The sequence below is a fragment of the Alosa pseudoharengus genome, unplaced genomic scaffold (genome assembly GCF_046254945.1).
Source record: "Alosa pseudoharengus isolate Yale_2024_CS ecotype anadromous, Long Island Sound unplaced genomic scaffold, YU_APseudo_1.1 YU_APseudo_1.1_scf_1, whole genome shotgun sequence".
NCBI classification, from domain to species: Eukaryota; Metazoa; Chordata; class Actinopteri; order Clupeiformes; family Clupeidae; genus Alosa; species Alosa pseudoharengus.
Window position 1 is genome coordinate 23,543,582 of NW_027468564.1, and position 72,089 is coordinate 23,615,670.

The window sequence follows — 72,089 nt, forward strand, 5'->3', positions numbered from 1 at the left end:
GGTTTGAGGTGTATTGGATTTATATATATTTTAATAATTTATTTCTCACCAATTAATAGCCTAAGATGTGGCGCAACAGGTTGATGCGTTGGCTCTTTTTAGTCTAGCCTACGGGTTCAATCCTCGCCATTCACAGTTTTTTAAAAATGTATACATTTTTAGACAAGCAATGCTTCCTCAATTTAGGCTGAAGATAGACTAGGTGGCCGCGGGCAGCCTGACCAGCAGTCAGTGAAACGTAAAAACCATTAAGCCTAGGCTATAGGCTACTTTGAAGGTCTAAATGGCTTGGGCAGCGAGATAACACAGTAGCCAGTTACCATGATTCACTGTGTTAACCTGCTACAAACACAATAACATAGCCTACTAGGTTTTACTTGTAGGCCTAGTAAATAAGTATGGCTAATTTCTCCACGTTGTGTCAGCTTGGTTAGTGGCGCAAGCAGGTAAATGCCAGGTTATCATGCAAGCAGTTTAATTTAGTAGTGGTTCGAGACCCACTTTGAGTTTATTTAGTTTTATTTATTTGGTGGCATATTCATGGTCCAGCGCATGTAGCCTAGCCTACTACAGACAACCTGACACTTCCAACGCCGACACATCGTGTTGTAAAGCTTTATTAAACAACAAAGTGGAGCATCACAAACATGTCTATTTAAACTTCAGTTAAACAGACGAATCTGCTGCCAGGTATCGGAGGCTAAATCATCAGCTGAACACACCTGCAAGAGAAGGGGGCGGTTACGTTAACTCCAGAGGCAAAGTAAACAGTCCAGCCAGTTAACATGAAAGCCAGTTACCGTATAACACCGGATAGCATGACGGCGGTGACGTTACATCTAGTTATTAATTTACAGGCCATTCAATAATTTTACTAACACGGCGGTTATAAAGAATTATGTGTATGTTACTTAGGCTACTCATGTCGAAACAATGTAGGCTACATTACTACCCATTAGTTGATGTTATGACATGTAAAGTTAAGCTTGCCGAACTTAGTTATAGTCAGCCACGGGCAGTTTGACTGTGCCTACATTCGTGACACTCCTGTTAGTAGGCTAAACTGGAAAGAGCAAAAAATAGGAACATAATGGTCACATTAATCCCATAAACACACAGATAACTCTTACACCAACCTTATTTTGTGCCTTTTATCCACAGATTTAGTAAGTATAACCCCTTTTCGCTCCCCACTTCTATGCAGCATAGGTTTCCATTATCCAAACAGCTCCCTTTCCCCTAAAAGGGGGCGTGTACATGCAGCACGGTCTAGCTAGATCCAGTGTGGTGTTGTAGTTGTTCTAATGTTACTAGTTGTTGCAACAGCTTGTGAAAAAACTACAAAGTTTGTTACACCAAAAATAACGTTAATCTCGCGATAAAAAAATTGACGCCGTTAAAATAGGTTTACGTTAACGCCGTTAATAACACGTTTAACTGACAGCACTATAAAAAATACAAAAAGCGTATTATAAAAAGTCTTATATTTTGACATGTATCTCACCATGGCAAGCTGGCAGCTCAACTTGCCTTACATGTGTGTGTAGAGCAGACTGTCCTGAATCTGGCAATATCATTGCCATGGTGGAGGGATTCTCTGGGGCTGAGCAATTTACAGACATATGTGGTGTGCACCTTACAGAATTAAATGGCATTTTTTTTAGTGATGAAAAAATGACCTTTCTGCTCTCCATATCAGTGACACAAACTGATCTGACCTGACTTGACCCAAGCCTGTGTGGGCCTATGGTGTATGCACTCATAATGATTCTCTACAACAACTTTTTACTGCATTGCCATGAACAAAGTAAAGGCAAAAAAAGGTGTTTCTTTGTTGAACAAACTGGGATGCAATGTGAGCCTTGAATTGGATGCCATGCAGGAATTTGCTAGGATCTCAAAACCGGATTATGAACATGCTTTGCCATAGAGAAACAGATAGCGTTGAATTATAAACATGCTTTGCCACAAAAACAAGACAAAAAAACGTGGGGTAAGTCCAGCTATATGAAGTTATTATTTTGCTGACACTTTGTCTGTTTTATAACCCAGAAAGATCAGTGTTTCCCATACATTGACTAATCTGTGGCGGGGCGCCATGAAATCAAAATCGGCCGCCACACTAGTGTTGTCACGATACCAAAACTATGACTTCGATACGATACCTGCCATAAATATCACGATGCTCGATACTAAAACGATACTACGGCGAAATCCTAAGATATCTGGAGAAGAAAGGACTCATACCTCCTCCAAGTGTATTGAGTCATTTGTGTTGAATTTGGTGCACTTTTGTGTGTAGGTCAATTCTGGGTTCTAAACTTCCTACATAATTATTATTTTTTTATAGTCAGTAAAATAGTAGGCCTACTTTCTGTGATTAAGTCCTTTATTGTTTGTTATAGTTAATTTACATTGTGTTGTGTTTTGGCAATAAAGTAGCTTTAAATAGCCAAACTAGGCTAGATCAAGGTCAGTGTTAAAATTACTGCATGCAAATCACTGAATGCTATGCAGAGGGGCCTAATCTTTAGGCCATCTGATGTACAGTATAGGCTACCCTAGGCCTTCCCGTGTTCATGGGATTTCTTTGACAGTTGCAAAGGGGAAAATGTGAGGATAGTCTTCTTTGCGCCCATTGTACAAGTACGACGTTCCAACCACTCAGGTCTTCGTCAGATAGGCCTACACCATTACCTGTTGCAAATAAAGCGAACCTTTTGTTTTATCCACAAGGCCTAGAACTGTCGGCAAAGAACTATGTTGACGTTGGCTGCGCACTCACTCACTCAGAGCTGCCTGCTTGACACGCCCACTTGCCTAGATGCGTGCAAGGAGCAGTGAGAGCAGCAGTTCACACTGACACAGAATGTTATTATTTTAATAAAGTATCGATTCTAAAAACGTCTGAAATCGTATCGTTTTTTGCGTGAAGGCATCGCGATACCTTTTTAGTATCGATACACTGTGCAACACTACGCCACACATTAATATTCTTTGTTTAATTTAATTTAATTTAATTAAAATTAAATACAAGATCAAATCCTTGCATTGAGCTGCGCTTTTTACGCACGCAGCCTTTCATTGCCCCGCCCCGCTCTCTCTCGTAGCCCGCTGCCCCTCCTCTGCATGTGCATTTAACAAAATATTCACGATTGTTGAAGGATTGTTGTTGCCACATGGAAGCATTGCATAGAAGACGTCTGGCTAAATTGCTATTAACGCTTCGCTTAGCATTGTGACCATGCTGCGCAAATTTGTTCAAAACTGCTGCATTGAAGTTAACTCTGCTAAGGTCTTATCACAACATAGTAGGCTACATTGAGGAGCCTAAACTATTATTAAACTAAACTATTAACTTAACTTTATAAAGTTAAGTTATGCAATCAAGCAGTATCTCAAAGCTAACATTAGAATACTGTTTGGATGTCGAATTTAGCATGCTTAACCTACTTACAGCTGCTTGTCAATTTCGTTGAAAGGCTCATTTTATTGACTCGGACACTGAATGTTATCCCGATGTAAATGGAAAAGTGTTTTCCAAAATTCATAAGTGCTTGTCCCAAGGAGAAGTACGAACCTTTATTTTAACTATGTAGAAAACTTTATGAATTGCATCCACACATCAGCAGCCTTTTAACTGTGTTACAATTGCAAGGGTTCCCTCACGAACATCTTAAAGTGACAGGCACTCAATTAGACCTATACACTATACACCCCCCCCCCGTTGTCCAGAGAAGAAAGGGTGTGTTTTTTGACGCACTTTGCGTCAATCGGTTTCTAAGGGTTAATGATGCCGTTCACTACTAAGCTTAGGTTAACATAGAAATGTTAATGTTAGAAAAGTAAATAAACTAGAAAAGCAATTCCAAGGAATTACACGAGAGGATGCAATTTGCTGGCTAGGGTGCTGGTGGGGCTATTGAGCTTGCCGCTAGCTGATTGGTAGGGTAATTGTGATACCTGCAACGGTGCTTTTGGAGTAGTCAAATTTGAATCTTGTGTGACAAGATGTTCTTGAGATAACACACCTTCAACCTCCGACATCAACTCACTTCATCTTTGAGTCCATATAAACACTCGTACCAAATTTGAAGCATGTACGTCAAGCCGTTCTGGAGATATAATGCTGAATGCATGAGATATGGCTGGGACTTTTATTTTGACACACAGGAAACACTTTAACAGGATGTGTAGTTCAGGTAGAGCTTAGAAGCTGAGACAGTTGGATTCCTCACAGGTGACACCTGTGTCAGTGTTCTGATTAGCCTGGGAACTGCTCTGAGAACTACTTAACGAGCACAGCTGGCTCTATTATGACATAACAGCCCCCATTCAAGTCTATAGGGGAAAAATACACTTTTAATTACAAATATCTCAAAAAGTCTACAAACGTCTAAATCTACAAACTTCTCAAAAATGAAAAACGGATAGGACGGTAAAGCCTTGGAAGATCTACAGAACGGTGTTTCAACCAAATTTGCACATTGAGCAGTTTGGGCTGAATAGCGCACACAAAAAGGTAAAAAGAATAATAATAACTAGAAAACGCAATTCCAGGGAATTACTAGTGCATGATTAAGCAATATAGCACGAGTGAGAGTGGGGTTGGTCATGGATATTCCCACGGGTGTTGTTCGGCCGTAGCCACGAGGCCGGAGGCCGAGTGGCGCAGGCAACAACAGCCGTGGGAATATCCATGACCAATCCCACGATCACGAGTGCTATATTGCTTTTATACAACAATTCTACCACAAACTAAATAATCTGAAAACACCCCAATATTGTTTAAAAATTTTAATTTCGACATTGTTCTTACGCATCAAAAAATAGTTCCATTTTCAATAGACAGCGTCTTGGTTGCTAGGTAATCAACATTCCAGATCCCTCTTTACCGTTACGGGTCTTTGTAGTTTAAGTGTCTTCTTGAAAGAAATGTTGAAAGTCGGGCTGAAATCACATTCATATCTAGGTTTGCTGCATGCATGTAACAAGGACACTGGGCCATGTCATGTAAGGGACATGGTACTGCAAAAAAACGGAAACATAGCCTACATTGCAGAACCACTCAACTTTATTAATTTATGGTGAATAAATGTTACACTACTGTGCACAGCCTGACGTGACGATGCTAGCACGTTAGCAGCGGTTAGCTAACTATGCTAACGTTAGTTATCTACAAATCTCCTCCAAGTGACAATCATATTATACACAATGCTGGCAATGCTGAGAACAATTAGCATCCTCGTTTATCTTACTTACATTAAGTTGACTGTGTGGCTTAATCCACAGATGTGGTGAAGCACTGTTTTGTTATGGCTTGCTAAGGAGTAACCCATTGCTTAAAATAGTGGAGAGCTGGGATGAGAACATTGTTTCAAATCTTCGCATTGTATGATCGCGGAGTGATTTATTATTAGCTGTGCAAAGTCTGAGTTGAAATGTCCAGGGATATTCCAACTCATGGAACGTCTCTCGGCCAATCAGAAACAAATAAATAGTTCCATGGAACCCAATTGTTGTATAAAAATGCAAAACATATGGTGTGAAATATATTGTTAAAACAGATGATGCGCTAATTGGCAACCAACATGATGAGGTTTAATATAGTTGGAATGACTGAACTAAGTAGATGAGGTTTAATATAGTTGGACTGACTGAACAGTTAAATAGGTGGATAGTTTAAAAGATTGAATTATTTGCTAGGTAGATGAGGTTTAATATAGTTGGAATGACTGAACAGTTAAATAGGTGGATAGTTTAAAAGGTTAAATTATTTGCTAGGTAGATGATGTTTAATATAGTTGTAATGACTGAACTAGGTAGATGAGGTTTAATATAGTTGGAATGACTGAACAGTTAAATAGGTGGATGGTTTAAAAGGTTAAATTATTTGCTAGGTAGATGAGGTTTAATATAGTTGGAATGACTGAACTAGGTAGATGAGGTTTAATATAGTTGGAATGACTGAACAGTTAAATAGATGGATGGTTTAAAAGGTTAAATTATTTGCTAGGTAGATGAGGTTTAATATAGTTGGAATGACTGAACAGTTAAATAGGTGGATGGTTTAAATCAAGGATGTCAAAAATGGCCCGCGGGCTGCTTATTTGTGGCCTGCGAGGTCATTATTCAATCTGTATTAGAAGTGGCCCGCCGCGTAGTTTATACAGCGCATCCATATCTGAACTGGCCCGACAGTATTCTCTTCAGCGCATCCGCGTTAGAGCTGGTCCAGCACGCTATTCTATTCAGCGCATGAGCGCAGCCAAGGGCAACGCAGCCCATCAAGTTGCTACATAGGCTACTGTACATATAGTGTATCATACACCGATAACACTTCAAATCCCAAAATGCGTTGCATCGTTAATGCCGCCTTTTCTGTTCATAAACAAAGCACGTATCCATGCAACCAGACAAACTATCAACGAAAATGGCGAAGCGAAATATTGATAATCGGAGCTTTCAAGATAGGTGGGAAAACGATTATTTCAAATCTTCGCATTGTATGATCGCGGAGTGATTTATTATTAGTAGGGATGCACGATATATCGGCGGCCGATATATTATTGGCCGATAAGTGAAAAAAGGAAAATATTATTATCAGTCCGATAACAGAATTCTGGCCGATAATTTGCGCCGATATTTTTTAAAGTCCTAATTTAGGCCTACGTAAGGTCCGTCTGGCTACTGAGCTACTTGAGCTTGGTTGGCTATACTTTTTCATCAATATAATGTCAGCCGTGTGAATGTATTTTACCACTCTAAAAAAATCTGTGGATATGCGTTCATTTGGGAATCTGTGCATCTCAAAATCGTCTCGTGAATGATCCGCCATTTAACCTTACCAAAGCGGAGCTCAGCCCTATCTAGAGCCGTCTTGTGCTGGTGTGTTTGCACTTTACCGCGCTGATCGGGGAAACAAATAAGCAAACTCGTTAGTGGGACGAGTACATAAGTAGGCCTAGTTCTAAGTTGTGTTTTAGTATTATATTTGCATTATGTTAGCTTGGGTTTTGTATTACTAACTAGAAATATGCTAACCATTCCTGCTTCAGTTCCAGACAGGTCATCATAATAAGTTATTAAAACCTTCGGGGCTAACCTCTTTCATTTCTGCTGCAGCAGATTGTGCGCAACAGAGTAGACGGACATAAGATAGTCTGAGGAGTTGCAGCTTTATTCAATTGAAACTAAACATAAGTTTCCCTCACAAACTCTGATTTGGTCACTATACTGTAGCTTATTCCCAGCTGAGCCGTTTATGAGCGTTTAGTCCTAAATTAAAACGATTCATACTCTCTAGCCCAGGGGTGGGCAAACTGCGGCCCGCGGGCCGGATCCGGCCCGTCAAGCACTTTCATCCGGCCCGCTGAGCATTTCATTTGGTTATCAGGCTGCTCGCTATTTTTTTCCTGCGATAGAGACGACGTTGGTTAGCTTTACTGCAAACTGCTTTTCACTCTCCTTAGAGAACGTTTACAATGTCAATGTCAAAACATCATGTTTAATATAGATAACATCATGTTAAACTAAGTTAACTCTTAGTTATCTCCTTTGCAGCAGATCTAACGTGAACCTGCAATCCATTTAATTGGGAACGCGTCTGCACTCACGAGAGGGAGAGAGAGCCGCAGGTTCCAGCTGGCTTGTCATTGTTGATAATTGATATCTCCTTATTATAAGAAACTTTTAAAAGGAAATCATGAAGGCAGCAGTAGTTCCCACTACTGACCATTTAAAAAGTGTGAGAGGGCCATACCGTAGCAGGCAGAAGATCATTGAGAAATAAACGTGAATTAAAGCGACTGTCTTAAAGCGACAGTGCACAATTTATACATTTGTTAAACAGCATAAAATGAGCAGTATTTTTAAGCAATTAATATTTTAAACGAAATATTTTGTCATACTAAATTATACGCTATAAATAAACGCTATTATGAGTTTTGTCCATCATTTGGTGGTAGGTAAAATTACTGCAATAAAATTATTCTTATTAAATGATTTCCCCAAATCACTTTTCACAATTTTTTTTCAAGAGTAATATTATCGGTTATCGTATCGGTATCGGCCACAACAAACCAATAAATATCGGATATCGTTATCGGCCCTAAAATTCCATATCGGTGCATCTCTAATTATTAGCTGTGCAAAGTCTGAGTTGAAATGTCCAGGGATATTCATATTATTCAAGGACAACCCCTGTCACTAAAGAGTACAACATAAAACGGCACTACGAAACTAAACATGAAGACAAATACAAATATCTGGATGCGAAGCTTAAGCTACAGAAGGTGGGAGAATTGAAAGCAAGTCTGCTTTCAAGGCAGACTATGTATTGTTTACCCAAGCCAAGTCACAAAGTGATGCTGCTGTAAAAGCGAGTTTTACTGTTGCACAGGATATCGCGCAAACAGCATGGCCATTCTCAGAGGGAGAGTTTGTTAACTGTTAATAGTTACAATTACAATTTTGATAATTGTTCAATATTATTTACAATTTTTATAGTTCACCTGCAGAAAATAGGCCAATATATTTTTTCTATTCAGATAGCCTATTCAATATATTTTTTATTAGGCTATATTCAGAAATGCCTGCATTCTATTTTTTCTTGTGTGTATACAGTTTTAATTAAATAAAAACATTGGTTATTCAATAAATGTTGAGCTTGGCCCGCGACATACTCCCAGTTCTTAATTTTGGCCCCCTGTGAATTTGAGTTTGACACCCCTGGTTTAAATGGTTAAATTATTTGCTAGGTAGATGAGGTTTAATATAGTTGGTATTAGAGCCCTGCACTCCCGCGGGAGTCCCGCGGGACTCGCGGGACCCAACGCAAAGCAGTGCGACGCGGGACAAATATTGAAAGCTCCTTGCGGGAGGGAGAGCGCACAGCGCGGGTGCGGGCGGGAGCAGTGATAAGCGGCAGTCCCGCGAATTAAAAAAGTGTTTTAAAATGTAAAATAAAATCATAAATTACCTATTGGTCAATGTATATCATATATATAACACAATGTGCTGGATATTATATTTGGTAGCCTATCTATTAATAAACATTTTTGAATGTAGATTTGCAGATGTGTAATCTCGCACACATTTCCGATTCCGTTCTGCTCTTCCGTATTCTGGCTCTTCCGTTCTGCTCTCCGATCATGGCAGAAGAGCAGAGCTCCTCTAGCGAAACAACACACAATGCTTCAGAAATAAGTGCTGGTCTAAAGAGAGGTACATTCACCGTGAAAAAATCGAAAGTTTTGAAATCAGATATTTGGAAGTCATTCTCACTCGTGTATGACGCAGAAGGAAATCAGTGTTTAATTCCTCAAACCAATGTCAATAACTGTCTTGAGCAGTAGGTGAACGTCGGAATCATGCGGGAATTGCGGGCGGGAGCGGGACAATGTATTACAGTTGCGGGCGGGAGCGGGACTGAAAATCATAATTCTTTGCGGGAGCGGGCGGGAGCGGGACTGAACACTGCGGGAGCGGGCGGGCGCGGGACTGGAAAATCTGTCCCGCGCAGGCCTCTAGTTGGTATGACTGAACTAGGTAGATGAGGTTTAATATAGTTGGAATGACTGAACAGTTAAATAGGTGGATGGTTTAAAAGGTTAAATTATTTGCTAGGTAGATGATGTTTAATATAGTTGGAATGACTGAACTAGGTAGATGAGGTTCAATATAGTTGGAATGACTGAACAGTTAAATAGGTGGATGGTTTAAAAGGTTAAATTATTTGCTAGGTAGATGATGTTTAATATAGTTGGAATGACTGAACTAGGTAGATGAGGTTTAATATAGTTGGAATGACTGAACAGTTAAATAGGTGGATGGTTTAAAAGGTTAAATTATTTAGTGCTGCTGCGATTAGTCGACTTAGTCGACCTAATCGACCATGAAAATTAGTCGACGGCAATTTTTTTAGTCGGAGAGTCGTTTTACTATTGACCGCCTATTTATTTTTGGTCTCACACGGCTGTAATGTTATATTAACTCTATGTTATTAACTCTTGAAAAGTACAATGACTGTCTTTGGATGTTAAACAGGCTACTAAGACTTTGGCATGTTTTAAACCCCACTATGCACGCAAGTGTTAACGCCAGCAGCAAAGCTGCGTGCCTGCCTGCTTTCAGCGCAATTAATTATTAGGCAGAGCTAAGTGGGGGGAGCTAAGCTAGTAGGTTACACTAGTCCAGACTCTGACTAATATAGTAGCCTATTGTGAAAATTGAAATAAATGAAGTGAAGTGTCTCACGTTGACAACGCAACGGCGTGTCATTACTGTAATTCATTCATACAAAAAAACGTTAAACCGAACATGCCGCCGCCCGTGATATCAAAAATCAAGGTGCGCGTCATTTCCCATGATCAATAAGTCACGACGCATATTTTTTTAGCGTTCAAGCCAACTGATAAAGTGAAGTAACCTATGTGGTAAGACGCGCAAAGTGCCTGTAGCCTACTTGTTTTGAACATGCTGATGTTAGGCTCATTTGCAAAGTCCTCAACTCCTGTCGCCTTTCAAAGTCCAGCGTTTCTCAAACTATGGGCCGCGCGGACCAGCACCGGCCGTAACGTGGACATTGCTGGTCCGGAGCCGCGGAGTGAAATTATTCCCGGGGCTTCGTCTGATAATTTGCTGCGCAATTGATCAAGGAACCGCGGACCGACAGAAAAAGAAAACAAACTTTTCTGCAATCAGTATGAATTACTTGCTAATTTGGTGTCATCAAACATAGAGGCATACAATTAAATGGTGGTATGAGCGTTCATTCAATGCGTGAGAGAAACTGAAACCACTTGATAACGTTGGTAGCAAATCTCCAATTCAACCTATTGGAAAGCTATTTAATTATGAAACTACATTTAATAGAACAATGTGGATTTATGCAACTTCCATAAAAACAGAGCACAGACTATAATACACTATCTAGAGTATTGTATAGTCAAATTTGAATAACGTGGCCAAAAGCTTGTGGCATAATTAAATATGTAAATATTCTTTCCATTTGCCTACCAGTATATGATGCTTGCATGAGGGAAACATCCCAAAACGATGACACCCATATAATTGCTGTTGTTTTGAGAAGTATTTATCATGCAACCATGCAAAAGCAATGGAACTATTCTAATTATATTTTACATTAGTAAAGCAGTCCTCTGATGTGCATGTTTTCAAACTTTTTGTGAACAATGTTAGCACTTTAAACACTGGCTGCTTTGAAGTGCATGTATAACAATATAGCATAACAATAATAATTGTGATGTGATATAATGATAATTTGATGGGGGGTGGGTTCATGTAGGTGGGCCCTATGACCCCAAAGTATGCCATGACCGGGCCTCAGGTCAAAGAAGTTGTCTATGTCGATGGCAACACTGGCATACAAATAAATAGGGATCGACCGATATATCGGCCGGCCGATATATCGGGCCGATATTTACGTTTTTTACGTGTATCGGCATTGGCCGATAAGCGGCTGCGTTCGCCGATAGTTTTTTTCCCCGCATTATTTACATACAGGCGTCCACAGGCAGCTCTGTGTTGCTGGAGACACTGCAATTTACGTGCAGACTGCCCCTCCCCCACAAGCAGAGTGCTGAAAGCCTGCTCTTCAAGACAACAGTAAACTTTAAACTTTCAAAGCATCTTTTAACTGTTTGACTTAGCTGAAATATTGCCATACACTTTGAAGGTGGAAGCAAGTTTGTGGGTCCAAATGGAAAACGAGAATAATAGATAGATAGGTACTTTATTTAATGCTTAATGCCTCGTTCATAGAACTGCTTGCCATTGTATTTAGGGAGCTGCAAATAGCTAAGTTGTAGGCTAGGCTATCCATATGCATGCGGTAGCGGTAGCTGTTACAAACACTGGTCATATGTTTAAGTAATGCCAACGTTGTTCCGTGGTATTCGTGGGAGTTTTATTCAGCGACCACCTGGCTGAGTGTTGGACGCGTGTGGTGTGTTTGTGTGTGTGTGTGTGTGTGTGTGTCTCCCTCCCTGAATGCCTCTTCTATAAAACTGCTTGCCATTGTATTTAGGGAGCTGCAAATAGCTAAGTTGTAGGCTATCCATATGCATGCAGTAGCAGTAGTTGTTACGAACACTGGTCAATCATATGATTAAGTAATGCCGACGTTGTTCCGTGATATTTGTGGAAGTTTTATTCAGCGACCACCTGGCTGAGTTTTGGACGCGTGTGGTGTGTGCGTCTCCCTCCCCCTCTCCCTTTGAGCTGGGCGGAGTTGCCATTGCAGTGATATCAGAGCTTTAATAATGAGAGACGTGTTATATGTAGTTAACTATTAATTCGTGTTAACGTTTACCATGTACCAGACATACCGTGTATGCCTTACTTGTTTAGAGCCGTTTGCTAACCTTATCATTATCAATCCAGTTCAATGGTGGTTCGTCAGCTACCAAACAGAAGTTTGTCTGTGCGTCTGGTCTGTCTCACTCAGTGGGACACACGCATCACAGCGATATGAGAGTGTTGCGCTACCAGAAGGAGAGATTTTAAAACTTTGAGAGATATGTTTTATACCTTTTGACGTTGATGCCGTTTAGAACAGAAACATCTGACACCACATTATTTTCTTCTGCTGATATATGTTCTGTGGTTGACAAATCTGGCAGCTTTTTTTAGGAAAATATAGACATAGAAAAATTGAAACCATGCAGGCTTATTGTTTTCTTAAATTATTTAAATGTGTTGACAAAGGACATTTTGTGATGACCTGAATTATGTCTTATAGTCAGCAAGCAATGTATCATCAAGGCTGTGTTGTAAGATTTTGATGAAAGCATTTTGCACAGTTAACCATATCCAGTGCACCCATCCATAAGTTCAATAAATGTTCCTTTTTTAAATTGAGACTTATAACATTTGTTAACATCATTTGTGTAATTATGTGTCATTTCTATGATGTAAATTGAGGGAGCAAAATAAAAGCAGTATCGGTTCCAAATATCGGCTCAAGAAAATCGGCAGCCTGTATCGGTCATCGGCTAAGGCTGATGGAAAAAAAATCGGTATCGGTATCGGCACTAAAAAAAATCCATATCGGTCGATCCCTACAAATAAAGTCTATCAAAGGTCTGACATTACTGTAGATCTGAAGGTAGCATTTTAAATGGGTGTTTTTTTTTTTAATACATAATGTTTTTGAACAGTTTACTTACAGTAATACAGCTTCTAACAAAAGTAGGGTGATATATATTTTACGTTTTCCCTTTAGTTGAGTTCAAAATAAAACGTACACAACAAAATAACAAACACTTGATTTAAAAAAAATAGTCGTTTAGATTAGTCGACTAATCGAAAAATTAGTCGAAAGATTAGTCGTTAGAAAATTAGTCGTTAGTGGCAGCACTAAAATTATTTGCTAGGTAGATGAGGTTTAATAAAGTTGGAATGACTGAACTAGGTAGATGAGGTTTACTATAGTTGGAATGACTGAACAGTTAAATAGGTGGATGGTTTAAAAGGTTAAATTATTTGCTAGGTAGATGAGGTTTAATATAGTTGGAATGACTGAACAGTGAAATAGGTGGATGGTTTAAATGGTTAAATTATTTGCTAGGTAGATGATATTTAATATAGTTGGTATGACTGAACTAGGTAGATGAGGTTTAATATAGTTGGGATGACTGAACAGTTAAATAGGTGGATAGCTTAAAAGGTTAAATTATTTGCTAGGTAGATGAGGTTTTATATGGTTGGCATGACTGAACAGTTAAATAGGTGGATAGTTTAAATGGTTAAATTATTTAATAGGGAATTATTGTAGCGAGGACTTTTATTTTGAAACAGTTGTGGACAGAGGAAACAGTTGAACAGAATGTGTAGTCTTAATTCACCTTATTCTCCTCTAAACAATGAGCGCCGCCATGACGACGACTCCGGTTAGTTGTTTCCGGTTAGTACAACGAGAGAATGAGTTCAGGCTTAACTTGCGCTGTCGTTGGTTGTACTAACAACTCAAAGAAGATAAAAAACTTTTTAGAAACTGAGTGCTTTGATCATAAAATAAGAAGGAGAGAATGTCCGGTTCCCTATCATCTACATTCAATGCCAGAAAGTAGACGTTTAGAGTGGTTAGCTGCACTAAAACTGAAGAATCCACCGAAAACGGTGTACGTCTGTACGCTAGGGGTGGGCGATATGGACAAAAAATCTCTATATTTTTTGTGATTTTGACGATAACGATAATTAGTCGATATCCTTTAAAAAATTGTTTTTGTTCAAGTCTGAGTTACTTTACAGCTCATTATTTATGAATAGCATCATTACAATAATAACCAATAACCTAACCTGTGACTTTTTAACCAAATCAACCAATGCATTGTCACTCTATGACACATTTCCAATTCTGCCCCCACTTGTGTGTGTGGCAATGACATGGTCTAGCCAGCTACATTAGAGAAGATGAATAGGCCTAACAGTTTCCCAAAAGAAAGTCTGAAGCTGAAGTTCCTTTCAAACCTTTACATAGGATTCACTGTAAAACTAAGAGCAGACCAACAGAGTAGCCTACATCTCAGTTATTTCCTTCTATGTTTTGTTTTAGAGCAATCACGTAGGCTAGCATTCCAAGTTACAGAACAGAAACTAATGCGTTAGCTTATGGCTAATGTATATGAGAAATCCCATAGAGATGCTAACGGTTAGCATAATCGGTAAACGTAGATAGAGCTAACTTCAGTCCATTTACAAAAGAGTTACATGAGAATAGTTATTTGTTTACAACTGACTATTAAAATACTCAAAGGCTAATGTTTTCTCTCCATATAATACCGTGTAGGAAAAAACGTGACTGTCTCATCATACAATGCTACTTGAACAGAAGTAGCCGCATAAAATCCCAAGTAGGCTACTCTCACTGCACAAAATAAACATTAGGCTGCGTGGGACAACGTTGTGACCCACTAGTGATCACGTGACACTTGCTCTGCTGCACTTCTCCGCATAGCCTACCTCCTGGGAATGTATGAGTCTTCAGTGCGTGATTTCGAGTGTTTTTCCCCCAAAGTAATTTAAATACTCGATAATGTCAATTTGCACATCGTTAAAACAACAATCACGATATTATCGCAGACGATATATATCGCCCACCCCTACTGTACGCACCATTTTGTTGATAAACGCCCCACAGATGACCATCCCAATCCGGAATTATATCTTGGATATGACAGACCAGTGGTGAAGAAGAGACGTAAAATTGTTTGTGTCGAAGCGACAGGTAAGCCACTATCAATGTTGAATTGTTGTGTAGCTGGTTAGCGATAGCACCACTTCATAGCGAACCTAGTTATCGCTAGTTAGCTACCTCCGGTTGTTTACATTTTTACAAGCTCCGCAACCTGCTACAAAAATATTTGTGTTATCTGTGGCCAGTCTAAACTACATTTTTATGAACAATAGGCCATTATGTCGATTGATAGAGTAAATGTGTTAAAAACATGGCCATTAATGGTTTATGCTAGGGCTGCACGATATATCTAAAATCTATCGTTATCGCGATATCAACGCTTGCGATGGACATACCGCAAATATTACTTAATTTTCGATAAATGTTGATACATTTTCTGTGCCGTGCGCATTCCATGGCCTACAGTCTATGATGTATTCACATTCTGAATGTCAACATATTTGACCAAACCGATGCTGTCATGCAGCCCTAGAAGCCCGTCCCCTATGAAGGTATATTGGGTGCAAAAGTGGCGAGCACATTTAACTGCAGATTTTGCATGTGCACACTAAAGTCGTAAATGTGTAACAGTAAAGTTGAAGTTGTACATATTGTTTTATATCTTGTTAACACAAAATAGGGGCTACGGGTTCACAAATCCTTTTTACAGGTACACAAATCCTTTTTACAGGTACACAAATCCTATCCTGTGAGTCACAACTTTCAAGAGTCACGCACTCGACACTTTTGCTCCAATCGTTGCAGCGCAGTAGGTGCGAAACACATTTGCACATCCGTGTTTCATAATCTGAGAACATGCACAACATTCGTGCATTTGTAAACCCAAATGTGAACTAATGCATCCGAAGTTGTGCATCTGTGAAATAATTTCTCATTAATAAAATTCTACAGATCGCTTTGATTTTCTTGCACGACTACAAGTCAATTGATACAAGTGCTCGAATCTGCTTCTACGAGTGACGATACTTTTGCTCCTGGCTAGGTGATATAATAGGAGCAAAACGATTTGTATGTGTGCACGTCGAGCGAATCGATCGAGAAAACAAGGCGGCCGGATCTGGATCGCGCTCAGACTACCATTGCCTGCTCATAAGGTAAGTAACATGATAATAATATGAAGAAAGTTATCTTGTTTGTTGGTTTACATTATCATGACAGCTATGTTTAGCTTAGTTTACCTGCTTGCTAAATCCTCCAGTGCCAGATCAAGCTAGCTATCGCTAGATAAATAACTAGTTTAGAAGTACAGAAATATAACACTGCCCGTCCAAAATCGTTAGGACACACAATCTGACACAATCGTTCTGCAATTTTCGAACAGCTGACTTGTATCTTGCACGAAGACTATTGGATAGTGCAAGGCAAGTTAGCAATTGTTTGCTGTGCAGACATTATGAATAATAAGGTCGTATAACTTAACACCGCACACCGCAACCGTGGTAAAGTTGGTTTTATATTGGACGTTGGATATTCGACACATTCGAAAAATCTATTTAGCACTGACTACGAGGGTCGAGTTTGTGTCAAACCAACTTTAATGTGTTTAAACAAGGCCTGCCTATATTACACAAAGCTTCTTTTGTCCAAAAACCCATGTTTTGATTTTATTAATTTTTTAGGCTGATAAAAGATTTCAATCTATTATGCGGCTTCACCTTTTGACTTACCCATACTAAAACACATCTCCTGAACTCGGCTTACTGCCCTTTCTAGTACACAAAGCTTCTTTTTCCCTAAAACCTACTCTTTGATTTTATAAAATTTTTAATGTTAAATGTTTCAAATCTATTATGCGGCTTGCCCTTTTGACCTACCCATGTCAAAACACATCTGGTGAACTCGGATTACTGCTCTATATAGTACACAAAGCTTCTTTTTCCCAAAAATCCATTCTTTGATTTTATAAATATTTTTTAATGTAAAAAAAATGCTTTAAATGCTTTAAATCTATTATGCGGCTTGACCTTTTGACCTAACCATGTCAAAACACATCTGTTGCACTCAGCTAACTGCCCTACATAATACACAAAGCTTCTTTTTTCCAAAAACTCACTCTTTGATTTTATATTAATTTTTTACTATTCAAAAATGCTATAAATCTATTATGCGAATTGACCTTTTGACCAACCCATGTCAAAACACATCTGCTGCACTCAGCTAACTGGCCTTCATAGTACACAAAGCTTATTTTTTCCAAAAACTCACTCTTTGATTTTATATTAATTTTTTACTATTCAAAAATGCTATAAATCTATTATGCGGCTTGACCTTTTGACCTACCCATGTCAAAACACATCTGTTGCACTCAGCTAACTGGCCTTCATAGTACACAAAGCTTATTTTTTCCAAAAACTCACTCTTTGATTTTATATTAATTTTTTACTTTATAAAAATGCTATAAATCTATTATGCGAATCGACCTTTTGACCTACCCATGTCAAAACACATCTGCTGCACTCAGCTAACTGCCCTACATAATACACAAAGCTTATTTTGTCCAAAAACGTACTCTTTGATTTTATATTATTTTTTTATTATTCAAAAATGCTATAAATCTATTATGCGGCTTGACCTTTTGACCTACCCATGTCAAAACACATCTGCTGCACTCGGCTAACTGCCCTACATAGTACACAAAGCTTCTTTTTTCCAAAAATGCACTCTTTGATTTTATATTATTTTTTTACTATTCAAAAATGCTATAAATCTATTATGCAGCTTGACCTTTCGACTTACCCATGAAGTCGAAAGGTCTTCGACTTCGACTGCAGCAGATGTGTTTTGACATGGGTAGGTCAAAAGGTCGATTCGCATAATAGATTTATAGCATTTTTATAAAGTAAAAAAATAATATAAAATCAAAGAATGGATTTTTGGGAAAAAGAAGCTTTGTGTACTATATAGAGCAGTAATCCGAGTTCACCAGATGTGTTTTGACATGGGTAGGTCAAAAGGGCAAGCCGCATAATAGATTTGAAACATTTAACATTAAAAATTGTATAAAATCAAAGAGTAGGTTTTAGGGAAAAAGAAGCTTTGTGTACTAGAAAGGGCAGTAAGCCGAGTTCAGGAGATGTGTTTTAGTATGGGTAAGTCAAAAGGTGAAGCCGCATAATAGATTGAAATCTTTTATCAGCGTAAAAAATTCATAAAATCAAAACATGGGTTTTTGGACAAAAGAAGCTTTGTGTAATATAGGCAGGCCTTGTTTAAACACATTAAAGTTGGTTTGACACAAACTCGACCCTCGTAGTCAGTGCTAAATAGATTTTTCGAATGTGTCGAATATCCAACGTCCAATATAAAACCAACTTTACCACGGTCACACACCGCAACATTTTTTTCCTCGCTTTGTGCAAAGAAAAACTATAAATCGTGTGTCCTTCATTGATAAGGAAACATGCTGAGGTTACTTACTTTATGAGCAGGCAATGGTAGTCTGAGCGTGATCCAGGATCCAGATCCGGCCGCCTTGTTTTCTCGATCGATTGCTCGACGTGCACACATACAAATCTTTTTGCACCTATTATATCACCTAGCTAGGAGCAAAAGTCACTCGTCACTCGTAGAAGCAGATTCGAGCACTTGTATCAATTGACTTGTAGTCGTGCAAGAAAATCAAAGCGATCTGTAGAATTTTATTAATGAGAAATTATTTCACAGATGCACAACTTCGGATGCATTAGTTCACATTTGGGTTTACAAATGCACGAATGTTGTGCATGTTCTCAGATTATGAAACACGGATGTGCAAATGTGTTTCGCACCTACTGCACTGCAACGATTGGAGCAAAAGTGTCGAGTGCGTGACTCTTGAAAGTTGTGACTCACAGGATAGGATTTGTGTACCTGTAAAAAGGATTTGTGTACCTGTAAAAAGGATTTGTGAACCCGTAGCCCCTATTTTGTGTTAACAAGATATAAAAAAATATGTACAACTTCAACTTTACTGTTACACATTTACGACTTTAGTGTGCACATGCAAAATCTGCAGTTAAATGTGCTCGCCACTTTTGCACCCAATATACCTTCATAGTCCCCTACCAGTTTAGGTGTGTGGTGTTTTAGGTGTTGAGGCAAGAGCTAAGTCGTGATGGCTGAAGATAGTGAGTCAAGCGAGGTAGGCTACACTTAGGTGAAGAGGAATTGGTGACTAAAGCACGTCTGTTATATGGAAATATTTTGGTTTTATAAAGGACGACGTATTACAAACACAGCGCCAAATGCGTCCTTCTCCACCGTGTTAAAATAAACAATTTCTTTCGTTGTTGTTATAGGATGAAGATAGCCTATCTATTTTCACTGTAAGGCTTGTATTTCATGATTTGCATTTAGCAAAAGCCCCAGACAGCAGCAGAGAGGTAATCAGGATTCGTTATTTGTAAAAGTTGTTTAGCCTACTTCGTTAGCCTGGACTGTGCGATCGCAGCCACTTACTTTCACTTTCTGCTGCCCTCGTAGTCGGCATGCCGGTAGCCTAATAACGTGGGATGCGCAGCGTATGAGGTTAGACTGGGCTACTTAAGATTTTAGATGAGTGACCGCCGCGATATAGCTTAAGTAGGCCTAGTTTTTTTGCTAGGCCCAGCGAAGGCTGGCAATGTGGAATATTCCGCTGGTTGGTGCACAAGTATTCAGATTGGCTGTCTATCCGTCTTTTACGAGGATTTTCTTGGAGCACATCTTCCACACAACTTCGATAGCCTAGTCAGTAGGTATCTTAGCTGTCCACTTTCATCAGGCCATATAAAGCCTAGGCTACATAATATACTGCTCAAAAAAATTAAAGGAACACTTACAGTTTTTCACAATTGTTAAAACCCATTTTTTGAAACCTTCCACCCTTCTCTCCATTCTCAAACTACATTCACAGAATGTCTGACAGTTCTTGCAAAATAAAACACTCGCCTTAAAAGTTTTTCTTATGCTCAGAACCAAACAGTGTCAGAGCACCAATCCAGTGTATGATTGAAGTGTCCCCTTAATTTTTTGAGCAGTATATTTATATTGTTTATGTAGAAAATTATACATTTATTTCTGTAATTATACATTTACCCCCCCCAACCCTACAGTCTATGTTAGCAGCAAGTATAATGGAGAAAAACATTAAATATTTAAATATCGCAAGTTATATCGTTATCGCAGTACTCAATAATGTTATCGCATATCGCATGTTTTCCTAATATCGTGCAGCCCTAGTTTATGCCATTGTAAATTGAATGTTATTGTAGGTTTAGTGCTGAGATTCCATCACCATTTATCATAGCTTTTATTGTAATGTTGTCAGTGTGAGAAATTGTATAGACAGAAATTGTAGAGTTTAACATGTAGACCATGTGCTCTGTTTTTACAGAAACAGCAGAAGTCACAGACCAGGAGGATGAGGGCATACCTGAGGTGCCACAACCATCACACAGCACTGTTTCCACCCAGTGAGAAGATCCATCGCTTTGGGACCACAACTATGGTGAACAGCAGGGTGTCCACGAGACGGCCAAAGATGGCACAACACAAACTGAAGATTTTAGCTACTCCATGCTTCAGAGTGATGCCGATTCGTTCCTCTACACTGGAGTCTCACTGGAAACCTTCAACTCTCTTGTTTCCACCTTAGATGCATTTGCTGAAAGGGCTTTTGTTCTGTCAGTGCGTGATCAGATACTAATGGCATTGATAAAATTGAAATTAAATCGTGTGCTGGGTGACCTTGGTAGGCAGTTTCATGTGTCTCAGAGTGTTGCCAGTAAGGTTATCTCATTCTGGATTGATAAAATGGAGGTGGTCTTGCGCCCTCTTATTATCTGGCTCCCAAGAGAAACCATTAAGGCCACTATGCCAACTGCATTCAAGAAGTTTTTTCCTAACACCACCTGTGTCATTGACTGCAGCGAAAGTTTGTTACAGAAGGCAAAAAATCTTGACTCTAGAGGGGAGTCCTACAGCCATTACTACTCACACAACACAATCAAATACCTTGTTGCTGTTGCCCCATGTGGCTTAATCATGTTTATCTCAAGTGGATATGGAGGACGTGCTAGTGACAAATATATTACTATGAACTCTGGTATCTTGGACTATTTAAAGCCTGGAGACGAAGTCATGGCAGATCGTGGGTTCTTGATTCGTGATTTACTGTTTGAAAGAAGGGTCAAATTGGTTCTGCCTGCTTTCACTAGAGGGGGCGCTCAGCTAACTGAGGAACAAGTCACAGCAACTCGTAGGATTGCAAATGTACGAATTCATGTTGAGAGGGCAATCAGGCGACTTAAAGTATACAAGATCTTGTCTCAAGTGATACCAATAAACATGACTCCCAAAATTGACAAAATCCTCAGAATCTGTGCGGCCCTCGCCAATTTAAGGGGTGATCTCATCCGTGAGTGATAAGTGACAACGGTGATGATCTGCGCCCACACACACCCTTTACACATGTACATAAATTGCTCCTGTATATATCATATTGACACTCGCTGGCTTTTGTAATTTTTTACTATTAATATTTACTCTTTCTATGAAATGTGTTATTATTTGTGTACAATAGATTTGAACAGATTTGCACACAATTTTACATGAACAACATTCTGTAATTGTAAATATTGACTTATGTACAACAAAACTGTTTTCACGCTGTTTCTGTTAAAAGCAGCATCACTTAACAGTTGTTTTGTGATTTGAATAAAATCTGAGGGATATTTCTCTATGAATTCATTATGCTCATGTATCTGTTCTGCAGTTTCAGTCGCTGACCAACAAATTCATCCACAAGCTGGGGCAACATTGTTGAGAAATAAAATCTCTTCAGATGTCCTACCCTTTCTAGAAGATAGGGCTCATCAAATGGTACAGTTAACATAACTGTGTCGTTTGGGCTCCAGATAAACAATTTGGCCATTTTCAGACCGGCACAAAACATGCCTAATTGTACCTGCATGTAATATCCTCGGCTACCTGTTTTCTGAAGTTGTGGTACTCCATTAACTAGCTTGACATCATTGCAGTTATGGTCAAGTTGATCCAAGAGGGTAGAATGGAGTTTACTTGGGACGGGACATTTTATTTCGAGTAGGACAGATGAGTCAATTACCCCATCTGGGCTGGCTGAAAACCATGGCTCTGTGACACTAACAACGATGCCCCTATGTGAAATACTCATGCCTTGCTCTCGAAGTGCATTACCAGCAACCACCTCATTCTCCTTACCATAATTTGTGGCATAGTTGCCACGAAATGAGGGGTAGAGGTGCTCTGCAATAAACTTATCAGGATTGGTGGATGCTCTAGAAGGAACCTTTTTAGCTGAACTTTCTTGCGTTGTGCCACAAATCAGAAGAACTCTGCTCCCTTGTTTCAGATTCAAGAGTAAAAGCCTGGGCACTGCTCACTTGAACATACAACTCATAGAATGTTTTACATGTCTCACATGTGAGATCAGAACCGACATGGGTTTGATGGGGTCTTAAAAATCCTGCATCTACTCCAGTATTTGGAAGGCTACAGGGTTGCACTACTGGAGTTGCACTGTAACACTTGCCCAATAGACTGTTTTTTAACAGGAAAAGTGGCTTTGTTGGGTCTTTGTCTACATTATTTATAAATTCTGCATGTGACTTAGCTAACTAGCTACAGTGGGTAGGAGTCATAGTTGATGACAAGTAACAGTTACAATGGCTGAACAGTTAAAAAGTTCAGTAGTTTAAAGGGTTAAATTGTTTAACAGTGAAATATTGTAGTGAGGACTTTTATTTTGAAACAGTTTTCGGCAGAGGAAGCAGTTGAACAGGATTTGTAGTCTTAATAGGGCCAGTTTGTATGCTTAAAGGAACACGCCACCCAAAATCAGTAGTGATATATGTTCTTACCGTAAGACAAGGAGTGAATAGTGGCAGAGGCAAGCCGAAGTCTGCTGACAAGGGCCCGACGCTATTGTAAAGCAATTTACAAAAGATTCACTGAACAAAAATGCTGATGTGGTACATGAAAAATTAGCTAAAAATATGGAGAATGCAATGCAATCAAGTATTTTGGACGATATAATTGTCACAAGCTGGCAGAATAGGCAACATGCCGATGTGCGTTTTATTTGGAGACTGTTTTGCGCGACAGAGACTGAGTTTGCTGCTGATATTCTGGGGATAGGCCTAGCCAATGTACGACTTTAGCCTTTTAATATATTTGCTGCATTAGATCAGTCTTTCTAGAACAGGCAAGGGCTTTCGAGCGGGAGAGGTACGACTCAAATCGTGAAAGTTACGGTAAGAACATATATCACTACTGATTTTGGGTGGCGTGTTCCTTTAAAGCCTGAGAATGGCAGTTAATGCAGGTGGCCCGAACACCTGCCATAGGATTCTAATTGCTTAACGGCTCTATTGTGATGTCATCAGCCCATGTTAAGTCAATGGGGAAATTTTGATAGTTTTTAATTAATAGTTTAAAAAGTATAAAAGTTACAAAGATGAAAAATACATAGCACTCTTATCCTAAGTAAGACCTACGTAACAAAGTTTGAATGAAGTTTCTACGTTAAACGGTTGAAGCTGCATTAAATGCGTTAGAAGAAGAAGAAGAACTAGAAAAGCATTTCCTGAAGGAAATACAGTGCATGAAAATGCAAAAATATGATGAGTTTATATGGTTAAATTATTTGCTTGGTAGATAAGGTTTAATAACCATTTGACTTAGCTAACTTAGCTAATCATTTTTAGCAGTTATGCTAACTATGCTAATTAGCATGCTAACATGCTAACTATGTTAACCATGTTACTTAGCTAACTTAGCTAATCATTTTTAGCATTTTTGCTAAAAATGCTAACTAGTATGCTAACATGTTATCATGCTAACTATGCTAACCACGTGACTTAGCTAATCATTTTTAGCAGTTTTGCTAAAAATGCTAACTAGCATGCTAACTATGCTAACTATGCTAACCATGTGACTTAGCTAATCATTTTTAGCAGTTTTGCTTAAAATGCTAACTAGCATGCTAACTATGCTAACTATGCTAACCAAGTTACTTAGCTAACTTAGCTAACTAGCTACAGTGGGTAGGAGTCATAGTTGATGACAAGTAACAGTTACAATGGCTGAACAGTTAAAAAGTTCAGTAGTTTAAAGGGTTAAATTGTTTAATAGTGAAGTATTGTAGTGAGGACTTTTATTTTGAAACAGTTTTTGGCAGAGGAAGCAGTTGAACAGGATGTATAGTCTTAATAGGGCCAGTTTGTATGCTTAAAGCCTGAGACTGGCAGTTGATCCAGGTGGCCTGAACACCTGCCATAGGATTCTAATTGCTTAACGGCCGTATTATGATGTCATAATCCCCAATGTTAAGTCTATGGGGATTTTTAAAAAGGTTTTCTTTAATACCGTAAAACTTCAAATAATCGCCGAGTCCCTAAGAGACGCCTGTCTCTTTTAAACGCCTGGCCTAGCTACAGGTTTGGGTTAAAGGCCGCTCTCGAGTAGAGGCCTGGTCTGTTTTTTAGTTTCGGGTTGTATTTAATCTTCTAAAACCCGTCATATCGTCTGTTTAAAGATTCGCAATGACACAAAACCGTTACAGAAAACAGCACGTCGTTACAAGCAGAGGCGGTTTTAACATAGAGGCATAGGTAGGCGGCTGCTTGGGGCCCCCTACCAGTAGTCTTAGTAGGGGGGCCCCCAACCAACCTAAAAATAAAAAAATAAAAACCCCTTATCATCATGAACGCTTCTAAAGTATGGTAAATTGTAATAATATTCTTAAGAAATACTTAAAACATTGACGTAGTAGTTAAAATGTCCAGTTCATGGTTATGTCCCTACACATACACCCCCTACTTCCACAATAAAATGGACTAGTCTGTAACGTGCGTTGCGCGAAAGATAAACACAAAGGACGACTGGGAAAGTGTTGACAATTTAGCGATTCTGTCGCTATAAGTTTTGGCCATCCCTAGCGAGAGAAATGGCATCTAGCAACTAGCGACAAATTTGCTTATTTCTTGCAACGATGGCAAACTCTGTTTCGTTGTTGAAACGTCAGAAAATCTCCCCTCTCATGCCTGTTTCGTTAGTGAATTAGGCCTACATCGCGAATTCGCCCAAAGCGTTAGCCTACCCCACGATAATAAAAGTTACGACTGGTTTATGTGGTATCAGCCCATGTTATTACACGGAAGTAGATGTTCTATAAATCTAACAGCTCAGAAAACTTCACTGAAAGGTTCAGCAAAAACAAGACGAGAGCAATGACATGACAGGGAAACAGGGACTTGCCAGCATCGTTCAACATGCACATTGAACAAAGGAAAGTAGGCTACAACTTCATTCACAAAGTAGATAGAAAAACCTAGGCCTATAACATTTGTTTAGGCTATGTAACATGTTGTCAATGCAGGACAGACTGTTGGCTGGAGTAGCCTAAAAAAAAACCCAATTCTGTCGGTCTGTCCGAGTGACATTTAAACCTAGCCTAAATATATCCAAAATATAGCCATTGCCTACAATTGTGTAGGCTACCCTATGGTGAAATTATAATCAGATGTCATGCAGTGCAAAGCAGATGCAGCAGTTGGGAATAGGTTGGAAATGACTGCATTTCAGCCACCTGATGCTCGTTTTGGTGTATATGACAAGATAGTACAGAAATTTAAAGTGTAGGCCTACCAATTATTAAGTACATTACAAAGTATTAAAACAATTATTTCAAGAAGTTGCCTAATATGAGTAGGAGAAAAGCAAACAGGCGTAAAGGGGAATTAAACGGCCATCACCAGGGTTTTTTAGGTGGGGGGGGGGGGGGGGTCGAGTTCTCTGTTGGGCTGTTGTGACTATTAGTTTGTGTAGTGCTACACTTTGCGTGTTCTCTGCTTTCCATCTTCATTTTGGAGTAAAGAAGTGTATGCAGGGTTTAAAGGGGAAGGGTTTTTTCTCCTCTCCAACCTTTACTTTCCCGTAGATTAGCTTTACCTGCCTATCCACCATTCAGTCGGTAGGCTACATTTTTTTTCGTTCTCTTTTAAAGATCGAATGGGGGGGCCCCCATACATACCTTCGCCTTGGGCCCCCAATTTGCTAAATCCGCCACTGGTTACAAGCCGTCGCAAAGCATTCACATGTCTGGTCACAGTTGCAAGGTTTTAGAATGTTGCATCAAGTTGCTGCTCATCTCGTTGCGTATCTTGGGTGTGATTTGGGCTTAAGTATGGCGCAGACTGCGCACATTATGATTAGATGGCATTAAAAGACTGCGGTGGGGAAAAGCTAGAGTTCCAAATTGTATAACTTTTTTTCCAATATGAACTAGGCTATGCCATATGTCCGACTTCGTCATCGTTAAATTCATCCCTTGTGTTTAAAATTTGCAGATAGGCCGATGGTAAGCTTGTTTTTATGCTGGCAACAAAACCAGAACGGTTCGAGAACATTATTCTTTATTCTAAATGCCATGGCGATAAAGAGAAAGAAGTCAGAAAAGGAATTTACCTTAGACTAGGCTATATCAGAGCCCGTCTACGGACATTCTCTGGCTATATTACCTAGTGAAATAGGTTAATGATGTAAAGTCAAGTGCGCTTCTATGGGACTGGTGTGTGCACGCACAGTTTTTATTGATGAGTCGGAGTGGCAAGTGCTGCGCATAGTTGCTATAATAATGTTATGACATATTTATTATCTAAATCTTATTCAAAACAAAATTGTGAATTGTGAATATGCAATATATTGTAATATATCAGTCCCTCCAGGATTTCGCGAGGATTTTTTGAGATTGTTGCGATCTAAAATGCCTGCCGACAACTTTTCTAAAAAATTGCAATGGAAGTTGCGGTGTTTTTAGCTGTTTGTTTGTGAAGAAATTGCAGGAGGAAGTGAAAATTGCAAAAATAGTTGCCATTTTTTTTTACAATTATTTTTTAATTGAGGGTAATTAAGGTCAGTAAGTCCAAAATCGCACTAATCATCTTGATGCTTATTAAATAGGATAAGTAAAGGTAAATAGTAAGGGTTACAGAAAATCAAAGTAGGCCTACTTTATTTGTGTAAATACTTTGACTGGGGTAATTCACAAAGCAGTAACCTTTCGTAGAACTGTCCAAAAAAGACAGCCCCCTAAAGAGATGGCATCATGTCATATGTTTCAATACATTCATATATGTTGTAATTCATATTAAATTCATATATTTTTAATAATTCATATTCTGTGACTTGCATAATTACTAATAGCCAGTATCTAGTAATTTCATATTGATTTAAACTATTAGACTACAACTTTCTTTAATGTTATTACATTGGTGGTGTTTAAGTCTAATTGACTGCCTGCCACTTTAAGGACGTGAGAGTAGCGTAATTACATTTCTAAGTGGATTGGAATGCTTGCATCTCACTGTGTTCGGCTACTATGAGTGGAAATAACTTTTTGCATAGTGCATTACGATATGTGGGTGGAATTCGGGATGTTTTCTATGTCATTAGTTAAAATAAATGTTCAAAAATATCTCAAATGAAATCATTCTTGGATCACAGAAGATCACATGAAATCATTCTTGGATCACAGAAGAGGTAAACTTACTTTCATAGCCTAGGTAGGTTTGCAACACCAGGTTGAGAGATGCAAGTAAAGCAGATCATTAACGTTAGCCTCATCAAAACTGCAGAGGAGGGAACAAGTTATAGTCTCTGGTGACTGCAGAAGTGAGTGTGGCATCTGACTCAATATTCTGCGCGAGGGACTGTTGTGGTAGGTGAAATTCCACAGGGGAAACCATGATGATTGGACAATAGGGTGGTCCTTATTTTTCAACTTTTAAAAGTTCATGCTCTCACCCCACAAATATGTTTGAATAAATAAAAAAAACAATTGGGCAAATTTTTATCAATATTAATCAATATTTAGAGGTTGCTCAAGACCTTTGAAATTTAACACATATTGTGCAATGTGCTTATATTTGGGATTTTTTGCGTATTTTGTGATACATTGTGCTAGTATGTATAATTGTTTAATAATATATGCTTATGACAGCAATGGACTTATTTGACCATGCAGTCAATGATAATGTGTATTGATTATTGGTGACCACATGTGGTGGTTTTACCTACATCACCTAATGAATCTTAAAATGGGAATTCCATATTGTCCATGCAAATTTACAATGATGATTTGCTGATCTCATCTGCTGATTCCGGTATTTCCCAATAATATGGTGTTGTGAGCAATTTTCATAGCAACTCCTGTTTTAGTTGTGATATGTCTTTCAAAGCAAGAACACTTCAATGTGAATGAAGCACAGTAGACAATATACACTGAGACAATGGCTGAAGCAACACGAAGCAAGTCCGCTATATGGTTACTCGGATCAGAAGAGACTGAAATAACTGGAACAAAGTTACCCTCCAAGAAGCAGGTTTCATATGTGTTGTAATATCAATTTCAATTTAATTTCACTTATAGAGCGGCAAAACATTACTCATGTGTCATGACGCTTTACAGAGTGTTAAACATTTAAAGAGAGCACATGAGTAACAGGGGCAAGGAAAAACTCCCTAGAATTGAAGATACATATAGGAAGAAACCTCGAGCAGATCCACGACTCAAGGGTCAGACCCAAGGGTATCATATAAAACATTGGAAAAAAAACTTCATGAAAGTGCAACAGCGGTGATAAAAGAAGTCTTAGAAGTCTTAGTATTCTAGGACAAGGCTAGGTTTCCTGTTCGTCCCCAACATCATGCCATAAAACAACTGGAAACACTTCAGGACAAATGGCAGAAGCCAAGAAAAATGCCAAGAGAACTTCCAAGACTCAGCAGTCCAATGTAGAGGCCTTTGTAGACCAGTTAGGAGACCTGTTTGATATTGCAGGATTCAGGATGCACTCATTCATCTCAAGAATCCATAAGTTAGAGACTTTCCTCTGGCCCAGAGTGAAAATGGACGTCTCAGGTGTACAACTGTACAATATGATGATACTATACTATAGTAGAGTTCAACATTCTGTCATTACGTCATACAAGCATGACAAGTGATTTTGGTTTGTTTGTTTGTTTCTTTCTTTCTATGATTTTGATGTTGTATGTTGTTTACCACACTACCACAGTGCCTGTGTTATTAAACATAATATTGCATTTTTTTTTGTGTGTTCTTAAATGGTACAATTTCTGCAAAAATTAGCGATTCCGGAAATATTCAAAGGCCTTGAGCAACCTCTAGATATTGTGGGAACAATTCAAAATTTTGCACAGTGTGTTTTTATTGATATCCTAACACATTTAGGGGGTGAGAGTTAAACATTTCCAATTTTTTTTTTACCCCATATAAGGACCACCCTATTGGACAAATTTGCAAAAAAGTTGCGGTGTTTGGACAAAATTGCGAGGTCGCCCAGAATTCACAAGGATTTGCTGAATTTGCGTTAATTGTTGCGATCGCAACATCGCAAATTCCTGGAGGGACTGATATATGTTATTTAAACTCCAGTACTAAGATGAGACAGTACAGGTGAAAATAGGGTAAAACACGATTAACCCTCTATGGTCCACTTTATGATATCCTTATGGGAAAAAATATATAAAATAAGACGCAGAAGGAGCACTAAATAAACCAAATAATTCCCACCATGGCCCTTTCAGGGCTCTGTATAGCCTACTGCAGACAACAAATTGTCTGTTCAACCCTAACCCTAACCCTAACCAATGAGTAAATAGCCGGGGACACCACCTGCATGACAATTTAAGCCACCCTAGTTGCCCGTGTAAATCCTCACACCCCTAACCTTAAGAATAAGACCGATGGAAAATGAAATGTGGCAATTTTCTAGGCTGATTTGACATGGAACTATACTCTCCTTCCAGCGTAATAATCAAGGAACACCATGGGTGCAGCAGCACAATGATATCTTGCAGCACCTGAAAATAGTCCCTGTAGGCTAACTTCCAGCAACAAGGTTGAGCTGCAGCAGACAAATTGGTTAGTGACTGGATTATTACGCCTGAATGAGAGTATAGTTTCATGTCAAATCAGCCTAGAAAATTGCCACGTTTCATTTTCCGTTGGTCTTATTATACTTTCTAACTTTAGAGGAGACAAGTTTAAATAGGAAAATTACCGGAAATCTTAGTCACTTTTAAACGTGATGCTAGCAGGCAAGATGCTAATGGTCTAATCTGATTCAATGATCTATGCTAGGCTGGAGCTAAAAGTGGTATCGCCAGACTCAGAGAAAAGCTGGATGAACTGGAGAAAGGTAAAAATCAATTGTTTAACTCAAGGAGAGGTGGAAAATTAGTGTAATTCCCCAAATGGCCGAATATCCCTTAACATTAACTAACTGTTAACATGCAGCTTGTAAGTGTTAATAAGCAGCCTTTTAAGTTACTTACAAGCATTTTGTTAACAGTTGTGTTAACAAGCAGCTTTAATGCTTGTTAAGACAAAGAGGTGGATAACTAATACGCTTATAAGACCTTTCTTACCTATTTGTAGTAAATTTTGCAGCCCCCCAATCTAAAGCGAGGACCATGTAGCCCGACCTTCTATCTCTATATATCTACTCTATCTATCTAGCATCTAGCTTAGTTTAGCTGTGAGAAATGCACCTTCAAAATTGCTGCAGCGAGCAGGAATCGAACCCCGGTCTCCTGCGTCATAGAGTGACCTGTTACTTATTGAGCTATATTCCTATCTGTTTTTGAAAAAAATGTTCATCCAGTTATGCTATGCTTTATTTATTTATTTTGTATTAAATAAGTAAATTACAATGCAAGATATTGTCAAAATATCATCATTAGTTTGCATCATTCCATCATGGTGTGTAGGGGGATATATGGTTTCATTTGCGCTAAAGTTTTCTATCGCTCATTTGAACGTCAATATGGCACAGTGTGGGGAGTGGGCGCCCTATATAGCCAACTTTGCAGGGACCTGTGCCTGCTGCTGAGAAGGTCTCAGACACAGAAGTTGACACATGCAAACACACACACACACGCGCACATTCATAAGCTAATGTTGCTAGGTAAATCTGCAGTTGATAGGTGAATCAGCAGTGGCATGGTTGTTAACAACCTTCTTCCTGCAAAGTTCATTCGTCACGTAGGCTACAGCTTTCAGGTCCACAGGAAAACCACAAACATGTGCATGAGCACGTTGTTATTCTCTGAGTCGAGAACACAAAGAAAGATTTTGCAGACACACTCTCACAGTCTGCTGTTATGAATTAATGTTTTGTTTTCAAACGATTGTAAATCTTTGTGTTTTATTTAATCTACTTAAAGTATGAACCAAAGTGCTTGAAGGCACACATCAGATTCAGCTGGTGGAATGTCGTGATTTATTCAGTTTTTTATGAAACTGTTATTTTTTACAGTTTCATCCCCACCACTTCTGCAATAGACCGGTTTCAGGTCCCTAAGAACCGTAGTCAAGAACGAACTCGGAGGACAATCAGTATGTTTACACTGACAGCGCATAGAAAGCCAGCTGGCTGAACTTGATATAAGATGAAGAATAAAAACATATTGCCGAAATATTTCGGTGTAGCCGAGTCTGGATTTGTTTTCATCTAGAGGTGTAGCGGATTTACCTATGAAAAGGCAACAGATTTTGCGGAAGCTAGGCTAAACATTTGGCCAGTCACTGTAAAGTTAGGTTAGGCTTACGCTAATGTTAAAGTTAGGGCTTCGACTGCACAAACAATTAGTTTAGATTTAGATTAAAATAAGAACATTACCTACTCAAAGGTTACATAATGACAGGGGTGGGCAATCATTTCCCCCTTAGGTCAGAGGATAATTACTTTAATAAAGTAGCCTTTGCCGCTGGCCACACATTGAATGATTGACTGAAATACAATGCACAAAACGCATTGTGCTGAATGTTAACTGACAGGAAAGTAGCTTATACATGACTTAACTTTGTTAACGTCACTACCCTATGTTATTTAGCCTACATGATTTCAGTTTCTCCTTTTGAGCATGAAGGTAACATTTGTAGCATAACTTTGTAGCTTCATAATGCATGCTTTGTATCCAAATGTCTAGCACCTAGTCTGCCTACTTTATTGACGGACACATCACAAAAAATTAGATGTCTCCTGTACCACACAGGGGAAATTCAGCCTGCTTTTCTCTGCCAAAAGTTAACAATTACATTTTTGAAGATCTTTTGAAGATCTTTTTCAAAGATTTCAGTTGTGCTTGCCACTGGCCTCAGCGCAAAATGCCAATGACTTACAGCGTGCTGTGGTGAAAATTCAACCTGATTGACCTGAATTCAACCTGATTGGCGCGCACAAGCCATTGACAATAATGCATTTCATAGCGCGTACTGCGTGTAATGTGCAATGCGAGATATTGTGTAATGTGCAATGCGAGATATCATTAGTTAACATCATTCCATCATGGTGTGTAGGGATATATACTGAAAATCAGGGTTTCTGTTGTCGGTAATTGCCAGACATTGGCTGGAAAAAAAATTAAATATCCGACAAAATTAAATCTCTCCGGTCAAATTGTCAAATTGATTGAAATCGTCTAATAATCCCGTCCCCTAAACACAATCTGAATTTGAGAATAAGCCTAAAATGTAGACCTATACTGAAGCAAGAATACACCGTCCTTTGGCTATGTTTTAAAGTGCAGGCTCTACTGTTCAAAAGTTATTAAACAACACGCATATGCTGCATTTCAAATAAAATGCATGCTTAAAGGAGTGTTTCACCGCTAGGAAGATGAATGTGTATTTAAATTGGGTCATTTATGTAGCAGAAATGTGGAGTCATAATTGAAGTCAGTGCCTTCTTGACCGAGAAAAAGCCAAAAATGTGTTTTTGGCTCATTTGGATGAAAGCCAACAACTCCCAGAATTCCACTGCTCTTCGCTGATCTACTAAGCCACTCTCACAGGAAGTAGCCAAGGCCTAGCCAAGCACATAGAGGGACTCATTAATGTAACATTTTGGCATTAATAAGGATTCTAAAATTAAAACGATCATCGTTTTATGTTACACTCAATCTTGTGGCCATATATTGAAGGGCCTGTTCGTCATATGGAATTTTTTTTTTTTTAAATCGCTATTTTGCAAACGTTACTAGCACATCATTAGGCTACTTGTTTGCACGAAAATCATGCATTTTACACATTTCCATGCCACATGCTCCGCGAATTGACAGCATAGACTAGCATATCCGACATTTAACTAATGTGCTGTTTGTGCCTTTTTCCCACTCCAGAAAGGGAAACAAATTGATCCCCTGCACTGCATTTTCCTCAGCCGATTTTGTGAGAGAACCTCCAGTCATCGTGCCAATCATGTGTTGTGATCTCGCAGCTCGAGCAAGATTGGTGTCGTGAAGCCTTGGCACACACATTTCTGCCGAAATAGATGCCCGATAACTGCAACACTGAAATCCGTATGCCTCCCGTCTCAGGGGAAAATGAGGGAATGATGTACGACCATTCAAAAACATGACTGGGTTTCTAACGATACAATTCTTAATGCAAAAGAGTGAAGTGTCCCTTTAAATTAACGAACGAATGAGTGAGACGGTTCAAACATGGCCAGGCCCAGGCAGACTACCCTTAAAACAGGGGTCTCAAACTCAAATGAGCTGGGGGCCACTTCTGCCAATGTCATCTGATTGGAGGGCCACGTCAGTGTTAAAGAATAAAAAAAGAACGGCTATTTCCTAAAATGCAATGTTTTTTTTCAAATACTGTATTTTCAAACACAAAACTACAAACATAAAGTGCATGTCTTTTTATCTATTTTTAGACACCTGTGCTAGCAACCTTAGCTTATAAATAAAATAATGATAAAATAAATATTAATACAAATTATAAAAACAAACAAAAAAACATAAAAACATGTAGGCCTATGTGTGTGTTTCACACCAAATAAAAATATTTTCCTCTCATTACTTTTTTAAACCTGGCAAACTAGGCGTCAGGGTTAAGAAAGCAACGCCATTGGATTTTTATATCAAAATTTCAAAAGGCCATGGCTTGAAAGTGGTCAGAGATGAAGTCCTACTGTAAATGCAAAAATCTTTGAGTATAAACAAAAGTTTATGAAGGGGGTAAATTTACCCATCTAATTTGCCACTGGATGGCAAGCAACTCAAATTATGCACCTTTCAGTAAATACTGGATGAACATATTTGAGCAGGTTTACTTTATTTTTTGTCATATTACCCACATAACAAATTAACAGGAAAACACCTATGTATACCAACAATAGTAAACTATTACTAGCCTATAACTACAAGGCCTACAATAAAGTATCCTGGTCAAATCATTTCCTATCGCGGGTGACTTAGTAGTTCTTCAGCGCCCTATTTCTACTACCCCTGCTGTCTGTACCACGTCCATTACGGACACTATCATCACGATTACCACTGCAACCTCCAAGCTATGTTTGGCAGAGGGTCAAAATAAGCATGGCATGCTTAGTGGACACCGTCGTATACACGCAAAGACACACCTCCATTCACAGACGCACCGTGACTATCACTGTCAATAGACGATCGATCATAATCTCCAAAAGGATATTCTCCTTCAGAATCAGAATAGGTGAATAACATAGCCTACCCAAGACTTCATCACACGTGAACATTTTTCAACATCTGGTGTAGGCCTATTTCTGCTTCAATTTGTGCAAAACTATGGCCTGCATCGCTTCTGCGTCATTACAAATGCACATCTTTGTGTTTCTCGCGTGTAATACAAGTATTTCCTGAAAACTTTGTGCAGCGATTTTGGGTTTGAATCAAGCTCTGGATGTCTAGCAAATAGTGGAGGAGAGTACAAATGAGATTTGTCACCCTACTTGGATCTATCGTCTATTTTAATCAGTATCCTTGTTTGTCGCAATTAAAAATACCCTCAAGGGCCGGATTACATTATTATTTTGACATAGGTCGCGGGCCGGAATTGGGCCCGCGGGCCGGGAGTTTGAGACCCCTGCCTTAAAAGCTTTTTTCAGAGGCCAGACGCGATGGATGATGGTATATCGGTAACACCTGAAGCCTCAGATGTCCAGTCAGCTCCACCACCACCAGAGAAAAAGCAGAAGTGTCGGGCACATCGGTCGGAATCGGTGACGTTGGAAGAGGAGGTGCCAAAATTATAAGTGTCTTGGTGCGGCCGCACACCCCGCACCTCCACTTCCAACTACAACTCAAACAATGTCACTGTTTTGGTTCACCAATGATTTTTGTGTAAGTAGGCTAATTAAGAACATAGTTTCTGGAAATGTTTTCACACAAATAATAACATGTGAACATAATTAAAAGCTTTATTCTCTTCTTTCTTGCTTTTTTCTCCGTCATCATACAATGTTTAAAGGAAAATTCCGGTATTTAGCACTTTGAGTCCCTTTTCTGGTTTGTTTTGGATGAACTAGAGTGACGATTGGTCCTGTCTCGACTTTTCTGACTCGTTTTGAATCGCCTTGACTAGTCAGAGTGGCTGCCTACAGGCAGGGCCGGAGTGGGGCCACTTTTCAGCCCGGGAGTTTCAGGTCCAAGACCAGCCCACTTTTCTAGTGGTGGTGGAAATTGGATAAATAAAACAACAATATTCCACTATTCCACAAGGATAGATTGATAAGTTAACAAAAAAAGGAAGGAAGAAATAAAGCATTACATATATCCCACAATTCCACTAAGAGGCATATTGAACTATTGTTTACATGTTTTTTCTGCATGGGTCAGCTATCATGTTGTTGTTTGGTGATTTAGCCTACTCCTTTACTACACCCACTTCTGAGCAAACAAGCCATAGGCTATAGGTTGATCATGTAACCTACTGCCGTCATATACTGTTCTTTCTTACATTAAATAACTTTAATTCATATGGTTAACTCTATTATCCTTTCTACTTGTCCAGTTATAGCTAATTTCGGGCTATTCATTTTCAGCGGGGGACTGGCTGATCTGCTGCTCAGAGGCTACTTTTGTTTTTAGGCCTACTGCAGAGATCAAGCTTGAGATTTGTTATCCATATTTGCATAATATTTGCAAAGTATATTAGCCTGCAGCAAATATACAGTCCTAAACTCCTTTTAATAAATTATGTCAGTTCAATTTTATATTACCCTGATAACCTAGTTACCTTAATGCTATCCCTGCTATCTAGCACTACAGGTTGCTATGCTAGTTGTCAGTTTGGTTCTGGCTCAGTAGCTACTAGCTAACACTATATCAGTAGGGAATTTATAAAAAATAAGTTGGGGGGAAACCCCCCAATCCCCCTTAAATACCGTAACACTTATTCATCATGTTGACAACATAGACTTAAGCTATTTTACAGTATTTGGTTGACATTACAACTTCAACCCTAACCTTAATCAATGCCATCCTTGTTAGCTACAGGTTGCTATGCTAGTTGTCAGTTAGACTCTGGCTCACGAAGTTTAGATAGCAGTACTAATACCCATATATATATATATATATATATAGAACACCTATCAGTAGGGAATTTAAAAAAATAAGTTGGGGGGTAACCCCCCAAACCCCCCCTAATACAAACAACCTATTTTACAGTCTTTGACAACTTCAACTATCAGTTGCGTTCAAATTGTTTCAACGTCCACCACCAGAATAGTGATTTGATTACTACCCATCTCCATAGAAACGGACGCGGTAGTAGCCTTCTAGCCTCAGCTGGCCAATCACAGGGCGAGCAGGGCGGGTCTCTTCCCCTACCACCCTACAAAAAAAAAATTGCCTCCGGGCCTGCCTACAGGCATGCTCAAACATGTCCTAAAACAACCCTTAACGTTTGTTTTCAAAACTGTGCAACTCACCGAGTGGTTAGTGGTGTTCGTTGATGTTCCACAACAAGTAGCGTAGCGAAATACAGTTTCCAGTGTTTCCCCTAAAATATATTCAGCAGCGGTGCAGCGCCGCTCCTTGAATTCAAGCGCCACTGCAAAAAAGTTGCCTAATTAAAAAAAAATAAAAAACACGCAAGTGAACTTAAGGAACAGCTGCCGTTCGTTCAGTGGGGTATACTACGAAGCACGTTCACCATATCTAGGCTATGTAGACATATCGAGGCTTCACAAAGCCTTAACTCAGGGGTATACGTGAAGTGATACTACGATAGCAGTTATGTGATATATTTGTCAAACTAGGCTTTCAGCTCTGATATCTGCGTGTTCTCGGTGTTGGGATGACGTTGACCAATCGTGAAACGTGGAGACGCACAAGACCGCCTCTATTTAAAAACAATTACTTCCGCATTCATGAGCGATAGCTTAATCTACACTGCGGTAATTTTTTGTGTCTAACCTATAACAACAAATAAATCAATTGTCATCAGTTGTTGTATGGTATGCACGTCTATAGTGGGATATTTGCACGCACAGCACTATTAAAGCGCATTCGAGATTAATAGTGTTAGATTAAATGTTAGTAGAGGCGGAGCTCCACCTGTAAGATATGACAGAATCCCACACGTGAGAACTTCGTTTTTAAGACAATTGATTGGTAAGTGGGCGGTAGATTACACGATTTGAGCTATAATTTAGCACATAACCTCCTCCCGACCAGGTTTGGTTGACAGCATAAGATACCATGGTGATATAGCGACACTAAAACAGATCCACTTTCGTGTCACAGCATACCCTGGCTTTGAGCGCAACATACCTCGCTAACCCAATAATCGAGATTCGTAGTATACCCCACAGGTTTGATGTCAACAAATAATAGTAGGCTAACGTTGAAGGCGCAGTCAGGGATTCCAAAGGAGATCACGTTGTTTGTGTTTATGTTTAAGTTTATTAGCAGATGGAATTTTGTGCAAAAAAAACGTAGCCTACATTATGTTAACCAAGGAACCAAATTAAACACGCCAGCGAGGTAGCTCGCCCCTACCTTCAGTAGCCTATTCCCAGATGAATTCCACGCGTTGTTTCGTTTTTGTTTGTTGTACAGTCAATGCTTTCAAGCCCTGTGTTGCTAACATAGCTAGGCTGTGAAACTAAGGTCTAGCCTATTGGTGGGTTTAATTGAATTTGAGTAATAGGATACGTAACCATTTACATCTGGAGATAGTTTGTAATTCCTGTAGAGCTCACCAAAATCATAGAAATGATACAACACTTATCTCCTATAATCCAAGATAGATTTTCTTCGAGGCTTTTGAGCATTTATTTTACCAAATGACATGGAAAACATAATTCAATTTCATCCACATATCCTTATGCACGATGCACAACGCTACTACTAAGTTAGCTTAAAACCGTGAGAATCAAGCAAGCCTCACGGGCCATCACGGCCTTAAAGTGACAGGCACTCAATTCGACCTGCACAGCAGCTTCCTATGATCAACAGCACCGCTGCTAGAAAAATTTCTAGGGGAAACACTGGTTTCTGTCATGTTTTATTTGCCATTTTGTAAAATCCCATTGATTTCTGTTGGAAGACTCATTGCACGTTGATATTACTGCGCCACCGTCTATGCTTCAGGCTCAAATATTGAGCGGAAGTTCAGTGTTTCCCATACATTGACTAATCTGTGGCGGGGCGCCACAAAATCAAAATCGCCCACCACAGATAAATATTCTATGTTTAATTTAATTTAATTTAAATTAAATTTAAGATCAAATCCTTGCATTGCCATTGAGCTGCGCTTTTTACTGACGCAGCATTTCCTTACCCCGCCCCGCTCTCTCTCGTAGCCAAGGGGGCAGGCGAATTCCCGGAAGTAGAAGCATCGATGTAGCGGTGGTTATCAACTCTCTGCTAACCCCATAGAACGCCCATTCATTTAGGATTTTTTTGAACTCCCATAACTTCATATAACATACATCATGTGCCGATATTTTAGCTTCTGTGTTATCTACATAAACAATAAAAGGCAAAACAAGACTCGACTAACTCGTACGTAACGTTAGGTTCCCGTAAGAAGAATGTTTAGCATGTCCGGTTGAAGGGAAGCTAACGCACTGAAGGGAGATAACCGCATTGTTTGGATAAGAAGCGTAGTCCAGCCAGCACGGAAACTCGTGAACAAAGCTATGTAGCCTACAATAGCATTGTAGCCTATGTTAAGGTAGGCTAAAGCATAGAGGCAAGTTAACCTAATGAAAAACAGTAGTTTTACCCAGGGCTTTGAACCGATTTTTTCTTTCCAATCGGTTCGTTCCGAACAGAAACGGAATTATAACGTTTCCGGTTATGAGTTCCACCAATAAATTGACGTTCCCGAACCGGTTAGAACAAAAAAATACTGTTCCCGGAACGGTTAATTTCGTTCCTGTCAGCTGTTTAATGCTATAGAATTATGTCACATCTTTCTCATCCAGCTTAAACCAAATGTAATAATATTACAACCATTATTACATAATAATAATTATATTATTAATAATAATAATAATTAAATAGGCCTACAATTATTTCAAATGTGTAGTTTATTGTTAAAAGAGAACATTTCCACACAAACGTAACGACATTATTAAGACACATGGTTATGTCACTCGGGCAACAACAAATTGCAACTGTCATCGGGGGAAAGGCCATCCAGTAGGCCTAATCAGGGGCGCCTGCAGGAATTAATGCTATGGTACACACACCCATCACCCCCCCCCCCCCCCCCCCCCGCAAAAAAAAATCACTCGTAAACAATATTTGTCCGTTTTAGGTCCGTGCATTGGTCAGCAAAAAAGTAGCCTACATAGCATAACAACATCCACATGCAATAATACAACGACAATGTCTACAATGACCTATTCATTTGGACAACTTGATACAGCCCTATACAGGCTAAAGTTACCTTTAGTTTTGTTCTAGCGTAACGTGACGTCTGGCTTTAGCGCAGTCTAACGTTCTGACAAGCACAACAATTGCCTACCTTGCCCATCTGGAATAACTAGCTTTGCTGCCTCCATCCTTTCTGTTTTCGTTGTTTAAACTTGTGATATCCATGATGAGTATTGAGTTAGTGAATTAGCTCAACATTGTGTGCTGATAACCATATATAGATAGCAGAGTAAAAGAAAACAACAAGTAGCCTATTGCGTGTCTGCGTGCGTATTCTCTCTCCTGCTCAAACAAAATGCGTGCACGTTCATTTTGATAACGTGTTCACTAACTTTACGTAATAGATGGTAAATAGCCCAATGGCATGCAGCTAAAGGGATACTGTGCATATTTGGGAAGGTATGGTAGGCCAATTTGGTGTGAATACACACACACAAGGGAAATGTTCTGTTGTTGAGTAGCTTGATGGTACGCACAGTGCGTACGGACGTACACCTGCAGGCGCGTCTGGGCCTAATGTTCGCTAGTCCATTATTAACGTGGAGTCGACAAATATAGCTATTGATATTGTGTTTGGAATGAGCGTTTTAATTAACGATGGATCGTAATTCACCTCTTATTTAAGATGTGGAGTGGAGACTTTGTAATCCATCGCTCTCTCTCCATTCAGTCAGCGAATGTCTGATGTGATGTCACACAGGAAGTGAACCTCAGCCGTCATGGTAACGTGCGCAGGAAAATAATGACTTTTTTTTTTTTTTAGTTAATTAGGCAACGAAAACTTTGAGGAACGAAATAAAACCGGTATTAACCGGTTACCATTATTTTAAATAAGTGTTCCTGTTCCAGAACATAAAAAATAATAATGTTTCCGGTTTCGTTTTTGTTCCCTGTAAAATACAAAAAGTTCCCGGTTTTCGTTTTCGTTCCTTGAACCGGTTCAAAGCCCTGGTTTTACCGTTAGGCAGTCTAACGATAATCATTTCAGAGGTTTTCGATGGATTGACCGTAGTTCAGAAAAGTGGAAAGAAGATTAGCCTCAAGGCTATAACTTTTTTGTTTTGTTTTAGCATGACTGTTTTTGAAGATGATCATGTATGGTAGCTTCAACATTAACTCGACTTGGTGAGGATGATATTAATAATAATACATAAATAAATGTTTAACTTTGATGACTTTGAAGGCGAAGGAAGTGTGAGAAGAATTTCTGTGTATCTATCATATGAGTTACAAGATTCAGTTCGATGGCTAACGTCACGAAGTTAAGTGCGAGTCTGCGCAGTACTGGGGGGACCAACTGAAAAATGACTCAGTACCCTCCCATTGAGAACGACGGAGTCTGTTCGTCCATTTCTTTTACTGTCTATGCTCGTAGCCTGCTGCCCCTCCTCTGCATGTGCATTTAACAAAATATTCACGATTGTTGAAGGATTGTTGTTGCCACAGAGAAGCATTGCATAGAAGACGTCTGACTAAATTGCTATTAAATCCGCTTAGCATCGTGACCATGCTGCGTAAATTTGTTCAAAACTGCTGCATTGAAGTTAACTCTGCTAAGGTCTTATCACAACATAGTAGGCTACATTGAAGAGACTAAACGTATGGCCTCCTTACACCAAACAACGTTGGTAAGATTTGGGAAAGATTCATGAAAGATTGGAGTCTTTTGAGTAAAGCTTGAATAGGGGGCATTAGTTAAAAGACTACAATCTTTCAAGAATCTTTCCCAAATCTTGTCAAAGTTGTTTGGTGTAAAGTGGCCATAAGTTAAGTTATGCAATCAAGCAGTATCTCAAAGCTAACGTTAGAATACTGTTTGGATGTTGAATTTAGCATGCTTAGCCTACTTACAGCTGCTTGTCAATTTCGTTGAAAGGCTCATTTTATTGACTCTGACACTGAATGTTTGCAAAATCCCGATGTAAATGGAAAAGTGTTTTCCAAAATTCAAAAGTGCTTGTCCCAAGGAGAAGTAGGAACCTTTATTTTAACTATGTAGAAAACTTTATGAATTGCATCCACACATCAGCAGCCCTTTAACGTTAACTGTGTTAATCACAAACGTCTTAAAGTGACAGGCACTCAATTAGACCTATACACTACCAATACGATCTTAATACCACCCCCCCCCCCCCCCGTTATCATCAGCTACCGCCACAAATTGAATCCAATTCTGTGGGAAACACTGAAGTTTATACGCGGCTGTGAGGTGTCTGAAAAAATAGTTCCACAATAGCAAATAAGACGGCTGGAAATCATACATTGCGCCGATATATTTGATTTTATTAATCAACGAACACCACTAACCACTCGGTGAGTTGCACAGTTTTGAAAACGAACGTTAAGGGTTGTTTTAGGACATGTTTGAGCATGCCTGTAGGCAGCCACTCTGACTAGTCAAAGGCGATTCAAAACGAGTCAGACAAGTCGAGACAGAGCCAATCGTCAAAATTTCGGTGTCCACCACTCTAGTTCATCAAAAACAAACCAGAAAAGGGACTCAAAGTGCTAAATACCGGAATTTTCCTTTGATGTGAGGGGTTGCTTTTGATAATGTTAACCAATGGCACAAAATACTGAATTACATCAGTAATTAAATGACACTGCTGGTCAATCAGCTGAGATTCAGCTAAAAAAACAAATAAATATTATTCAAATATGTTCTTGATATGGAGTGATAAATGATAGCATAATGGGTGAAGGTGTTAGGGGGTTATAGCCATAGTTCGAATTACAGGGGGTACTGGGGGGTACTATACAGAAAAGACAGAAATATCAGTTTTGGGGGGGTCAGATAATTTTTCTGATATTGTGAAAAAATATTAATAATAATAATAATAATAATAATAATAATGCATTTTATTTATGGGCGCCTTTCTGAACACTCAAGGCCACCTTACAAAATCAACAATAAAACATTCAATCCATTAAACAAGCAATCAGAGAAAACAAGCAATAAAATAACAAGATAATACTATTAATTAAAAAAAGAGCACAAGAAAGAAAGAAAGAAAAAAAAAATTAAAGAGAGTAGGCCTGTCTGAAAAGATGAATTTTTAGGTGAGATTTGAAAGTGGTTATGGACGTGGAGTGTTGAATGTAGTGGGGCAAAGAGTTCCAGAGGTAAAAAAATGTCTGCACCTATAAACACACCGATAGCATTTGTGATAGCTTTAGCCCGGTCGGATTGTGCAGGATGGGGCTGTTTAAATGCCCCGGTGATAAGCGGTGGTTGAGCCGCTTTCAGTTTCACTCCTGTCAGTGAAACACCGGGGTGATGTCGCTGCAAATGCGTGGCCATGGCAGATGTGTTTCCACTGTTCAATGGCTTTCTTGTGCCACAGTGCCTTCACGGTTTTATCCACTAACCTCTTTCCTTCATCATTAACTTTGACAGGGAAACCAAAATGCTCCCAAACAGGGGATTTAAATGACACGGGGCGTTCAAGCTCCTCCGTTCATCCGCTGTGTGTGGACTGAACATGCGCACAATTGTTTTTTCATAAATCCGTGGATCATGTGTGTGCCGAACCGAAATAATTGATCCGAACAGATCACGGATCAATGATGATCCGTTGCACCACTACTAAAGAGAGATGTTGTAGGCTACGTTGCGTTGCAGACAAATGGATCCATAACACCGTCAATTCCTATGTAAACTTGTAGCAAATAACTCAAGTCGTTATATTGTAGCCTATTTGTGGAGGTTTCTTTATTTGGAAAGTTGAATCCACATTTCCCTCTGGAGTTAAACGTTTGTTTGTAGGCCGTATACCAAGGCTGTGTATTGATGTTGTGACAAGCTATGTTGAATACATACCAGAACAATGGCTTTTGCACGATAGTCAAAAGATAATGCGCCTTTACTGTGCCTAGTAGAGTTTGCGAGGTGGAAAACGAGATGAAATAATAGCGTTTAAAATGTCCATTTAAATTGTAGCCTACCTAATATAATACACTGTTGGGCGTTTTAAATCCGAAATAATAAGGAATGTGATGAGGTTGCTATTAACTTTAAAGAGTGCATCTACAATCGAAACTATCTACAGCCTATGACGCAAATTGAATTGCCATGTCCGGATGTCTGCTTTAGTTGACTAGATTTTACAGAGCTTTGAAGAGCTGGTTTCCGTTAATGTTCGTGCAAATAGGCTGATTCATGTCCCCATGCATTTTGCAACTGCGAGGCCGCAGGCGCCCCACAGAAATGTTTCATTTTGCGAGTGAGATATCCACGCTGTCCCCTCTGCGAGGCGTTCCCCCTCCCAATTTCAGAGCTATAAAGCAAAATTGCACAGTGGCCCGTGACTGTAAACAAACTATATCCTAATAGAAAACTGATAGCTTTCCTGGCTAAATTGTATTAGGCCTATTAGACAACATAAATTGTGCTGGCGACCCAAATAAAATCTCCTGCGACCCAGTCTTTGGGAAACACTGCCCTATCTTATTGGACTGTAGCCTAGCTATCCTTCCTGAGTGGAATCTTTATTAATTACCGTAAATGCTACTTTGAAGAAATTAAAATAGCCTGCACGGACAGATACTAAAATGACAGCTTTAAAAACCGTGTTATTCTTAGCCTAATAATAATTGGCCTAGTGTAGGCTAGGCCTATTTCACAAGGGTTGGCTACTCACCACGAAATGGGTCGTTGCAAAAATGAAAAAGAACAAGAAATTGTAGCCTACTGGAACTCGGCGTTGTAGAAAGCCCGCTACCTATGCGAAATTAACGGTCTAGCACTTTTCCGGGGTTCTGCGGATGGTAGGCTATAGCCGACTGGGGGTGTTTTGTTTTCAATTTCTCTGCTTTCGCTAAGCGATCGCCACGCCCCCATCCTACAGTTCAGGATCTCAGCGCACCCTCACAGACTTTATGGACAACTGTTCCCATAACTGTTTCCCTTTGTACAGCCAAGCGGAGGAAGACCCCTGATCCACTAGCACGCGATGCGAACACCGCGACGCAGTAGGGGAGAGTGGGGTGATTGGTGCCAGTGGGGAAGTTGTGCCACCCCCTATTTCTAGGAAACTATAGAAGAAATTGGTCATGTGACCACACATTTTTGAAGACTCAGCCATTTCAATCATCCTGCAGAGAAGAGAGTAAGCACATTTAAGTTAAAAGAACTGTTTTTTGCCTTTCAAAGTAACATTTCTATGATCATGTTTTTTTGATTGTTGTGTCAAAACAGTTATACAAGTTTGAAACATTTCACACATGTTTTAGTGCTTTGGTAAGCTACATTATGAGTCTATACAGGTAGCATGATGTTAGCTCAAATCTGATGGATGATGCATTTTTTCCAAAATGGTGGGGTTGGGTAGCCTGGCGAGCCAGACCCACATTAACATGTAGGGTCTGGGCACTCACCGTTCGCAGTGCTCAGTCCGAGGGGCGGGATAATCAGTTGTCTTTCAGATTCCCTCTGCACGCAATAGGACAGCGGCAGCGCTATGAGTCCCAAGCGTTTCCCACCAGCGGAGCTAGTTGGCTAGTTCAAAGTTTGCCAACTTAATAAAAGCTTAACTCGTGTCACACTGTTCGCCAACAGCAACATCCTTCTTATTTGTTTTCAAGTAGCAGGGAATTCAAGCCAAACCGTTGCAACTCTGCCATCAATCATTATGTTAAGCACACCTAACGACTCTATACACGATTTCATTGGCCTGATTGAGTTTCGATTTCTGGAGCTCACAAGCCAACGGAGAGTTGCTAGACTAGCCCTGGCAGCAAATGTAATCTGCCGCTAGGGGCTCGTCTAGATTTCTAGGCTAGGGGTTGGGGTGATTTGTGCCAAAGGCCCTGGGTTAAGTTGTGCCAGTGGCACCTCCACTTATATTCACCCCCACTTATAAACAATGTTTTAAACATATTATTTTATTGTACAAGGATACAAGGATACAAGGAAGTTTATTGTCACATGCATATAGTTACTGGAAGTAAGAAATGCAGTGAAATTATGTCTGGTGTCAGCCTATTTGTGCATTAATGGGGGGGGTAAAAAGTGCAGTAGAAGAGGGGTTTAGTAGATTAAGTGGCAAGGGCTGCATAAAAAAAAGGTGGGGGAGGATTGGGATTGGGATGGGGGCACCAACAAGGAGCACCCAAGAGCAACAGGGGCAAGGAAAAACTCCCTTACCAAGGAAGAAACCTTGGGCAGATCCACGGCTCAAGGGGCTAACCCAACTGCCAGGGGTCTTGGTGTGTGTGTTGGGGGGGATGACAGGGGAGATGGGATAGTGTGCTGTGTATGTGGGGAGAGGGCAGTGTGCAATATGTGTGTTGGAGAAGCTTCCTCATGAGACAATGTGCTGTGTATTGGGGGGGTGGGGGGGGGGGGGCAGTGTGCTGTAAGTATGTTGGGGATGTGTGTTGGAGAAGCTTCCTGATGAAATAATGTGCTGTGTATGTAGGGGGGTGGGGGGGGGCAGGGACTTACTATTGCAAGCAGAGTCCTGTATGTATGATGTATGTGAGTGATGACAGTGAAGATGTGTGTGTGGGTGGGAGGGGAGTGGAGCAGTGACTGTGTGTGTGTGTGTGTGTGTAGTGTGTGTGTGGGTAGGTGGGGGCAGTGTGCTGTAAGTATGTAGAGGATGTGTGTTGGAGAAGATCCTGAAGACAATGTGCTGTGTATGTAGGGGGGGGGGGCAGTGTGCAGCAAGTATGTAGAGGAGGCTTACTGTAGCAAGCAGTGTGCTGTATGTATGTGAGGTGATGACAGTGATGATGTAAGTGTGTGTGTTGGGGGTGGGGGGTGGGGGGGCAGAAGGCTAGGCAATCAAGGACATGGGTAGATGGAGGAGAAATCAAAAATGACTATCATATGCATTTGTCATGTATACAGACCTTACTGTCCTGCATTGACCCTAGGCAGATGGGTCAGGCCCTTGAGTCGTGGATCCGCTTGAGGTTTCTTCCTATACTATATGTATCTCCAATTCTAGGGAGTTTTTCCTCGCCCCTGTTACCCATGGGCCTTCTTCCTTTCTTTTCTTTTTTCTCTGATTGCCTACATTCTGTAAAGCGCCATGATACATGTGTAATGTTTTGGCGCAATATAAGCACAATAAATTGAAATTGAATTGAAATTGTATGACTTTGACAGGGGTGTCTTGTTTCCATGTGGCATTTTTAGTTTTGATGGTTTCATGCTCTCATGTGCCAGCCATCTACTGCACACCACAAAATGGGGTTTCTGTCCTATTGTGTCCTGAGTTTAAGTGAATCCATATCCGAGCCTACTGTAGGCTACTTCAAATAGTAGCAGCCTACTTCCGTTTACCACTAAAATGATCTCTAACATGACCTGTCACATAAACATTATCCATGTCCATGGCAATGACTGATATGTAGGCTACGAATAAAGTTTATCAAAAATAAAGGTCCAATATTAGATCTGATAAGGTAGCATTTTACATTGCCGATTTTTTTAATGTATTTTTAACCACAAGCTCTGCGACCTACCCGGAACGGTTCCGCAACCCACTTTTGGGTCCCGACCCACCAGTTGAGAAACACTGTGCTATGTTACAGTTGATTCCACTGTTGCGAAGTTTGCTTCTTGTCTGTTCAATCATCGATATGGGATGCTGTTTACATTTTTGTTTACCAGATCTACTTCATAGGTGCACCAATGTACAGAATTAATAGCCCTCTGCCAGCCAATCAGAAAATAGTATTTCTTGTCTCTTGGGGTTACATTTTCAATAATATGCCTTGTAGTTTATTTTTAAAAAGTTGGTATACCATGATTATTGTGTGGATATTTTAGTATTTTCAAATGACTAATTACTTGTATTTTAATTAAATACATTTTTCACATCAGTATTTTGTATTTTATTTTTTTACATTTTATGAGCCAGTATTTGTAGTTTGTAACAAAATAGTTTTTGATGTATTTGTGCCCACCTCTGCTTAAGGGTACTACATACTCGCCGCTCCCGACCGGTAGAGCGACAATGTGACGTCAAAATTGCATAATTTCCTCTGTCACACGAGAAATTTCAGCCTTGCGCAGGCGTGCACAGGAGTTTTTTTTTTAGATGCGCGCGACAAGCAGGATGAGCTTGAAGCCAAGATCAGGGAGCATGCGTGCCTCTATACAGACATCAACCATATTCAGGCATTTTTGCCTAGCCCACATCTTAAATAAACATGATGTTTGAATAGTCAGTTTGAAAAGAGAGGGAAATTAACCTGGCTAGGTTACCAGCGAGAGTTCGTGATTTTTAAATAGTTTGCTGGATAAGTTAATGAAGCTACCAGAGAGAGATGTAACACATGGAAGTAAGAGGAAAGAATAGAAACGATTTATTTTCAACCAAAGGATATATACTAAGACCTGAACAAAATCTCTTTCCATATTAGGAAATTACACAAACTCAGCCAGCTGCTAGCTAGCTAGCCAGCTAACTAAAATGTTTAAATTATTAAAATTTCCCTCAGGGTGCCTAAAGTATCTATCTATATATCCATCTATCTATCTATCTATCTATCTACCTGCACACACCTTGGAAACTAGATGATGGTGGTAGTTGTGAATAGCAGCAACCAAAGTCTGAAGTACCATCACAGTACTGCCATTGACGCCAATGGTTCTGACAGCTTCTTCTACTGTGTAATGTAGTTAGCGTTAGCCTTTTCACAACAGCGACACCTCTGTTCAGGAGAATATTGCAACTAGTGTCGCGACCACCACGCGCAAGTAAAAATGGTTACGGCGCTCCCGTGATGTCACATTGTCGCGCTACAGGTCGGGAACGGCGAGTATGTAGAACGCTTTAAGTGTCACTTAAGTCACATGAAAAACCTCAATAGGAACTAAACCAGTAGAGGGCGATGAGATTATTTTCCTCCAGGGGGTGTTGCCTGAAAAACCTTGAAGACCTTGAGTTCCTTTGAGAGGATGAGAGAAGTGTAAAGAAGGACAAACATCAGTGCAGCTCAGTGCCTGGTTTCTTCCACAAACACCATTGGAAATTGTGGCCAAATAGTTCAGTCTTCATTTGATCAGACCAGATCATTTTACTTCTCATGGTCTGAGTCGTTCAGGTGCTTTTTTGGAAAGTCCTGTCAGAAAATGGCTTCCATCTGTTCACTCTACCATAAAGGCTTGATTGGTGTTTGTCCTTCTTTACGCTTCTCTCATCCTCTCAAAGGAACTCTCTATGTCATTCATAGTGACCATTGGGTCCTTGGTTACCTGTCAGACCAAGGCCATCTGTCTCGGATTACTCAGTTTGGCTGAGCGGCCAGATCTAGGAAGACTGTTGGTTGTTCCACACTTTTCCATTTAAGAATGATGGAGGCTACCATGCTCTTGGGCACTTACAATGTTGCAGAAATGTTCTTGTATCCTTCCCCAGATCTATGTCTTCACACAACCCTGTCTTGCAGGTCTACGGACAATTCTCTCGACCTTTATGGCTTGGTTTTCACTCTGACATACACCATCAACTGTGAGACCTTATATAAAGGGATGTGTGCCTCTCCTAATAAATTCCAGTGAATTCATTTAGCACAGGTGGACTCCAATCAAGTTGGAGAAGCATCTCAAGGACCATTGATAGAAGTAGGAGGCACCAGAGCTCAATAACAAAGGATCTGAATACTGTAAATAGAATATTTCAGTCTTTTATTTTTTATAAATTTACGCAACACTCCAAACACCTGCTTTTTTGTGGAGTGTTGGTGTATTGTGTGTAGATTGAATAGGGAAAAAAATGAAATCCATTTTAACACTTTGAATGCCGGCTGTTTTCGGAAGCTTTGGCCCAGAGTGCCAGCAATCTTGAACATTGTTGACGATTTTTGTAGAGCCACAGCGTATTCTATGTTATAGCTATGGACACATACTATGGCATGTTTGAAAGGTGAGACTTTAAGCTCTCAGTGGGTACAAACCGTTTATTTCTACATGCCTCTGTTCCTAAGAAATCCCAAGCTAAACAGTGGCTAGTTTTCATCAAAATCCCTGTTTTATTTTTAGAAATGGAGATGTAGCGTCTTTCAAATATGAAGTGTTGCCTGTAAAGTTTCCGGGAAGTGACCTAGCGAGACCTGGCGAGACTGCCACCTAGTGATAGACCCACGAAAATGGCCTGGTTTTGACCTGATGTGCATGTGTCACTGATTCAACCAAAAGCGGCAACCATCAAAAGCAGAGTTTTAAGATTAAATGTCCAGATAAAATGTCCAGATTGTGCGTTTTCATGAGTTTTCGATCGTCATTTATTTCATTTCCATTCATCACAGAGTTCCCAAAATCACATATAAGGTGTGTTAGAGTGTCTAGTTTCGTAATAAATAAATAAAAGCTAAAAACGTAATATTACATTTTTGGCACTCAACGCATGGGAAGGAAAAACGTAATATTACGTTTCGGCACTCAATGAGTTAAGATGAGTCTGAAAAATAACAAAATGTGGAAAACTTGAAAGGGTCTGAAAACTTTCTGGTTACATTGTAGATCTAGATGGCCGGCGGCTTGCACCTGCTTTTGAGAGAAATCTAAATCGGGGCCTGTTTGCCATTGCCTCTGGTGACTCTCTTCTTTCTTCTTCCTGCTCATTTTCATCAGCCTCCTTCATCATCATTTTCAATGACTGAGAGTGAGAGACTGTTGGGTCGAGGAAGCATGCAGCAGCTGTGAGGGGTGAGAACTTTGGATCACTGGGATCAAGAAAGCAGCTGAAGCGTTTGTCCATGTTTGCCTTCATCTTATGTGGCAGGGAAGCTAGGTCCCTGTAGCTCGAACCCTGCCGGAACTCAGACAGGTGAGCGCTCAGGTCCAGGAGGGCGGGCACCACCAGGAATATGGACATGGTGTCACTCTGGAGCATCTGGATGAGCTCAGCAAAGGGGAGGAGCAGATCTCTGAGAGCAGTCAGCCTTTGGCACTCACTCGGTAGTAGATAGTCCCAGCCCATTCCATCAGCTACCTGAAAAAGTGAGTCCTTCACTTGGACAAGACGTGCCAAGTCCACACAGCTGCAGTAGTCGCTCAATTGCCACAGATGACTTGCGGAAGAGGCTGACGAGTACTCGAGCTTTGTCAAGGAGTCGATTGACACTTACTTCTTTCTGCATCATGTTCACCATGAGTTGCAGTGTATTTCCCTTTAATATAAAGCTGGTCGATCAAGTTGTTTATTTTAGTTTTCTTCGGAATGGTCAGCCTCTTGTCTATGGTCTCCATCACGAGGACGAAATCTTTATCCTCAATAGTGTGGACAGGTAGACCGGTCATTGCGCAATCATTTTTTCTTTAACACTTTGTTCCAGTGAGTCAGTTTTGTTACTGAGGCGAACACTGCGATCGATGATTGCACCCCCACATTTTTTGCACCAGCTTGCTAGGTGAGAAAAAACCAAAAGATACAATTACAATTACAAAGATACAATTCAAATTAATTAAATGTAGGATAATCTCTTTAAGATATTACTTTGCTAATAGTATTATCATTAAAATATAATAAGATATAAAGTATAGTTTGAAGATTCAAATTATGTGATTACACAATACAACTAGCCTGTTATATGGTTATATATACAGTTAAACTGGCCTTAGAGCGAATAATCATACACACATATCTTCTAAATATTTCCCATGTAATCTTAAAAATAACAAATTTAAGTTTTACTAGATAGGCTGGTAATTGCAATGCATGTTCAGGGCTTGCCATTAAGCTTTTTCTGTTAAGGACAAGTAAGTGAAAATAAATCGACCATTATTAGGAGACCGGGGACAGTTGCAACACTTTTTGCATTTGGCTCTGTTACTCAGAGACGGTTTGGATTAGACAAACCAATTTTTTATACAATACACTTACATATGTCTGTTAATAGTCTAAACCATTTAAAGATAATTACAGAATCTACATTTTTCACAATTTGCATTTGAATGTAAGGAGTCAGATGTTGCAACTGACCCCGGGCCCGGGGACAGTTGCAACATTGTTTGGGGATGGTTGCAACATGTTAAAAATACAATATATTACAATATATGTCAGTGCAGCAAAATGATTATTTTTGTATGTAAATACAAGTTATGTAAGTTATAATAATATTACAGTGTTATTTGTTCACCAGCTTTGATTAGATGACAATTATAGATTTGTCTAGATGAGTAGGCCTTATGTGTAGATGTCAAATATTGAAATTGATATAAAATACAGTAGGACTTTAGTGACATAGGAAGAATGGAACAATTTGGGAGGCAATTCACTTTTATTTAGACTATTGTCATGTAAAACATGTTTTTAAAAATATATATTTTATATTATCATATTTATGCATTGTACGGGACTGTATGGGGACAGTTGCAACAGTTGTTGCAACTGTCCCCTTTCCTGTCAGCCATGATAAAACCTCATGTGCTAGCTAAACAAGGGGACCTTGACACATGCTAACCATAGTAGCTTAAAGTTAACATATCACTTATTTAAATCATATAAGCCCTCTATGGGACTAATTAAGGAAATTCATTAAAACAATTTAATGACCTTTGATTTTAAGTGTATTTAGGCCTAAAATAAATTTCCTATGCTCACTTTCCCAAATTGACCTTTGACCTTTATTTTGGGGTATCGTCATTTATAAATGACTTTGTCCCATTAGGGTATATTTTTTTTCGTGATTTCTTAATGTAAAAAACAATTGATTAAATAACAACATTTGGCTTCATTATCCATGAACATATTTTATTAAAAAAACACTTTAAAATTTTCATTTCAGGATGATTCTAAAAGAATAAAAAATACAAAAAAATATGCAAATTTGTCACATTACTGATGAAACTGAACCAGGCAGTTCTTTTTTGGTGTGAAGATCGCATTTCCTCACACACACAGACACACACACACACACACACACACAGACACACCAAACACACACACAGACACACACATACCAAACATACACACACACACACACACACACACACACCAAACGCACACACACACACACGCACCAAACACACACAGACACACACCCTAAACAAACACACACACACACACCACACAGACACACACACACACACACATACCAACACACACACATGCACCAAACACACACAGACACACACACACACCCTAAACAAACACACACACACCACACACACACACACACACACACACACATACCAAACACACACAGACACACACACATACCAAACATACACACACACACACCAAACACACACAGAGACACACACACACACACACAAACACACACACACATGCACCAAACACACACAGACACACACACCAAACACACACACAAACATTCAAACACACACACACACACACACACACATACAAACACACACAGACACACACACAGACACACAAATACCAAACATACACACACGCACACACCAAACACACACAGAGACACACACACACACACCAAACACACACACATGCACCAAACACACACAGACACACACACCAAACACACACACAAACATTCAAATACACATATACACACACACACAGCAAACACACATACACACCAAACACACACACAGCAAACACACATACACACCAAACACACACACAGACACACACCAAACACACACACAGACACAACAAACACACACACCACATACACACACCAGACACACACACACACACCACATACACACACACACAGAGACACACACACACACACACACACACACACACACACACACACTATAATCAACTGGGCTCCACTCTTACAACTACCTCGTCCTCATCACTGCTAGATTCACTGTCCTCACTGCCCTCAGGAATAGGCATAGCTGTCCCTCTCACCTTACCATAAAACTTGGAAAATGTAAAAGATAAATGTAAAAGATAAAAGAAAGATGTATGAATAAATAGATTGACCCTGCATCACAGCAGTATAATCTACACCACAACAGTAGATACCCTCACGGAAATTTGTATCCCTTAATGGACTTACCATGATGCTACTCATGCATGTGACCTAACATGGGCTCTTGTCTCCTGTACTTCCTTGTTGCATCACATGACATCCTGACATCATATAATCTTTGATTTTATTGGTTAGAGGGGATTTTAGATGACAAATGTAAGGTACAATATGATTGGTTAGAGGCTTGTGTTATTTTTTAAAGCTGTTTTTTGAAGCGTAATTTATAAATGACAAAGTCCCATAGAGGGATATAAGTTTGAGCTGAATCACAAAAACAGTGACAGCAGTTTAACAGAAATAAAGCTCAAGAAAATAAATACTTTCATACCTAAAAAAACGTTTTTTTACAATAAATCCTGGAGCAGTTCAGGAATCTCCTTGCTTTTTCTCTGCTAGGGGGGGCATCCAACTGAGCATATGCAGTGTGAGTGTCATCACTCTACCTTGTTTCTGATTGGAGAAAATTGACATGTTGCAACCATCCCCTGTTGCAACTGTCCCCGGTCTCCCCTACAAGTTACTTGTCCAAATATAAATAAACTCGCAGGCTACAGCCATTACAGCAGCAACACGTGATGGGCATTTTGGCTGCATTTACACTGTCTGTCTAATGTAACCCAATTCTGATTTTTTTTGCTCTCCTGTGGCACAGACTGGATGTGCTCTTTGACAGTAGTCTAGTTGTATTTTCTTGAACCCAAAAATGTTCAATACCCTGAAGTTTTATTGCAGAAATGTCATCTATAGGCCTAGTGGATGGATTTCAACTTGGTTGATAAAAGTTGCATTTTGCATAATTAGCATTAAAGCGTGAATAGGGTATTTTTTTTAAATTATAGCTATCACAACAAAACTTTCTCAGTTGATTGATGAAAAAATGTATTGCATGTTTTTTTTTTTTCAATTGTAATGTTTAAATATGCAAATGAGGCCCTATCTCATTAAATATGCACTTATTTGCTTACAAACAAAATTAGAATGTTTGATAAAGCCAGGCTCAATTTTTTTTTTCCAAGGGAAAACATGTATACTTGGGGGTCTTAGTTGGGAGATGCAACTACACTACAGTGTAATCAGGAAAATTCATAATGTGGAAATAAATCAGATGTATCGGATATGTGGCAATGTGGTCGCAGTGTAAACAGGCAGATCAGATATTCTCTGTCATTTCAGCTCGCATAAGATGCTAATGGTGAAAATAATGTTGACACGCGCCGTTCACAAGCACAACAGTTAGCACTAACTTATCTGATATGGAAGCCAGCTACTCTACACATAACAGAAACGTAGCCTAAGCCTTAGACACATGAAACAGAACAGTTCTGAAAAGCCAACACATTTTTTTCCCCATGTTTCACTCAAACTATAGGACAACTAGATGTACCGCAGAGCGGTACAAAATATGACCGCCGCCCAGACCAGCACATTTTTTCCACAAAAATAAGTCACGCTTGTCAAATTGTGTTCATTTCAGACTTTGTTCCTTTTTGTGTGTTTGTAATTGTGTGTGTGTGGTTGTTTTTGTGTATACTGTATGTGTTTTGTGTGTGTTTTGTGTCTGTGTGTGTGTGTGTGTGTGCTTGTGTATGTGTATGTAGGTGTGTTTGTATGGGTGCATGTGTGTGTGTGTGTGTGTTTATGTGTTTGTGTGCGTGTTTGTGCGTGTCGTGTGTGTGCATGTATGTGTGTGTGCATGTGTAGTGTGTGTGTGTTTACGTGTCTTTGTGTGTGTGTGTTTTATGTGTGTGTGTCTTTATGTATGTGTGTGTGCATGTGTAGGGAGTGTGTTTTTGTGTGTGTGTATGTGTGTGTGTGTGTGTGCGCGCGCGCATGTGTGTGTGTCTTTATGTATGTGTACATAAATAAAGCAAATCAGGGAACTACTCTTTGCGATAAGTGCCATGGGATCTTTAACAACCATGGTGAGTCAGGACCTCAATTTAACATTCATGCAAAGGAAAACATCTCCTGCAGTACAGTGTCCCTGTCACTGCAATAGGACATTGGGATTGATATTTGTACAACACCACTTCCAGCAGGAACCTACTCTTCCAAGGAGGTTTCTAATCCAAGTACTAACCAAAACATGATTAGTTCATAGATTTCACATGTAAAATACATTTTATACAACCCCACCCCCATCTTGCCTGTTCATAATTCTGAGAAATTCTTGAATTGTGTGCATGTGTGCGTGTACGTGTTTATGTCTGTGTGTGTGTATGTGTGTGTGTGTGCATGTGCTTGTGGGTGTGCCTGTGTGTGTGCATGTGCATACATGCGTAAATATGTGTATTGTGTGTGTATGCGTCATACATATGATTACTGTGAATGTATGTGTGTGTGTGAATATCTGTTTATGCACATATGTGCATATGGAATGGGTTAACTTGACCCCCTGGAGGTAAACATATGCAAAAAATTGGTCATCCTAGGCCCTATGGTTCTTAAGATATTCACAGCAAACTGTTGGTGTACGGTCACTAAATGTACACATAAATTACTTTATTGTATGGCCCCCCATGAACAAAAGTCCACAAAACTTGGCATGCATTCAGAGGGTTTCATAATGATCCTAGACTTTCCATTTCGTGCAGTTTTGACCATGTCAGCCAGAGATATTGTGATTACAACACCTAATTTTTGGCTTTTTAATTTTTAACTAGGTGGCGCTATACATGAATTGAGTGGTAATGGGATGGGTTGACATGGCCCCTTAAGACCAACATACAAAAAAAAGGTGGTCCTCCTAAACCCTACGATTTTCGAGATATTCACAGAAAACTGTGTCCGCCCTACCCTCCTTTCGGGGGTCCAGTCCAGCGGGGGGGCTACAGATCAAAACGAAAAACAATGGTTCCATGCTATCCTTGTGGGGCTACATGCCCACCAAGTTTTGTGCACCCCGGTCTTTCAGTGTCCAGGGAATCCTTGACGGAAAATTGGCCATGCGAAAAAAAAAAAAAAATCTGACTAAACCTATATGACCGCTGCGCGGCAGTCATAACTATATGAGAAAGCATTTCACTTGTCCGACCAAAACGTTTACTCGACAAGCTCTACTGTTTCACTCACAAGCTTTGAAGATAACGAACTTACATTAGCTAACACATTAACCCAGCCTACGTTAGCCTGGCTAACACAAACGGAAAACTTTTTTTTGCAAAAAAGACTGACATCCAGGCTTAGTCAACGTGGCTTGCTAGAGAATTTCCAGTTGACATAACAAATGCCCAGTGACATTGACTTAATGTTAGTTAGCATCAGGACTTATCATTTAATATTACAATTAGCTAACTTACCTTGTCATAAATGGCAGGTTGGTGTGCCATCAAGTGTCTCTTGAGGTTGGTTGTGTTCTTCCCACCTAACTTGAATCCACAGGGTGTCTCTCAATCTCACGTTAGTATGGTGCATTGAGTTTTCATTTCTGCAGAGTAATAACTAAAGTGTGTCCATATTTCTAGTCTTAGTTAGTTTCTGACCAAATCCTTTTTGTGCTGAACTTGCCATCATGTGGTTGTCGTCATTAACTGGTATCGTTCTGTAATTGGGACATCAGCAGCACCTGCCTGGGGTTCAAGCTGCGCACATCTCTCAACCAATTCAACCAATGACAGGGATGCATTTTGACAGACAGAGTAGACGCACAATTGGAAGAAAATACCATGCATTTTGAATGTCTAACATTTTAGTTCTGTCTCGTCTCGCCAACAAAAACAAAACGTTCCTTATAGTTTTTATTATCAAAGATCCATTTTTAGCCCGTCAACTTGTCTTAGTCATGGAAAAAAGGTTGTTAATGAACGTTAACGAAATTAACACTGTCCAACAGGCAGTTCACCAGCACCACTGAGATACATCAGAACATACTTTGCTGACAATACAAAGTTGTACAGCCTGCAAGCCTACAGTACAATACACTACAGTTTCAGAAACACTTTAACTGTCAGACACTGTTTTTTTGACCAAATGATTTACACATATTTTGGAACAGACCCTGATTTTGCTGGATTTAAAATGGAGCACAGTGTTCCAGTGCACTGATTTACAGTCTTGATTATGCTGTTGTCTACAAACACATAATCTTCACCCTGACTCTTATCATGAGCACAGAACTGGCAGGATTCACTGATACCAGAGACTGCATGAGTCACCATGCAGATCTGGAGTACGCCCTTCTCTAGTGCTATTGGATAAACCACCACAGACATACAGCACTGACCTCAGCACAGTATGAGTCACCATGCTGATCTGGAGTCAGCCTCTCTCCTCTACTGCTATTGGATAAACTGCCAAAGACACACAGCACTGACCTCTGCAAATTTAAGTATGAGAACCGGCTTTGACATATGGGTTGCTATAATTACAAGACAAATCTCAACCCTCTTATCTATTTATGAGATTTTGTACTTACCAACAAGAAATTGAAATCTGCTAGATTTCATGAAGTTTGTTTAAAGTCTGACATGTTCCAGTATAAGGTCACTTGACATCAGCACAAGGACAATATTCAATCATTCAAAATATTAAGATAAATCATCTGTTTATATGCATTATTTTCATTCCACCCTCAAACCATATAACCCTACCCTACAAAATAATAAAAGGCACTCGCATTGAGATCTTTTCAACCCAGGACCTGTACTGGCTGATACCTGTTTCAGAGTGAACTTTGTGCCTCTGCAAGAAGCTGTTATAAAGATTTTACGGCTTAGATTACTTCACACAGCACTAAAGCATCCTTCAGTCCTGAAACTGTTTCCTTAAAGAAACAGCACATGGTGTAGATATTAGATTGTAGGCGGAATACATATGTATACATACACGAGTGGGAGTGGGGCTGGACAGTATTTCTGTATTAACATTTTTGTGTTCAGGGTTTGTGCCCTTATATTTTGTAAAAATTAGCGAGAAATAAAAACTATTAAATCCGGTTTTGTTGCCAAAAAATATGTCTGAGCTCATGTACGATCTATCTGCGAGCCACATGCTAGCAAGCAAGTACCTGCTAAGTAGCCTGGGTTTTCCCATGCTGCCTTGCGCGCGATTTCATTCACGCTGCTAGGCAGCCTGGATACCATGGAGCAAATTTTCGCCTCAGTTAGGGGACCAATCACAGAACGGAGGGAAGGCAGCAAGACGATGACAACACACCGAAGCCGTTATGAGCTACATACAGACCAAAGATTCTAGAGCGCTACAGAAGCATTTGATAGACATTCGTAGCGCCCAATAAACGGCTCTGGGCATTCGTAAACCACGTTTCAAATACGAGAAAATGAATGCCTAGTTCCCAGACCCCGTCTCATTTGAGATGAGGGTATAACGTTAGCCAGGCTACCTGCTAAGCACGGTCGGCCCGAGATGGTTGATAAAGCTGAAGTATCTTTGGCATAGCCTTATTTATCAGGTCATAATGTGTCAAGTTGCTGGAGTTTTCGCTGTCTTTTGTAGCTTATCTAATATGACTGTACGATGAGAGGTGTGTGTATATACAGTAAGGTGTATAGCCAGAAACTTTCTAATGAGGAGACACAGCACTCAAAGAATCCTCCATAGAAATGCATGGGATTAATTCATAACATCAATATGGCAGTTGTCTACACATATTCCGCCCCTTTCACAGCCAAAAGTCGACATATGAATACATCGTAACAATCTGGTGTTGTGATAGATCTCGCCTTGCACATAAGTGCCCAAACACAACACTGACCTCAGCACAGTATGGGCTACCTGCATAGCCATGATTTAAGTATGAGAACCGGCTTCAAGATATGGGTTGCTATAATTACAAGACAAATCTCAACACTCTTATCTATTTATGAGATTTTTTTTTACTTACCACAACAAATGGAAATGTGCTTGATTTCATAAAGCTTGTTTAAAGTCTTATGGACATGTTCCAGTATGGGGTCACATGACATTGCATAGGCAGGGAATCAGCACAAGTACAATATTCAATCATTCAAGATATTAAGATAAATCTACCTGAACAATATTCTCTACAAGCCTATACACTTTTGTTTAGAACATTTGTTTACATGCATTATTTTCATTCCACCCTCAAACCATAAACCTAAACCTACCGTAGAAAATAATAAAAGGCACTTACGTTGAGATCTTTTCAACCTGCGACCTGTACTGGCTGACACCTGTTTCAGAGTGAACTTTGTATTCCTGCAAGAAGCTGTTATAAAATATTTTACAGCTTAGATTACTTCACACAGCACTAAAGCCCATCCTTCAGTCCTGCCATGTGCATGGTGCAGATATTAGATAGGGGGAATACTTAAGAAATATGACACGAGTGGGAGAAGGATATTGCCACGGCTGTAATTCGGCCGTATGGCTGGATAGTATTTCTGTATTAACATGCAAGTTCAGAAATCATAGATTCAAAATCATATGAACCCTCCCTCACAAAGCTTGAAAATGCAGATAACTTCAAACTTCCTCATTCATACAAAGTGACTCCTGACATCCTGCAATATACATGATTTGTTTCAGTATTACTCTGATGCCGAACATTAGATGTTTCAGAGCAGGACTGACACCAGATTACCAGCAGGGGGCAGGAAGTGTCAAGTGTCCAAGGGGATGTGAGGAGCATGTGGAAGGAGCTACATATCATACAGATTTGAAAGGCCACCATCTAATGCAACTGTTAAAGACAACAGGGACAGTTTGGCCTTTGCAAACGATCTTAATACTTTTTATGCCCGTTTTGAAAACAACGCCTACACTAGTCATACAACTAGCAGTGGCCTTAGTGTAACATCTGACAGCTTAAAAATTGAGATCAGCTTTGCCGAGAGTGATGTGCGTAGGGCGCTGAAGCGGGTCAACGCACGCAAAGCGCCTGGTCCAGATGGAATACCCAGTCGTCTGCTGTCCTGCTGTGCAGACCAGCTCTCCAAGGTTTTTACCAGCATTTTTAATGAGTCACTGGCCCAGTCATCAGTACCTACATGTTTTAAAAGATCTACCATCATCCCAGTGGCAAAGAGCAGTACACCTGACTAAATGACTACCAGCCTGTAGCGCTTACCCAGACATGGGCAGTATTTTAATTATTTGTATTTTAAATACATATTTAATTACTTTAGCGTATTTTGGAATTTGTATTTTGCAGGATTGGAACAAATCTAATGTAGTTTGTAACAAAATTGTATTTAGAGTATTGTATTTAGAGTATTTCAAATACTTAAATACTTGTCATTTTAATATATAATAGTCCAGGAGCCAAAGGCCAGAATCATGATGGACCTTTTTTTTTTTCTTTGTTGTTTCTTGTTGCCTAGTGGCTACTCCATAAGAATAGGGTGGGTGCCCAATGATATCCCTTGGGCAATTTCCTATCAGCTCTAAAGTTGACCTAAGTAGCGATTTGTCCATACAAATACTAATTTCATTACCCTTTTGGAAGGATGGCGTAAAATGTAAACCCATTTTTCCTTTTTCTTACCAACGTAAGTGTTAGATACAATTTTTCTCTTTTACCATCCCCTCTGGACATGTCTGAAGTTGGAAAAAATGAATAGAAAAGTAATCTGAGGGAGCCAAATTGGTCAAAATGGGTTGTAAACCCAATTGCTTTGTGTCTGTCTTTTCTGTTTCATTATCCCCTTAGAACATTGAAAGTAAAAAAAAAAAAGTAACTATCTTCAGGAGCTTGAATTGGCAGGTGTGTCAAATCAAGACTAAAATGTGAAAACGATACAGATAAGATAGGGGAGACCGGGGACAGTTGCAACACTTTTTGCATTTGGCTCTGTTACTCAGAGACGGTTTGGATTAGACAAACCAATTTTTTATACAATACACTTACATATGTCTGTTAATAGTCTAAACCATTTAAAGATAATTACAGAATCTACATTTTTCACAATTTGCATTTGAATGTAAGGGACTGTTCGTTATTTATAAACGGGGCCACCGGAGGAAAATAGGGGAGGGTCATGTGTTTTTATTCTTTGTTGAGGGGAGGGTCACCTAACTTTTTTTTTGTCTGGGGGGGGGGGGGGGGGGGGGTCACCCATCTTTTGTATTAATGAAAACAGCAAAAAATCAAAGTGGCTTGTTTGATTGTTGATTTCTTTCGCCATATAACGTTCTCTTTCTTTCCATAGCTCTGTCAACATTGAACAATGAAAATAAGGGAGATTTCCCGGGTTTCTCACGCAAAATACGGAAAATGTCAACATTCGTCCCCATTAACGTTGGAAGGGTTGGAGCAACAAAGAAGCCTACTTTATTCACGCCTAACAGCCTATATCCATTTGGTCAACTTTATCCAGCCCTAAAAAAGCTAAATTTAACTTTGGTTTACTTGTAGCCTTTAAACAGTGTGCATGCTTAACATAAAGCATACTTGTGCTTCATTCATCCACACATCCAGCTCCTAACGTTTTGACAAGCATTTCTACCAATTGACCTTGTTCCTGCCCATCTCTAGCTTTGCTGTCTCCATCCTTTCTGTTTTTGTTGTTTGCAAAAAAATATATAGGAGGCCCTATTTATTGGTAACCAGCAACAAGTGCAATTTGTTAATCGCTGTCATTCTCTCTCCTGCCAACAAAAATGTGTTACGTTCCAAGTAGCAGTGCGTAATTCTGCTTCATAAAGTTGAACAAATACATTGGTCATATAAATAGCCAGTTTATGGTCTACAGTGTAGAGTTGGTAAGTTATGGTAGGCCAACTTGGAGTGAATAGGCCTATCCTACAGGGGGAATTCTTTGTCTAATCGTAGCTGAGTAGCCTGGCAGGTGCGCACGTAGACATAGCCTACGGCCGAACACTGCAAGCGTCAATGAATCGTGCTCTCACGACAACCACGTCGTTAACTTAAATAGGCCTAGGTTAACATTACTCTGAGTTCCCATTCAAGCAAGCAAAACGATGATTTGAATACATCTATTTCACTGGAAGGGCAAGGGGTAACAACAGGACAACACAGAGACAGGCCAGAATGCAGGACTAATGTTATGAGAGTATTACAGTAATATGGGATATTCTACGGGAAAATATTAAAACGGCAAGACAGCGGGGAAAAGTTAAAATGATAAACCCGGAAAAAGTTGGCATGTTAGGTATTTTTCGCTCCCTGTGATTATTTGTGAAATTGTGCAAACCAGTGGCGATTCTAGACATTTTTAACAAGGGTGGCCCTAGTGGGGGCACTGATTAATTCAAGGGTGGCAAAACATCCAGATAAACAGAAACAGGCTCAAGATGTTAAATTAGCACAAATACATTAGGAAAACCATGCACCAAACACCATACTCATCAATTTAAAGGCAAAGACCATACTCTCACATAAAATGTATTTTAATAAAATGCAAATACAAATAAACAAACATATTAAATCTAAGTTGTCTATCAATGGGTTATGCTGTGCTAAAACAAATTCCATCATGGGGACATTAAAATATATTCTATTATATTATATGGCTATCTATGGCCATCTATTTTTGTAGCTGTTAAAAAAAAGCTGCTTTTTTTGTCTGAATTGGCAAAGAGCTATAACTGTCACACCGGCACCGGGCTCTCCTACTGTCACACCCCCGCTTTCCCCAGTCACACTCACCTGCCTATTAGCTCTACTCACCTGCAAGCAATCACCACATCATTAACTCCCCTACAAAGGTTTCCCGCATTCTCCAGTCTGTGTCTGGCTTCGTCGATTGTGGACTCAAGGACTTATGCTGTGCTCCTCTGTTTCCTGTTTGCGTAAGCTCTTTTGTTTCATATTTCCTTGGATCCTCTGTTTTCCCTTTTTTGGGACTATCTTCTGAGCTTTTGAAAGACTGTATCTTTTGAGTGTTTAATCCTTCTGCAACCGGCTGAATTAACCTCTGAACCAATAAAGGAACCTGTGTATCTAAGGATCTGTTTTACCAGTCTGAGTCCGTGACAGAAAGCCAGACCAACAACATGAACAGAACCACAGCTGGGGCCGGTGCTGCAGCTCCTGCAGCCATTCCGGTGCAACCAGGTAACCCGGGTCCTCCACTACCGCAAATTCCTCATGCAGGCCCAATGGGTACCCCAGCTGCTTACGATGGTGCCCCTGACAATTGCAATGGATTTTTGCTACAGTGTACCCTTGCATTAGAGATGCAACCACACCGCTACCCGACGGACCGAGCGAAGATTGCCTACATCATCACTCTACTCTCAGGTAGGGCCCTTCAGTGGGCTGAAAATGTTTGGAGGCAGAATGGTCCAGTTACTAACACCCTGGATGCTTTCCTGGAGCACTTCACAGAAGTTTTTGGCCTTCCTCCGGGTGATTCTTCTGTTCAGGAGAAACTTCACAATCTGCATCAAGGACGGAGCTCCATTTCTGAATACTCCCTTCAATTTCGCACGTTGGCTGCTGCAAGTGGTTGGAATGAACCTGCACTGCTCACCGCTTTTCGCCAGGGATTGGAGCCATCACTTCGCCTACACCTCTCAGCCTATGATGATACCATAGGTTTGGAGAGATTTATTCAGTTGGCGATACGGGTGGCCCACCGACGAGAGAGCTGCTTGAGTGAGTTGAACACAGTGTCCCGCTTCAACCCAGGCCGTCGACCAGCTGGACCCATCCTTGAACCTGGCATTGAACCTATGCAGATCGACTCCGTACGCCTGACCCCAGCTGAACGTCAAAGGCGCTTCACCCAGAGACTTTGCCAGTACTGTGGAGCTGGAGGACATGCCATTGCAGCGTGTCCCATACGTCCACTACGGCCCTTGGTGAGTGCTGTCCAAATCCCCTCGTGCTTTTTACCATTGTGTACCTCCGTAACCCTCACAGCTCCAAATGGTTTTCTTGCAGCCACCGCCCTCATCGACTCAGGTTCTGCCGGCAACTTCCTCTCAGGGGCGCTCTGTCGTCGCCTCAACCTCCGGAGGATCCGCTGCCAGTCCTCGTTCTCCCTCCACTCCATAGTGGGTAAACCCTTGAGCCGACAATTGATCCACCATCTCGTTGGACCTATCGAACTGCATGTTGGTTGTTTACATGTCGAAAAAATCACTTTCCTGGTTCTGGAACACTCCACCACTGATGTCATCCTCGGTCGTCCCTGGCTGTTGCGTCATTCACCCATCATTGACTGGAGTTCGGGTAACATCCTAAAATGGGGGACAGACACAATGTACACAATGTTTCCCTAGTCTACCTCTCACTCGTCCACAGCTCCTCTCTACCCCAGTAGCAATCTGCACCACTTCAGTGGAGGGCCCAAACAGCAGCCGCACAGTAGAGATTTCCCAGGAGTACCTCCAATTCAGTGATGTATTTTGCCCACAACGAGCTGCTAGGTTGCCTCCTCACCGCCCCTTGGGACTGTGCCATTGACCTCCTACCAGGTGAGCCAGTGCCCAAGGGCAATATCTACCCTCTTTCTCTGCCCGAACAGAATGCCATGGAGGAGTACATCAAGGAGGCCCTCAACCAAGGCTACATCAGACCATCTACCTCTCCTGCTGCATCAAGTTTCTTCTTCGTGGGCAAAAAGGATGGTGGTCTCCGACCCTGTATCGACTACCGCACACTCAACAAGATCACAGTCAAATACAGGTATCCTCTTCCCCTCGTTCCATCCTCCCTCAAACTTTTGCGAGGAGCACAGGTCTTCTCAAAACTAGACCTGCGTAGTGCCTACAATCTCGTTAGGATACGGAAGGGGGATGAATGGAAGACAGCCTTTGTGACCCCTACAGGCCATTATGAGTATCTGGTGATGCCATATGGACTTGCTAATGCGCCTTCTCTATTCCAAGCATTTATGAATGAAATATTCCGAGAATACCTCCACCGCTTTGTGCTGATTTACATTGATGACATTCTAATTTACTCCAGCAATATGGCCGAATATCACCACCACATCGCATTGGTCCTCCAGAAGCTCCGTGAGTACAATCTCTACCTAAAAGCTGAAAAATGCTCCTTCCATCAGTCCCAGGTTCAGTTCCTAGGGTATAACATCAGCCACAACCACATCAGTATGGATGAGGGGAAGGTAGAGGTGATACGCTCCTGGCCAATACCTTCAACTATTAAGGATCTTCAGCGCTTCCTTGGTTTTGCCAACTTCTACCGTCGTTTTATTAAAAATTACAGTAGCATCACATCCTCCCTCCTTAGAGGTAAACCCAAGACTCTCTCCTGGAACGAGACTGCAACCCAAGCATTCAAGAAATTGAAGGAAGCCTTCACCACCGCTCCAGTCCTCACACACCCTGATCAGGATAGACCCTTCATCGTTGAAGTGGATGCATCAACTACTGGGGTCGGAGCGGTACTCTCTCAGCAGCAGGGAAGCCCTCAAGGTTTTATCATTGTGCTTTCTTCTCAAGAAAACTCTCACCGGCAGAGCAGAATTATGACGTCGGCAACCGAGAGCTGCTAGCCATTAAGCTAGCCTTAGAAGAATGGCGCCACTGGCTAGAGGGGGCTAAACATCCATTCCTGGTGTTGACTGACCACCGCAACCTTGAGTACCTCCGAGAGGCAAAGCGTTTGAACCCACGACAAGCCAGGTGGGCCCTCTTCTTTACCCGTTTTAATTTTTCCATCTCTTACCGTCCAGGTCCCAAAAATGTGAGGGCTGATGCCCTATCCCGGCTCTACGCTCCCGACGAAAGCTCTGAACACCCTGAGACCATCTTACCACCTCATCTTATCGTCAGTCCCATTGAATGGACCCTGGACGAGGACGTCGCGGAGGCCTCAGTTACTGATCCTGCTCCGGCGAACACCCCAGCACACCTCACCTATGTTCCAAAAACTCTCCGACTCCAGGTAACATCTGCCGTACATTCCTCACTGGGCTCTGGCCATCCCGGAGCCAACCATACACTCTCCCTCCTTCGGAACCGATACTGGTGGCCCGGGATGGCAAAGGAGGTCCGCCGCTTCGTTGCTGGCTGCGCTGAATGCGCCATGGCTAAGACACCACGTCACCTATCATATCTGACGGTCATACTTGTATTCTAGTCATTGTGGACAGATTTTCCAAATCCTGTAAACTCATCCCATTCAAAGGCATTCCCACCGCCAATGACACCGCCCAAGCACTCTTCCACACAGTCTTTCGAAACTTTGGCATCCCCGAGGACATTGTTTCTGATCGTGGCCCCCAGTTCATGTCCAGGTTCTAGCGGGCATTCTGTTCTCTCCTAGGGGTGACTGTGAGTCTGTCCTCTGGCTACCACCCACAGACAAATGGGCAAACAGAAAGGAAGATCCAGGAGATCAGTCGGTTCCTTCGGACCTTCTGCCATGGCCGTCAGCACAGTTGGCACCAGTTCCTTCCATGGGCAGAGTACGCACAGAACTCCCTCCGACAGCCCACAACAGGCCTCACTCCACCACATCATTAACTCTCCTACAAAGGTTTCCCGCATTCTCCAGTCTGTGTCTGGCTTCGTCGATTGTGGACTCAAGGACTTATGCTGTGCTCCTCTGTTTCCTGTTTGCGTAAGCTCTTTTGTTTCATATTTCCTTGGATCCTCTGTTTTCCCTTTTTTGGGACTATCTTCTGAGCTTTTGAAAGACTGTATCTTTTGAGTGTTTAATCCTTCTGCAACCGGCTGAATTAACCTCTGAACCAATAAAGGAACCTGTGTATCTAAGGATCTGTTTTACCAGTCTGAGTCCGTGACAATAACAAAGTCATCCAAAATCAACAAACACCTCTGAACTAAATGCTTAAAATACTTTTGTATGAAACATGAATGAAATAAACACCAATTAAAGACTAATCTTAATCTAAACATAATGTTACATTCATAATGCTACAGACCCTAAGGCTCAATCCCATTTGTTATTCTTCCCCTTCCCCCAGCCCCATTGTCCCTCGAAACAGAGTGGCAATACATAGGGGTGAGAATATTCCCCTTGGATATAGGACACCTAGCCTATAGGGCACAGCTGGGACGATCACAACACTTTTTAATTAAACATTATTTACAAAGAGACCACACCGAAAGTTAATATTTTGTCACTAGCAATAACTCACAGTATATCTGCCTTTTGTCAAATACAGTTGCACTTTCAACTCTGAACAAAACCGTTCAGGATTTAAGCAAAAGTGGAACGTGCGCAATGTTTCATTTATCCCTCCTGGTCGGGACGAATAAAACAGGCATGGGGTAAGAAAGAAACATACAGTTTAGCCCAAGCTACGTAAACTTCCCAAAATGTAAATATTTCACAACAAATCCTTGACTGGTTGAATGGTCACCAGAATTCATATCGCTACCTGTAGCCTATGCGATGAGTGTTTATAATGAGTGAGATTGATGAACAGTACAGTAGACCTGCATCACTGTATGAAACATGACAAAAACATGAAACATTACATATTACATAGACCTGTAAATCATCTGATTTTAATATTTACAAATATCTAGGCTATATTTAACATTTATGTTTTATTTGGCCTGCTTGCTATGAAATGTAAAGCCCACAGTTGGAGACATGTAGAAATTTGCTGCAAGTTCAAAACCAGATTACTCTGGAATGGCTATCTGTACAGGGGGATGCTTTACACCTTTGTGTTCGGTAAGGTCCGCTGTTTATTCTGATATATGGTTTGTATGTATTGTTTGTATATGGGAAGAGTTCGCAAAGCATTCCACCGAGATGAATGGGTAGGGAGATGGGCGAGGAACTGTATAATAATATGATTCAATTAAAGTTACTTTTCTCACGAACCGTTTACCACAGCAACTAGTGGCTCACATCGTTTAAAAGCTGAGAAAACTCTTTCATGTGATGTGATACATGTAATGTCTGTGTGATGAGTAGGCTACTTTGCGAGTAGGCTACGGTAGTTGGACGCTCTTTCTTTCTTGCCGTGCGCTGTCACTTTCTCCACTGCATAGCCTAAAAGTCTAAATTAATTTGCGCTGTAAATGCTAAGATTATTTGACAGGCCATAGGTTAAATGAAAATCGCTATTAGTCAGATGCAAAGAATATTGAAAGAAGGGGGCACCAAGTTCACAGTGGCCTGTGAACCTCCGATTTTCCAACCTTGATTAGGACAGTATTATCATTAAACGCTTTTACAAAAGTAGGCCCACAGTTAACACTTAATGACCTAGCAAATGTTGGCTGGGTAGGCTAGGTAAAATAAGCAGGTAGGAAAATTAGTCTAGGATGATGCAACTTGTGTGTGTGATTAGATAAATAGGCACTGGCAGATGCGATGGGTAAATAGATATCTTTGCGTGTTAGCACAAGCAGGCCTAAACTCACATGCTAAAAACAGTAAGTCATGTATAATGGCAAGCGTGTTTGCCACTTTCTGATGTCTGTCTGACACTTCAAACTAGCGCTGCAAGTGCATCAAGAAAGGTCCCGCCTTAGACCGTCATAATAGCCAACCGTAGACTAGGATTTTGGGGTGGCACCTGGGGTGACCAATCGAATTTCAAGGGTGGCCTGTGCCACACCGAGCCACCCCTCTGGCTCCACCCCTGGTGCAAACGACTTTTCAAGTCATTTGAGATGGAAGGAGTGTAGCAAGCTCCCAAATTAACGCTCGTCTAAGAAATTGAGTTTTGGATAATGTTCAGCTTCAGCAGCTTTACAATGACTGAGGAAGCCTAGAGACGAGTTCATAGCAACAAGTTCATGTGTTGAATTTGTTATTACCCAGTGTGCTTTGTTGAATGGTCTCCATGTTTTATTGTTTTATTTCATGTGAATACTTACTAGAGGAGTAACTTATTTCAAGTAGGCTAATGCAGTTGCAGGAAGTGTGCATTTAGTTTCCATGCTTATTGTGTTTCCACAACAATGTTAGTGAGTAAATCTACTGAAATGGCCACCATCTTGGTGAAGTGTGATGTGTAAGATCAGAAAGCAGAGGTTGATTTTAGAACGGTAGCTTAAGTTGATGTGTTTTCATAGTGCTTAAAAGCATGGGCGGAAGATATTGACAATTGGCCGGGGAGGGTCATGTCTTTTTTGAAAAAACTGCTGGAGGGTCGTTGAAAATTTTCTTGCAGGCAGGGGAGGGTCATGCAACTTTTGATTGAAGCACTCAAAATCCCTCCGGTGGCCCCGTTTATAAATAACGAACAGTCCCTAAGGAGTCAGATGTTGCAACTGACCCCGGGCCCGGGGACAGTTGCAACATTGTTTGGGGATGGTTGCAACATGTTAAAAATACAATATATTACAATATATGTCAGTGCAGCAAAATGATTATTTTTGTATGTAAATACAAGTTATGTAAGATATAATAATATTACAGTGTTATTTATTCACCAGCTTTGATTAGATGACAATTATAGATTTGTCTAGATGAGTAGGCCTTATGTGCAGATGTCAAATATTGAAATTGATATAAAATACAGTAGGACTTAAGTGACATAAGAAGAATGGAACAATTTGGGAGGCAATTCACTTTTATTTAGACTATTGTCATGTAAAACATGTTTTTAAAAATATATATTTTATATTATCATATTTATGCATTGTACGGGACTGTACAACTGTTGTTGCAACTGTCCCCTTTCCTGTCAGCCATGATAAAACCTCATGTGCTAGCTAAACAAGGGGACCTTGACACATGCTAACCATAGTAGCTTAAAGTTAACATATCACTCATTTAAATCATATAAGTTTGAGCTGAATCACAAAAACAGTGACAGCAGTTTAACAGAAACAAAGCTCAAGAAAATAAATACTTTCATACCTAAAAAGCAGTTCAGGAATCTCCTTGCTTTTTCTCTGCTAAGGGGGGCATCCAACTGAGCATATGCAGTGTGAGTGTCATCACTCTACCTTGTTTCTGATTGGAGAAAATTGACATGTTGCAACCATCCCCTGTTGCAACTGTCCCCCGTCTCCCCTACTGAGGGAGAACATTTGGACATGTACCCCATATGATGACCTTTGACCCCATGACCTTGAGTACCTAATAGCTGATGTTCAGGTAACACTCCATAATAAGGTGCCATAATAATTAGCAAACTAGTAATTACCTAACCCTTTGTTAATATTTGTTAATTGTTACTAACATATCTATTTGGCACAAGTTAATAGTTTTTTCATCAATTAAATATTTGTTGTTTGCATAAAATCTGTATGTTAATGTTGTAGCAAATCTATTAACTAATATTGTATTAATATGTGTTAATAGTTAACTAAATGTCTTTTTGGCACTAATTAATAGTTATTTCTTACATAATTTAAATGTTAAATGTTTATTTACAAACTATATGTTAATAGAAAAGTTAATGACTTTATTTAACTAATTGTTATTAAACTGTGCTTCTGCCTATCCCAATATGAACCACTCCCCATAGGACCCTTACAATAGATAGATAGATAGATAGATAGATAGATAGATAGATACTTTATTGATCCCGAAGGGGAAATTCAAGAAAAAAACACGGAGCTACCTTGACATGTCGCCACTCTTGTCGGCGCCAGAAACGCTTGCAATAAAGTTGGTTAAGCTTAATTAATATATTAGTAGTATATAGCTATAAGCGTGGGGCCCCTTATAATAAAGTTGGTTGAGCTTAATTAATATATTAGTAGTATATAACTATCAGTATGGGGGACCCGTATAATAAAGTTGGTTAAGCTTTATTAAAGCTACATTGTGTACTTTTTTGAGTTAATTCTTAGCAAAAACCCATTTGTTCTTTCAAAAATATGTGCTCATTGATGTGTAATTATTTCCACCTACTAATCAAAGTATTCTCGTAAGTGTAGAATATGCTATTCCAAATACATACGCGCGAGTCGCGCGAATGGCTGAATCCATGTTGCGCCTCCATCTTTGAAATACATTCGCCAACGAGGGACATTCCTGGAAATTCAGCTCCGCCTTTCGCGCTTGTAGGCAACACTCATTGCATGATTAGTCTACTCGCGACTGCCGGCAGATTTGAAAGTCTGTTGAAGATGGAGGATTACACCTATTCTCGAGGACATGAAAAGGATTCGCCAAGGAAGCGAAAAAGAGAATTAAAACGCCAACGCGACCGGAAAAACAACAGACCAAAGTCAATATTGGAGTGGCTTTTCTAAGATGGAAAGAGCTCGTGAGGAGCAAGGATTTTAAAAGGGACGCCGAAGTTGCCTGCTTTCTCCTCGACAGGTAATTCGGCCTATGTGTAAACATATACAGTCTATGGTGTAAATTCGAAGTTTTATAGTTGCTTGGCTTACTATAGCA